Consider the following 72,089-nt stretch of genomic DNA (forward strand, 5'->3'; position numbering starts at 1 on the left):
CGGTTGGATTACCCATACCTGTATTGATGAGAATCCCGCAATAAGGGGACACGATCTCTGCTTTGACGAGACGTGCCAATAAAGCCACATCTTGAAATATGGAGCAGCGGGCCAAGAAACGGTTCAAAATAATAACCGGGCAGCGATGTAATGTCACATTACAAAAAGCCGTCAGCAGATGGGACTCGTAAAATATTATACTCTCTGCGGTGGTGTGTGGTACTTGTTTTGCAGATCCGGACACGTTCGTTGTTCGAAGACTGTGTCGGAGTATTCAGAGAAGGAACCCGCCTAGCAATGCAGAAGACAATCTGCGCGCCGGACACCTCGTCATTGAAGCCTGGTTCAGGGGCTACTGAGGGAGTCCTGGACTAAGGGGTCCTCGGGCGTCCGGCCTGTTGGACATTGGCCGGACTATTGGGCCTGAAGATACAAGATAGAAGACTTTCTCCCGTGTCCGGATAGGACTCTCCTTTGCGTGGATGGCAAGCTAGGCGGCCGGATGTACTATTTCCTTTTTATGTAACCGACTTTGTACAACCCTAGTCCCCTCTGGTGTCTATATAAACTAGAGGGTTTAGTTCATAGGGACAATCATAATCACATAGGGTAGACTTCTAGGGTTTTAGCCATTACGATCTCGTGGTAGATCAACTCTTGTAACCCCGAATACTCATCAATATTAATCAAGCAGGACGTAGGGTTTTACCTCCATCAACAGGGCCCGAACCTGGGTAAACATTGTGTCCCCTGTCTCGTGTTACCATCAACCTCAGATGCTGGAAATATGCCCTAGAGGCAATAATAAAATGGTTATTATTATATTTCCTTGTTCATGATAATTGTCTATTGTTAATGCTATAATTGTGTTATCCGGAAATCGTAATACATGTGTGAATACATAGACCACAACATGTCCCTAGTGAGCCTCTAGTTGACTAGCTCATTGATCAATAGATGGTTACGGTTTCCTGACCATGGACATTGGATGTCGTTGATAATGGGATCACATCATTAGGAGAATGATGTGATGGACAAGACCCAATCCTAAGCCTAGCACAAGATCGTGTAGTTCGTATGCTAAAGCTTTTCTAATGTCAAGTATATCTTCCTTAGACCATGAGATTGTGCAACTCCCAGATACCGTAGGAATGCTTTGGGTGTGCCAAATGTCACAACGTAACTGGGTGGCTATAAAAGGTGCACTACGGGTATCTCCGAAAGTATCTGTTGGGTTGGCATGAATCGAGACTGGGATTTGTCACTCCGTATGACGGAGAGGTATCTCTGGGCCCACTCGGTAAGACATCATCGTAATGAGCTCAATGTGACTAAGGGGTTGGTCACGGGATGATGTGTTACAGAACGAGTAAAGAGACTTGCCGTAACGAGATTGAACAAGGTATCGGTTTACCGACGATCGAATCTCGGGCAAGTACTATACCGGTAGACAAAGGGAATCGTATACGGGATTGATTGAATCCTTGACATCGTGGTTCATCCGATGAGATCATCGTGGAACATGTGGGAGCCAACATGGGTATCCAGATCCTGCTGTTGGTTATTGGCTGGAGAGATGTCTTGGTCATGTGTGCATGATTCCCGAACCCGTAGGGTCTACACACATAAGGTTCGATGACGCTAGGGTTATAGGGAAAGTTTGTACGTGGTTACCGAATGTTGTTCGGAGTCCCGGATGAGATCCAGACGTAACGAGGAGTTCCGGAATGGACCGGAGACAAAGATTTATATATGGGAAGTCCTTATTCGGTCGCCGGAAGTGTTCGGGGGTTTATTGGTATTGTACCGGGACCACCAAAAGGGTTTCGGGGGTCCACCTGCCCCGGAGGGCCCTATGGGCTGAATATGGAGGGGGAACCAGCCCCTAGGTGAGTTGGGCGCCAAACCCCCTAGGGCCAATGCGCCTAGGGTTTGGGGGAAGCGCAGCCCTCCCCCTCCCCAACACCTCCTCTTCCTCCCGCGACGCTTGGCGAAGCCCTGCCGGAGTACCACGCTGCTCCAACACCACCACGCCGTCGTGCTGTTGCTGGATGGAGTCTTCCCCAACCTCTCCCTCTCTCCTTGCTAGATCAAGGCGTGGGAGACGTCATCAGGCTACACGTGTGTTGAACGCGGAGGCGCCGTTGTTCGGCGCCTGGATCGGAATCAACCGCGATCTGAATTGCTACGAGTATGACTCCCTCATCCGTGTTCCTGTAACGCTTCCGTGTCGCGATCTTCAAGGGTATGAAGATGCACTCCCCTCTCACTCTCATTGCTAGTTTCTCCATAGATTGATCTTGGTGATGCGTAGAAAATTTTTAAATTTCTGCAACGATCCCCAACAGTGGTATCAGAGCCAGGTCTATGCGTAGTTTCTATGCACAAGTAGAACACAAGTTGTTGTGGGAGTTGATTTTGTCAATTTACTTGCCATTACTAGTCTTATCTTGATTCGGCGGCATCGTGGGATGAAGCGGCCCGGACCGACCTTACACATACGCTTACGTGAGACTGGTTCCACCGATTGACATGCACTAGTTGCATAAGGTGGCTAGCGGGTGTCTGTCTCTCCCACTTTAGTCGGATCGGATTCGATGAAAAGGGTCCTTATGAAGGGTAAATAGAAATTGGCATATCACGTTGTGGTTTTGGCATAGGTAAGAAACGTTCTTGCTAGAAACCTATAGCATCCACGTCTTGCAACAACAATTAGAGGACGTCTAACTTCTTCTTGCAGCATATGCCGTGTGATGTGATATGGCCAAAAGGATGTTATGAATGATATATGTGATGTATGAGATTGATCATGTTCTTGTAATAGGAATCACGACTTGCATGTCGATGAGTATGACAACTGGCAGCAGCCATAGGAGTTGTCTTAATTTATTTATGACCTGCGTGTCAACATAAACGTCATGTAATTACTTTACTTTATCGCTAATCGTTAGCCATAGTAGTAGAAGTAATAGTTGGCGAGACAACTTCATGAAGACACGATGATGGAGATCATGATGATGGAGGTCATGGTGTCATGCCGGTGACGATGATGATCATGGCGCCCCGAAGATGGAGATCAAAAGGAGCAAAATGATATTGGCCATATCATGTCACTATTTGATTGCATGTGATGTTTATCATGTTTTACATCTTATTTGCTTAGAACGATGGTAGCATAAATAAGATGATCCCTCGCAATAATTTCAAGAAAGTGTTCCCCCTAACTGTGCATCGTTGCTAAGGTCCGTAGTTCCGAAGCACCACGTGATGATCGGCTGTGATAGGTTCTAACGTTCGCATACAACGGGTGTAAGCCAGATTTACACATGCAATACACTTAGGTTGACTTGATGAGCCAAGCATGTACGGACATGGCCTCGGAACACGGAAGACCGAAAGGTCGAATATGAGTCATATAGAAGATATGATCAACATGAAGATGTTCACCGATGATGACTAGTCCGTCTCACGTGATGATCGGACACGGCCTAGTTGACTCGGATCATGTATCACTTAGATGACTAGAGGGATGTCTATCTGAGTGGGAGTTCATTAAATGATTTGATTAGATGAACTTAGTTATCATGAACATAGTCTAAAAATCTTTGCAATATGTCTTGTAGATCAAATGGCCCATGCTAATGTTGCCCTCAACTTCAACGCGTTCCTAGAGAAAACCAAGCTGAAAGACGATGGTAGCAACTACACGGACTGGGTCCGTAACCTGAGGATTATCCTCATAGCTGCCAAGAAAGCATATGTCCTTGAAGCACCGCTAGGTGAAGCACCTGTTTTCCTAGCAACTCAAGACGTTATGAACGCCTGGCAGTCGCGTAGTGATGATTACTCCCTGGTTCAGTGTGGCATGCTTTACAACTTAGAACCGGGGCTCCAAAAGCGTTTTGAGCAGCACGGAGCATATGAGATGTTCCAAGAGCTGAAAATGGTTTTCCAAGCTCATGCCCGGGTCGAGAGATATGAAGTCTCTGGCAAGTTCTACAGTTGTGAGATGGAGGAGAATAGTTCTGTCAGCGAGCACATACTCAAAATGTCTGGGTTGCACAACCGCTTGTCTCAGCTGGGAGTTAATCTCCCGAATGACGCGGTCGTTGACAGAATCCTTCAGTCGCTCCCACCTATCTACAAGAGCTTTGTGATGAACTTCAATATGCAGGGGATGGAAAAGACCATTCCTGAGGTATATTCAATGTTGAAATCAGCGGAGGTGGAGATCAAAAAGGAACATCAAGTGTTGATGGTGAATAAAACCACTAAGTTCAAGAAAGGCAAGGGTAAAAAGAACTTTGATACTTCTCCAACGTATCTATAATTTTTGATTATCCCATGCTATTATATTATCAGTTTTGGATGTTTATGGGCTTTATTAAACACTTTTATATTATTTTTGGGACTAACCTATTAACCCAGAGCCCAGTGCCAGTTTCTGTTTTTTCCTTGTTTTGGAGTATTGCAGAAAAGGAAAATCAAATGGAGTCCAATTGACCTGAAACTTCACGGAACTTATTTTTGGACTAGAAGAAGCACATGGAGTATCGGAGATGGACCAGGAGAGTCCTGGGCGCGCCCCCCTGCCTCGTGGATAGCCCGGAGGTCCACCGACGTACTTCTTCCTCCCATATATACCCATATACCCTAAAAACTTCGTGGAGCACAATAGATCGGGAGTTCCACCGCCAGAAGCCTCTGTAGCCACCGAAAACCAATCTAGACCCGTTCCGGCACCCTGCCGGAGGGGGAATCCCTCTCCGGTGGCTATCTTCATCATCCCGGCGCTCTCCATGACGAGGAGGGAGTAGTCCACCCTCAGGGCTGAGGGTATGTACCAATAGCTATGTGTCTGATCTCTCTCTCCCTCTCTCGTGTTTTTGAGGTGATACAATCTTGATGTATCGCGAGCTTTGCTACTATAGTTGGATCTTATGATGTTTCTCCCCCTCTACAAACTTGTAATGGATTGAGTTTTCCTTTGAAGTTATCTTATCGGACTGAGTCTTTAATGATTTGAGAACACATGATGTATGTCTTGCCGTGCGTATCTGTGGTGACAATGGGATATCACGTGATTCACTTGATGTATGTTTTCGTGATCAACTTGCGGGTTCCTCCCATGAACCTATGCATAGGGGTTGGCACACATTTTTGTCTTGACTCTCCGGTAGAAACTTTGGGGCACTCTTTGAGGTTCTATGTGTTGGTTGAATAGATGAATCTGAGATTGTGTGATGCATATCGTATAATCATACCCACGGATACTTGAGGTGACACTGGAGTATCTATGTGACATTAGGGTTTTGGTTGATTTGTGTCTTAAGGTGTTATTCTAGTACGAACTCTAGGGCTGTTTGTGACACTTATAGGAATAGCCCAACGGATTGATTGGAAAGAATAACTTTGAGGTGGTTTCATACCCTACCATAATCTCTTTGTTTGTTCTCCGCTATTAGTGACTTTGGAGTGACTCTTTGTTGCATGTTGAGGGATTGTTATATGATCAAACTATGTTATTATTGTTGAGAGGACTTGCACTAGTGAAAGTATGAACCCTAGGCCTTGTTTCCTATCATTGCAATACCGTTTATGCTCAATTTTACCATTAGTTACCTTGCTGTTTTTATATTTTCAGATTACAAAAACTATTATCTTCTATCCATATTGCACTTGTATCACCATCTCTTCGCCGAACTAGTGCACCTATACAATTTACCATTGTATTGGGTGTGTTGGGGACACAAGAGACTCTTTGTTATTTGGTTGCAGGGTTGCTTGAAAGAGACTATCTTCATCCTATGCCTCCTACGGATTGATGAACCTTAGGTCATCCACTTGAGGGAAATTTGATACTGTCCTACAAACCTCTGCACTTGGAGGCCCAACAACGTCTACAAGAAGAAGGTTGTGTAGTAAATATCAAGCTCTTTTCTGGCGCCGTTGCCGGGGAGGCTAGCTAAGAGGCACTAACACCCCGTCAACTAAGCTCTTTTCTGGCGCCATTGCCGGGGAGGTTAGCGCTTGAAGGTATATCTTTAGATCTTGCAATCGAATCTTTTTGTTTCTTGTTTTATCACTAGTTTAGTTTATAAAAGAAAATTACAAAAAAATATGGAACTAAGGGTACCTCATATGCTTCATCTTTTTAATATCTATCATGAAAATAAGGATTCCGATAATTGTGCTCAAGTGCTAGAAGAAGAATGCATTAGAATGTTTGGCACTAAATATTTGAATGATGAGCGTGATTGCAATGTTGTTAGTATGAATTCCTTGAATATCTATGATGCTAATGATATGAAAAGCCACAAGCTTGGGGAAGCTATGTTTGATGAAGATGATATTTTTTGTCCCCCAAGTTTTGATGAGAAAATTTATTGTGATGAAAGCATGCCTCCTATTTATGATGATTATATTGATGAAAGTGGATTTGGAGATGTCATGACTTTATTTTGTGATGAATCCACTATTTTGGAAGAGGTTCAAATTGATTATGAGAACAAAGTTGCTACCTATGATGATTATTGTGATGACATGTATGCTATAAAGATCTATGATAACCATGAAACTTGTCATCATGATTTTAGTTTTCAATTGGATTATGCCTCACATGATAGTTATTTTGTTGAGTTTGCTCCCACTACTATTCATGAGAAGAAGTTTGCTTATGTGGAGAGTAATAAAAATTCTATGCTTGTAGATCATGAAAAGAATGCTTTATGTTATAGTTATATTGTTGAATTCATTCATGATGCTACTTAAAATTATTATGAGGGAGGAACATATGATTGTAGGAATTGCAATAATATCAAGTTTCCTCTCTATGTGTTGAAAAATTTGAAGTTATGCTTGTTTTGCCTTCCTATGCTAGTTGATTATTGTTCCCATAAGTTGTTTGCTCACAAAATCCCTATGCATAGGAAGTGGGTTAGACTTAAATGTGCTATTCATATTCTTCATGATACTCTCTTTATGTTACAATTCTTATCTTTTATGTGAGCATCATTGAAATCATCATGCCTAGCTAGGGGCGTTAAACGATAGCGCTTGTTGCGAGGCAACCCAATGTTATTTTTGTTCCTTGATTTTTTCTCCTGTTTAGTAATAAATAATTTATCTATCCTCTTTTGTGATTGATTTTTTATGTTTTAATTAGTGTTTGTGCCAAGTAGAACCGTTGGGAAGACTTGGGGAAAGTCTTGTTGATCTTGCTGTAAAAAACAGAAACTTTAGCGCTCGCGAGAACTGCTGCCATTTTTATTTGGAAAGTGATATTTAGTTAGTTCTTTTTGCACATTATTAATAGATAAATTGGTCACGTCCACCAATTTAGTTTTGAATTTTTGGGGTTCCAGAAGTTTTTGTTAGTTACAGATTACTACAGACTGTTCTCTTTTTGACAGATTCTATTTTTCATGTGTTGTTTGCTTATTTTAACGAATCTATGCCTAGTAAAAGAGTTTATAAACCATAGAGAAGTTGGAATGCAGTAGGTTTAACACAAATATAAATAAAGAATGAGTTCACTACAGTACCTCGAAGTGGTGTGTTGGTTTTCTTTTGCTAACGGAGCTTACGAGTTTTCTGTTAAGTTTTGTGTTGTGAAGTTTTCAAGTTTTGGGTAAAGACTCGATGGATTATGGAATAAGGAGTGGAAAGAGCCTAAGCTTGGGGATGCCCAAGGCACCTCAAGGTAATATTCAAGGACAACCAATAGCCTAAGCTTTGGGATGCCCCGGAAGGCATCCCCTCTTTCGTCTTCGTTCATCGGTAACTTTTACTTGGAGCTATATTTTTATTTACCACATGATGTGTGTTTTGCTTGGAGCGTCATTTTATTTTGCTTTGATTGCTGTTTGAATAAAATACCAAGATCTGAAATTATTAAATGTTAGATAGTCTTCACATAGTTGCATAATTATTATTCGACTACTCATTGATCTTCACTTATATCTTTCGGAGTAGTTTGTTGTTGCTCTAGTGCTTCACTTATATAATTTTAGAGCACGGTGGTGGTTTTATTTTATAGAAATAATTGATCTCTCATGCTTCAATTATATTATTTTGAGAGTCCTTTAGAATAGCATGGTAGTTTGCTTTGGTTATGAAACTAGTTCTAATATGATGGGCATCCAAGATGGATATAATAAAAACTTTCATATAGAGTGCATTGAATACTAAGAGAAGTTTGATACTTGATGATTGTTTTGAGATATGGAGATAGTGATATTAAAGTTGTGCTAGTTGAGTAGTTGTGAATTTGATAAATACTTGTGTTGAAGTTTGCAAGTCCCGTAGCATGCATGTATGGTAAACGTTGTGTAACAAATTTGAAACATGAGGTGTTATTTGATTGTCTTCCTTATGAGTGGCGGTCGGGGACGAGCGATGGTCTTTTACTACCAATCTACCCCCCTAGGAGCATGCGCGTAATACTTGGTTTTTGATGACTTGTAGATTTTTGCAATAAGTATGTGAGTTCTTTATGACTAATGTTGAGTCCATGGATTATACGCACTCTTACCCTTCCATCATTGCTAGCCTCTTTGGTACCGTGCATGGCCCTTTCTCACATTGAGAGTTGGTGCAAACTTCGCCGGTGCATCCAAACCCCGTGATATGATACGCTCTTTCACACATAAACTTCCTTATATCTTCCTCAAAACAGCCACCATACCTACCTATTATGGCATTTCCATAGCCATTCCGAGATATATTGCCATGCAACTTTCCACTATTCCGTTTATTATGACATGCATCATCATTGTCATATTGCTTTCCATGATCATGTAGTTGACATCGTATTTGTGGCCAAGCCACCGTTCATAATTTTTCATACATGTCACTCTTGATTCATCGCAATCCCGGTACACCACCGGAGGCATTCATATAGAGTCATATCTTGCTCTAGTATCGAGTTGTAATCTTTGAGTTGTAAATAAATAGAAGTGTGATGATCATCATTAATAGAGCATTATCCCAAAAAAAGAGAAAGGCCAAATAAAAAAAGGGGCCAAATAAAAAGAAATGCCAAATAAAGAAAAAGAAAGGCCGAATAAAAAATTACAAAAGGGACAATGCTACTATCCTTTTTTCCACACTTGTGCTTGAAAGTAGCACCATGATCTTCATGATAGAGAGTCTCTTGTTTTTTCACTTTCATATACTAGTGGGAAATTTTCATTATATAACTTGGATTTTATATTCCAAAAATGGGCTTCCTCAAATGCCGTAGGTCTTCGTGAGCAAGCAAGTTGGATGCACAACCACTTAGTTTCTTTTGTTGAGCTTTCATACATTTATAGCTCTAGTGCATCTGTTGCATGGCAATCCCTACTCCTTGCATTGACATCAATTGATGGGCATCTCCCTAGCCCATTGATTAGCCGTGATGATGTGAGACTTTCTCCTTTTTGTCTTCTCCACATAACCCCCTCATTATATTCTATTCCACCCATAGTGCTATATCCATGGCTCACGCTCATGTATTGCGTGAAAGTTGAAAAAAGTTTGAGATTACTAAAGTATGAAACAATTGGTTGGCTTGTCATCGGGGTTGTGCATGATGAAGCATTCTTGTGTGACGAAAATGGAGCATGACCAAACTATATGATTTTGTAGGGATGAACTTTCTTTGGCCATGTTATTTTGAGAAGACATGATTGCTTAGTTAGTATGCTTCAAGTATTATTGTTTTTATGTCAATATTAAACTTTTGTCTTGAATCTATGGATCTGAATATTCTTGCTACAATAAAGAGAAATACATGGTGAATATGTTAGGTAGCATTCCACATCAAAAATTCTGTTTTTATCATTTACCTACTCGAGGACGAGCAGGAATTAAGCTTGGAGATGCTGATACTTCTCCAACGTATCTATAATTTTTTATTGTTCCATGCTATTATATTATCTGTTTTGGATGTTTATGGGCTTTATTAAACACTTTTATCTTATCTTTGGGACTAACGTATTAACCCAGAGCCCAGTGCCAGTTTCTATTTTTTTCCTTGTTTTAGAGTATTGCAGAAAAGGAAAATCAAACGGAGTCCAATTGACCTGAAACTTCACGGAACTTATTTTTGGACCAAAAGAAGCCCACAGAGTATCGGAGATGGACCAGGAGAGTCCCGGGCTGCACACGAGGGTGGGGGGCGCGCCCACCCCCCTGGGCGCGCCCCCTACCTCGTGGACAGCCCGGAGGTCCACCGATGTACTTCTTCCTCCCATATATACCCATATACCCTAAAAACTTTGCGGAGCACAATAGATCGGGAGTTCCGCCGCCAGAAGCCTCCGTAGCCACCGAAAACCAATCTAGACCCGTTCCGGCACCCTGCCGGAGGGGGAATCCATATTCGGTGGCTATCTTCATCATTCCGGCGCTCTCCATGATGAGGAGGGAGTAGTCCACCCTCAGGGCTGAGGGTATGTACTAGTAGCTATGGGTTTGATCTCTCTCTCTCTCGTGTTCTTGAGGTGATATGATCTTGATGTATCGCGAGCATTGCTACTATAGTTGGATCTTATGATGTTTCTCCCCCTCTACTCTCTTGTAATGGATTGAGTTTTGCCTTTGAAGTTATCTTATCGGATTGAGTCTTTAATGATTTGAGAACACTTCATGTATGTCTTGCCATGCGTATCTGTGGTGACAATGGGATACCACGTGATTCACTTGATGTATGTTTTGGTGATCAACTTGCGGGTTCCGCCCATGAACCTATCAATAGGGGTTGGCACACGTTTTCGTCTTGACTCTCCGATAGAAACTTTAGGACACTCTTTGAGGTTCTATGTGTTGGTTGAATAGATGAATCTAAGATTGTGTGATGCATATCGTATAATCATACCCACGGATACTTGAGGTGACATTGGAGTATCTAGGTGACATTAGGGTTTTGGTTGATTTGTGTCTTAAGGTGTTATTCTAGTACGAACTCTAGGGCTGTTTGTGACACTTATAGGAATAGCCCAACGGATTGATTGGAAAGAATAACTTTGAGGTGGTTTCGTACCCTACCATAATCTCTTCGTTTGTTCTCCGCAATTAGTGACTTTGGAGTGACTCTTTGTTGCATGTTGAGGGATTGTTATATGATCAAACTATGTTATTATTGTTGAGAGGACTTGCACTAGTGAAAGTATGAACCCTAGGCCTTGTTTCCTATCATTGCAATACCGTTTATGCTCACTTTTACCATTAGTTACCTTGCTGTTTTTATATTTTCAGATTGCAAAAACTATTATCTTCTATCCATATTACACTTGTATCACCATCTCTTCACCGAACTAGTGCACCTATACAATTTACCATTGTATTGGGTGTGTTGGGGACACAAGAGACTCTTTGTTATTTGGTTGCAGGGTTGCTTGAGAGAGACCATATTCATCCTCCGCCTCCTATGGATTGATAAACATTAGGTCATCCACTTGAGGGAAATTTGCTACTGTCCTACAAACCTCTGCACTTGGAGGCCCAACAACGTCTACAAGAAGAAGGTTGTGTAGTAGACATCAAACTTCAAGAAGGACGGCAAGGGAGTTGCCGCGCCCGGTAAGCAAGCTGCCGGGAAGAAGCCAAAGAATGGACCCAAGCCTGAGACCGAGTGCTTTTATTGCAAGGGAAACGGTCACTGGAAGCGGAACTGCCCCAAGTACTTAGTGGATAAGAAGGCCGGCAATACCAAAGGTATATGTGATATACATGTTATTGATGTGTACCTAACCAGCGCTCGTAGTAGCTCCTGGGTATTTGATACCGGTGCGGTTGCTCATATTTGTAACTCAAAATAGGAGCTGCGGAATAAGCGGAGACTGGCGAAGGACGAGGTCACAATGCGCGTCAGGCATGGTTCCAAGGTCGATGTGATCGCCGTCGGCACGCTACCTCTACATTTACCTACGGGATTTGTTTTAAACCTCAATAATTGTTATTTAGTGCCAGCTTTGAGCATGAACATTGTATCAGGATCTCGTTTAATTCGAGATGGCTACTCATTTAAATCCGAGAATAATGGTTGTTCTATTTATATGAGAGATATGTTTTATGGTCATGCTCCGCTGGTGAATGGTTTATGGTCACACTTAAGGTTCGATGACGCTAGGGTTATAGGGAAAGTTTGTACGTGGGTACCGAATGTTGTTCGGAGTCCCGGATGAGATCCCGGATGTAAAGAGGAGTTTCGGAATGGTCCGGAGACAAAGATTTATATATGGGAAGTCCTTATTCGGTCGCCAGAAGTGTTCGGGGGTTTATCGGTATTGTACCGGGACCACCGAAAGGGTTCCGGGGGTCCACCGGGAGGGATCCACCTGCCCCGGAGGGCCCTATGGGCTGAATATGGAGGGGGAACCAGTCCCTAGGTGGGTTGGGCGCCAAACCCCCTAGGGCCCATGCGCCTAGGGTTTGGGGGAACCCAAAAGGGGCGCCCCCTTGGCTTGGGGGGCAAGCCTCCCCCCTTGGCCGCCGCCCCCCTCTAGATCCATCTGGAGGGGGCCGGCCCCCCTCTCCCTTGCCCCAAATAGAGGGGAGGTGGGAGGGCAGTGGAACCCACATCCAAGGCATAGCCCTCCCCCTCCCCAACACCTCCTCTTACTCCCGCGACGCTTGGCGAAGCCCTGCCGGAGTACCATGCTGCTCCAACACCACCACGCCATCGTGCTGTTGCTGGACGGAGTCTTCCCCAACCTCTCCCTCTCTCCTTGCTGGATCAAGGCGTGGGAGACGTCATCGGGCTGCACGTGTGTTGAACGCAGAGGCGCCGTTGTTCGGCGCTTGGATCGGAATCAACCGCGATCTGAATTGCTACGAGTACAACTCCCTCATCCGCATTCTTGTAACGCTTCCATGTCACGATCTTCAAGGGTATGAAGATGCACTCCCCTCTCACTCTCGTTACTAGTTTCTCCATAGATTGATCTTGGTGATGCGTAGAAAAAATTTAAATTTCTGCAACGATCCCCAACATCAGACGCACAATTCGGGACCCCCTACCCGAGATCTGCCAGTTTTGACACCGACACTATGCCCAAAGAACGTTCGCCACAAGAGTAATAGTATAAGTGTGTGACGTGTGAGCTAAAATAAAAGGTGCGCGACGTCTTTTGTTTTTTAGAAGTTCCGAGGGTAGGGTGTGAAGAGCACATATGTGTGTGACGTCTACCTGCAGATAGGCGGTGGGTGCGAGAGGACTCGGGAGAGTCGTGACTCGTGAGGGTGCGTGTGTGCGTGAGAGAGAGGGGGCACGTATCAATGCAATGCATGTGTCCGTAAATCATTATCCGACGAACGTTCGCCACAAGCCGTTTCCTGCCGAACGCCGTAAGAACCGTTAGATCGTCATCCGACAGTGTCAGTTTTGCCATGTTATTTAACAGAGCAGCCACTCCTCCTACACACAAATCTTCCACGTGAGTGTTAGCAACTATCGTATGCTCCTCCCTCCGTTCCAAAATGCAGTGCATATAGCTTTATTGAAAATTCGAACGTCGCAAACTTTTACCAAGTTTTCGTGTACCAAAATGCACATATAGAATACCTAGTATATATCATTTCATTCATCTTCAAGAGGTAGCTATAAAGATGTGGGAGGAGTCTACAAAGAAAGACCGTCGTATCACCTGCAGCAATTTCAACCATCCTTTGGTGTGGAGAAATATCATAGGAACTCTATATGATATGATTTTTATAGGATTTTTCTTTTAGAGCCAAATCGTTCATAGGAATAGATTCATATACTCCACATTTCAAAGGAAATAAACATGATATCATTTTTATAGCTTTAGAGCCACTTGGTTCATATGAATGGATTCCTATACTCCCATAATTTCAAAGGAAAATAAACATTAGCGTATATTCAATAGAAAAGTTCCTATGATGTGAACCAAATGACATCTCTTTTCTAATCCCTCCTCGTAGGAATTGAGATACATGTCATCTCTAGATTCAATAGAAAAGTTCCTATGATGTGAACCAAATGACATCTCTTTTCCAATTCCTACTCATGGGAATTGAGATACATGTCATCTCTTTCCCTACAACTTCCATGTATATATCTTCTATTCCTAAATAGCTAGTACAACCCACTAGTAGCTTTTTTCCTAGACATGCAACTATGGCACAAGAGCACGTCATGCATGCAAGCCATAAATCACATCGTTTTTTCTACTCTATGCATGCAAGCACCACATCATCAATTCATGCATGTTACTCATAAGTTATTTCTTGCATTAAATTTGCATTGACAATGTACGTGCTGGTCACGTGCACACATATGTAGTTCACATTCACATTGTTGTTAGAAATGTCATTCTTTTAAATGCAATTCATTTTTTCTCTTTGTACTCCCTCCATCTAGGTGTGTGAGTCATCTTACTAAAACCAAATAATCCCAAAACACTTTGGCACGGTACATTAACTCTCTCCTCGTTTCTTGTTTCGTGACATATCAACCAATAAGAGATGTGGGCCGTGCATGCTTTCCCAAAACACAAGCACTTCTCCTTTTTTCTAGAATCTTCCGTATCATAATTGCCCAAACTTTTTTCTAAATGAATTGCCATTATTTGTTTTTTACTTTATGCTTTACAATGCACAATCCCATGAATCTTAACCTTTTTATAAAACTAATTGATTTTGAATGAGATTAACTATAAGAACTAAATGAACATCTACATCATGCGTATATGACTCAAAGCTTTACATGCTATAATGTGTATCTATTCATAATTTGGTTTCCAAATCTCATGCATTCAATGCATGTGTACCTTAATAGTTTTGAGTAGAGTAGCAAATTTCACGCGGCCGCGGGTATATCAAAATGCAGGGCCCATGCATCGTTGCCTTTTGGTCGAACCTACGTCCACAATTTTTTGTACGTATATCTCCACTGGTCCTCGAACCCAAAATGTTGCCTCGTTCCCATAAAACCAAGCGGCCCACACATATTAAGGCATCGGCTCGAACTCAATCCATCTCCCGTTTACTACGACGTGGCCCCGCACACCGTAGTACTCCTACAAACCCTACCGCCGCACGCATCATCGGTTTTCTTCAAGAGGATGAGGGAGAAGCAGATTTGTAGTGTAGGCGCTTAAAAAATGGTTTTGTAGTGGAGGCCCCTACCCTAGGGTGCCTTAGGTAGCTGCCGCACACATCATTGGTTTTCTCTTTTCTTTATGCTCTTGCGCCCTAGAGTGAAATGATGGTTGCTTCATCCGTCCAGCTTAATGCGGGAAAGGTGGGGCTTTGTGATTTGACCCCTCATCGCTCATTTACTACTACTGCGGCACTACGACCAGGGTGCCTCCAAGTCCAACCGTTGCTCCGAACTGTAATTTGGTGCATCGCACATGGAACAAGATGGTGGATGAGCCACATGTCGGCCGAAGGGGTCCTGTTAAGTGTGTCACCACTTCGTGTGTGGACTGACCCTGCTTGAGTTGCTACGCCAACACGACAGGAGCAGCCTACCACTTGGTTTTGCTCCTTGGTGAATCCCAACTATATTGATCTAAAAAGATACATACTGTACTACCCTCTCCGTCTTGGTTTATAGGGCGCACACGTAGTTCTCGGTCATCCATTTGACTAACTAATATGAGTTACTATGTCACAAAAAGTATATCATTCGATTCTTAAGCGGGTGTAGTTTCTAAACATATATTGTTCATCACATATATAACCAGTTAAATTCTCAACCTAGAACGACATGCATGCCCTGTAAACTGATACGGAGGAAGTAGTAAAAATGAGGTGATTTTACCGAGCGATGGGCAGGGGAGCATGGCCTGTCATGCAGTCCCACGTGTCATGATGTACCAAGGCGATGCGCGTGTCCCTCTTGAGGCAGAACAATGGCAGAAGCAATACTACGTGGGTTTCTTGAAGGAGATGATGGCGAAGCGGAGTGTGAAATAATGGTTGCTTCGTCTGTCTAGGAAGGTGCGGCATTGTGATTTGACGTCTCATTGCTCATTACTACTACTGGGGCGGTACGACTGGGGTGCGTCCCCCTACTGTTCTGCACTGTTATTTGGTACATGACACGTTGACCCGGTTGCTATATGTCCCACATGTCGGCGAGAGGAACTACAGAATTCATGAAAGCGAGCGTCGACGGAGGAGTACAATACATAGCTTGGTTTTTGTCGCTTCGCGCGATCCATCGATACAAACCCGGGCCAAAAAAGGGCGAGGGCGGGTCTTTTCCCGCGCGGCGGGCAGGGGAGTTTGGCATAGTCTGTTCGAGGCAACGAGGCAGGAAGGGAAACAAGCAAATAAAGGTTGGGCAACTTAGTTTTGGGAAAATCTGATTTTACAGAGTACATACCCACTATGGAGGTAGTATACTACTTACTACTCACTCCTTTCCGGTTTATAGGGCTCGTCTAAAAAATCATTTTTCCATTTTATAAGTCTCAATTCTACTAGTAGTAGTAGTACCATCACATGTTGGATTTCGAGGTGCGTTAAATCACTTGATGCAAGCATTGACAAGAGAAAACTCACCAACGCATGTAGAAGTTCATGGAAATTTAATGGTCATCCATGCATTCGTTCCAATTAATGCCTCGGTAAACATAACTTCTTGAGAAAAATGAGCGTACATTACTTGTGCAAACTACAAAATTAATTCCACCACTCACCGTCTACCTTGGTTGGAGAGATTTTGAAATTGAGCCATAAAATGGAAAGGAGGGAGTAGTAACATAACCTAGGGTAGCTTGTTGCACCACGGACTCCAAGGAAATTGCTATAGTAGTACTACTCCTATATTCTACTCCAAGGGAATTGAGCGATAAACTGGAAAGGAGGGAGTACTACTAAAAGACATATATTCCAAACAATATGATAATCTCTCTAACCAAGGTAGGGACGAGGAGTAAATGGAGGGACTAGTAAAATTTCTCCTCGTCCTGTGAGCCACCGCGCGCGTGGGCGAGGGAGCAGGCGTAAGGCGTAGTACTACTACCTCCGTCCTGGTTTATAGGTCAACTTTGTAGTTAGTGCCAAATTTTGAACAACTATTTAGCTAACCAAATGTTAATGCATGTCAACAAAAATTATATCGTTGGATTCATATTTCAACATAGTTTTCAATGATATAATTTTGGGTAACATGCATGAACATTTTGTTAGTTTAATCTATAGTCAAAATTTGACACAATATACAATGTGGACCAATAAACCAAGACGGGGGTAGTTTCTAGTAAGCAATCTTCACCTCATCCTGTGAGCCGCGGCGCCCGTGGGCGGGGGAGGCGGCGTAGTAAGAAAGATTCTCCTCGTTCTACGAGTTGACGGGACACATCAAAAGTACGTAATACGTACACAGCATCTCAAGTGTATAGAACCTTTCCTCTAAGGTAGGCCCCACATGACGGATCAAGTCGCAATTTGTTTGTTCACCCGTGGTAGACGATCCTCCATCAAGAGGACAACCACTACACGTGTCAAATTACCACGTGGGCTGCCTTCTTGTATAGAAATGAGGTCCACCGTGTACCCGCGCAGGTGTGGTTGGGAAAGAGACGAGAGTACGTGCGCCGTGCGTGCACCTCTTCTCTTTGTGCACGTCCCCCACCCGCATATTATGCCATCCAACCGTAGCTGCACACATTCTGACAGGAACTCAACCAACCAGATGAAATTCATGCAAACACGGCGATACTTCTCATAAACAATGACGGAATTCATATAAAATACCAGATTTTCATACAAACATGACGAATTTCATTACATTCAAATCAACTAAGCGGTGCTAGTTCTGGACATCACAGGTATATAATACCTGGCCTTAATGGTCGCCCGCCGATCCATTTGTGTTCCTCATGTCCGGCAGCACGATCACCGGACTGCCGAGAGTCCCGAAGGTATATGCTTCAGCGCAAAGGACAGCTCGCTTCCCCGCTACCCAACTGATATGGTTGGCTAATGCCCAAGATGATGGTGGAAGGGGGCTTCTCCGCTTCCGTGGAGCCCATGTGGGGTCGAAGAAGGTCCTCGCAACAGAAGGATCCAGCAAGACACCTGATGTGTATGTCGGCATCGCCTCCACGGTGGCCTTCATGAGACCCAAGCGGCGGCGGCCTCCCGTGTTCTACTTCTCCTCGATGATGGCGGCGGACGTGGAGGCGCTGTCCACCGACTCGTCGCTCTCCATGCACCCGGCTTCTGTCTCTGCTTGCATGGCGCGGCCGCCGGCATGGGAGTCTCGGCCACAGAAACGGGAGACGCGGTCGCAGACACAGGAGGCGCGATACGAGGCGGCAGCGTGGACGGCAGTGACGACGCCCGTGCACCGCTCCTTGTCGAGCTGGCCAAGAGCGGCGAGTTACTGAACCACGCGCCGTCTTGGGGCGGCAACTAGCTCCATTGGGCGAGGGGAGGGAGGTGGATCAACGAGCTACATAGCTCGTATCTGGCGGGCTCGGCGGGCCACCCAGCCAGTTTGGATGCGGGATAACTACTCTTCGTAAGCCATTTTAAGAGTGGACAAAATGGTGAAGGAGGAGACAGGGGAGCGGCGGAGGGGGTGCGATTCTTGGCCAACGTTTGGCCTCGTTTAAATAGGAGACTAAATAGATGGCGGACGGGAGGAGCTCGGCCGGCGTTGTGTTTAATGCTGGCCCGGTCATGAACGGACGTGTGTCCAGAGTGGGTTTATTTGCTTCCACACGGGTTTCATGGAGGCGTTTGAATGTGGCAAGGAGGCATGTTCAGCCAGGCGTGCATCGAGTGGCGCCCTTGACTCTGACGTAAGACATTGCACCGTTCTTCCACTGACGTGTGGGCTCTTTGGGTACATGGCCTGCATGCCAGTGACCCAACGCAGTCAGGACACGGTAGAGGAACTTTTGGTGGGCCAGGGCATGCGTGCGTGTGTTCGTTATGTGTACGTGTCAGTGTTGCACCCCTGCATGCATGCGTGTGTTCGTGCGAGTGTTGCGTGCGTGCATGTGTATGTGCGGGTGTGGCTACACGTCAGTCGACTGACTTTTTCATCTCTGGTCAGTAGATTTTCCAGCCGTTGCATACGGAATCAAGGGCCCGTAGTTTATCTACAACCTCCACCCCCTGAGCCGCCAGCCACCGCCGGCTGCCGCCGCCCGCGGCTAGCCCACACGGCCACGCCCGCCCCGAAACCCCTCCCCACCGCCGGGCTGCCGCCGCCCCGGCCATCCCTCTAGTCCCCCCCCCCCCCCCCCCCGCGTCGAGCTTTTCTCCGGTGATCCCCACGCCACCGCCCAATCACCGCCCCCCCCACCGCTGGCGACTGCCAACCAGAGGTCTCATGACTTCGAATCCCCACCGACCACTAATTTATTACCATTTTTGTCCTTCATATACGCGCTGACGGGTGGGCCTTATGGTAATGTGCGCTGCTGAATGTGGACTGTTTGACTGGTTAATTGATCGTCTCATCAACAAATTACGGAGCTGTATGGTGAGCCAGTGACCGTATGATCGACCTAAAATGTGTTTTATTAACACATTACAGAATCAAACTACCATTATTTCTTTCATATACGCGCTGACAAGTGGACCCCACGGTTACGCGTCACGTGGAACGTTTGGCTGGTCAATTGGTTGTGACATCAACAAAATACGGAGTTGTACGGGTGAGCCAGTGACGGTATAATCATGACATGTATTTTGTAACACGGTACAGATGCAAGCGCTCATATATACGTGCAAGCACTCACCGCTATAAGCGCACACACGCAGACCCTACCCCTATGAGAACCTTCGAGAGAGTGAGCCAGCATATGATCTTGAGATTTTACGAAGTCACCATAGGTGCCTCGTAGTCGAGTGGAACGTCTCCTCCCACTGAACGCACATCGCCGGAAAAATACTGAAATTAACCCAGGATAAATGCGAGCACCAGGACTTTAACCCTGGTGGGATCGAGAAACCACTGTCCTCCTAACCATCCAACCATAGGTTGGTTAGCACCACAAAATGTATGTGCTGACCGTGATAATCTTATTCTGAAGTCCAATGACCATATCATGCTTTCGCTTCAAATACAATGACTGTAAGTGTCATCAACAAAATACGGAGCACGCATCAAATACAATGTCCGTCAATGTCATCAACAAAATACGGAGACATATCGTGAGCTAGATGCCGTATGATCACCACGAGAATATATACGGTGACCGTAATGAGCATATTCTAAAGTCCACCGACCGTATAGTGCTTTCTCTTGAAATACAGTGACCGTCATGCGTGAATGTGTCATGGGGATGCATACTTTCAGAGGGCCGAGAGATAGTTTGTGTGCATACGTGAAAGTGGTGTAGAAATAGGGGGTGTCCGGTGGAGACAAGGAGAGATATGCCCTTTGTTTCTCTTTCCCGTGACTAATATTTTAGGAGAAAATATAAACATTCACAATGCAGAACAAATATTTTTGGATGCACCATGCAATTAACTTTCATGTATAACATTGTACTATTGTATATGCTTATTTTCTTAGTGGCCGATTGCGTGTGTGGTGTGGTGGGCACATCATTCTAGTTGGGGTGGGCACATCATTTCTAGTTGTGGTGGGTCAACATGAGGACTCATGGGTCGGTTCCATCCTGCGCCACATAGGTTGGACCAAGACACATTATACGAAGACCCATGTGGAGGATTCGGCGTACAACACGAAGCTACCAGAGTCGTGGAGGACTCTATCCCCACTGGTGATAAGCCGACTATATATGACTAGTCGTCAACCCGTGCAGATGCACGGGCTATCCACTTTAGGTTACACTTAAGCACAATAAAGTTTATATTATTATAATTAAATATTCATTTGCAAAGTTATTTTGAATTTAAATACATCATGAATTTTGGATTGTAAATATAAAATAATATATTTTTGGGGGATGTATATCATTGAGAAATGTTGGTAGATAAGAGAAGAGGCTGGTAAAAATCATTAGATGTAATGTGTCGCTTTAAAGCTGATAGTGGCACTATTGCAAGGTAAGCATGTAGAGATTACATATGACATATAGAATTTCCAAGTTACCAATTAAAGTGTTCATGCACCCATGCCTACCATGATGCTTTCAGTAATGATTTCTATTGACTTACTCTCCACATTACAGTTTTATGAGCTACAAAATTTGGAGGAACCAAACTGTTTATTTCAGAACTGTTTTTCTATGACAACAATGTACGTGAAAGGAAAGGTTGTGAGAGGCGAGATTATATGGATTCGGTTTGTAGTTTTAGGAAAATGTTGTTGATAAGGGGCATGAAAGTAATTAAGAATGGGTGAAATCTTAATTAACAACATGAAGGCAGACAGGTGAGAATAACATAGTTGTCGAGTACAACAACAAAACCATAATTACACCCACAAACAAAAATAGACTGATAAATCAACGTGTTTGTATACATCATGTTTTGCAAGCAGCGGCTTTGCATATTTGGTTTAGCATGCATTGATCATGTTTTGGGGTTGTCATGTTGGATGCAGCAAAATCTGGGTAGCAAAGAAGAAATAAGCCACGGATACTGTCAATACATTTTTCTTGCTTGTAATTTAAAAGCACCCTCGTTTTTTTCTTTTGCTCGGAATGCCATAAAAATGTGTGGAAGAAAAGGACGTAAGTGAAAAACATAAGGGAATATAGATGTAGACCTTGGTCCAGCAAGGCATATTACAAAATGACGTTTCTCACATTCCTAAGTCTAGTTAGTAAATAACATCAGGAGGCACAGGAAATTAAGCGTTGGAGCTAACTGGGATATATATTACATAGTGGCCTTGTCCCTTCCGGACTTGGGCAATCACGGGCTTGTCCCTTCCGGACTTGGGCAATCACGGGCGTGTGCTCTGTTTTTCTGGCCGGTAGATCCAGTAGTAAATAATCCTTGTTTGGTGCGTCCTCCATGAATCAATCAAGGTGCTTTAATCCTTATGGCAGAAAGAAGTCCTCCCAGAGCAACCTAACTGGCACTGTAGCAATTACTTGGTTCTTGCACAAATGCGTCAGACAATACAAACTGCACAAAATTCTCTTCAAGAATCAAGGATATATCTACTAAAAAGCAAATAAATTAAGAGCCAATACAAAAACTTCAATGCTAGTACTTTACCCTGATCAATCCTTTCTTATCACCATGCTTTTTATGCTTCCGCAGCCACATGTAATCTCCATTGACAATCATCGCTCATCGGCATGAACTGGCACTTCTCTGTGCGCCAATGCATCCTCTGGTTGGTGCCAGCGCTCGCCGGCCAACCTGCAACTGTTACCAGATAGATCAATCAGAAGAACATAAGCATCATAGACGATAGTCGTCAACCCATCTATTTGCAAGTCCTAGCATTTTGTACAACACCTAAAGATAAAGGTACTAAAATCATTTATTAGATACACAATATTTAGATATATAAACTAAATTATTATATCAGTCTCTTGAACCAATCGAAAGGAAACATGCAAATTTCGGTTTACTTAAGAAGAATGTAAATTTTGTCATACTAAATGCTAAGAAAAATGATCCAAATTCAGAGGTACATCAAATCACAATTATAGTATTGAAAGAAAACACACAAAAGGCATTTTTATCTCTTCCCAAAATAGGATAAAAAAATTAATGAACAATTAGACTTTTCAATGGTTCATAGATGAATACACTGTACCACAAAGAGTCTTAAATTGTATATTGTGTTACCTAACTTATTTAGATAGGCAAATAATCCAAAAATATAACAAAAAAGTATTGGTACAGAAAAATGTAACATGAAACATGAAATGTAAGAACCAAATAGAGGAACAAACATTTTGTGGCCACTTGATTGTAAAAAGAATGGACACTAAAGTTACTATAAATTTTTAACTTTTCTATAAGGTGAGGTAGTAATAAGCCAAAAAAATATGACATCTCATTTCTTTTGGCGCATTCACCTCAATTATTTTCTTATGCTTGTTTTTTGCATAAAATATAAGGCATGTGTGTAGATAGATGACTGAACTATTGGACTCTATGTGCATCCTTTTTGTGAGCTTATACGACTAAAAATCAGGAAGAGATTGCAAACTTGGAAATCATAGAAACTTACATTTAGTTTTGTATTTAGTTATTAATCGATATGATTTTCCATTTATCCCACTACCAAGACCCAAGCTTGCATTACTCATTACTCAGTGCCCTGCATATTTTGTGAAAGGCTCTTAGTTGAGATATTCCATGTCCAAAAAATACAATTTATTTAATGCGTTCGTAATTCTGAATCAGGTACAAAAATAAGCAGACAAATATTACTTATGTCTTATAAGTTTGATACATGTGCCACCTAATAAATTTTCCCAAAAAGGAAAGCTGAGAGGTCCTATGCAGCACCATCATGTGTTTCTTCTTTCTAGTTTAGAGACAACCTAAGATTTCACTACTGATAAGGAGAATCTCCTTACTAAGGAAATTACCAGGTCATACCATGGGCATAAGAATTGTTCTTTGGAATTTCATCACCATATTAAAAAAGTATTGAAGGAGAGGTCTGTAAAAAAATCATCCATTAATGAGTGCGAGCACTACTAAAACAACTATAGCACACAATAACCAACAATCTATATAGAATCCGGTCACTTTGAAAAGTTAAAATGATTTATATAATATATTAGAGAATTGTGCCAGCTAGACCACTGATCATGAAGTAAAATATTTAGAGAAATATCTTTACAAAAGACAACTATTATTGGTACAAAATTTGGAAGGGTAGTCACTGAAAAGAAATTCCTTTCTAACTGAATACAACACTGATCAAATTATACAATTGATAGTAACTTGTGTAAGATAATATTACGTACGACAAAATCACTGGATAGAGGACTCCCTCGGTATTAATGTATTAATCGCCGCTCAAGAACACATAATTGAAGTACTGTAACGAATGGCCCAAATGAAATTTTATATATGTCAGCAAAACAAACTACAAAAGGGCATGTTATTTAATACACCACGGAATAATTTGAGCAAATTTGATCGTAGCAGGTCTGAACATGCAAGATTAGCATCACAAATCATAGCTTCTATAACATCAGAGTCCATAGCATCAGAGGCCGTACCTTTCGCAGTGTGTGAGTTTCTCATTCCAGCACACATACATTGTCATGTACCAGCTGTTTGTAGAGCTCATCCCAATGAGAATTTGTATATTCTTTAGTTATTATGTCTCTTAACAGTTAGGATAGCATTATAACTAAGTTGATGAGTTGTTAGGTTTTTGGTTGGTGATGTCTCTTGTTAGATTTAACCTGGAATAAAAAAATTATAATCTAGGAGTTACTCATCTGTTGGCTTTACTCAACAACTTTTTAATTAGAAGGAGCTCCTAACATAGATCATCTACAAACATAAATTCTATTCCATGGCATATGGATTTGCTATTAACGTATTGATTTGTATCTATATGTTTACACCAAATCAAAATCAAATGGAAGCATCGTACATCATTATTCCAAGGAAATAAGCTAAGAGCATGCATCTTCATTCTTCAATAGAGTTCTGCTCGGTGTTCAGTGCATATAATAATTTAGTGCTACAATTGGTATTCCTCCAGACTATGCTTTTTCATACAGCAAATTAGCACCTCATCTCCATAGGAGCTGTGAAATCTTTACTTTGGTCTCTCTTTCCCCTGTTTGCAAATCAATTTATGTTTCACCCCATCTTCATAGTAGAAGTAAAGGGACACGATTAGCTGATGATATTCAAATCCACATAAACTCTGTTTGCACCTACAGATGACAACGACTACTCTGTATGCACCTATAGATAACATCGACTACTCTGTATGCACCTGATATTAACTTTCCTATAAAATAAATATACGCATATAACAATACTTACATCCTTTTAATATGAAATACACAAAAATCAAATATCAGACAGTTGTTGATGTTACTATGACAACACGACAAAAAGAATCCACGTTAATATTGTTGACCTTCTCACCCCGTAGTCTAAAATTAAAATTTTCTATCCTGTATATTCCAAGAGTTGTAAATATTAGGAATCACGGTATTTGTACTCATTTAATTCCTTTTGATGTACTCGCTCAATCTGAATCACAGTATCTTCAATCTTTGAGATCCCATCAGTTGTCTATTTTTCCTCAGACGGTTTGCTAACTTGCATTGACCAGTTTATCACGGCATATGATGCCCCAATGAATACTAACCTGTCTGACGTCCTAGCTTGCTTTTATGCATGCATCCATGACGTACATGATGTATATGCTATGCCATGGACCTGAGCATGTAGTCTGCGATCGAAGCAGCTTCTTGGATGCCACGCATACTGAGCTACATGCGATGGGGTTACTCCCGCTTCTCCGGCATCTCTTGTGCAAGGGCTGCCTATACTCCCATGAGAGATGTGGCCGGGAAACCAGGCTAGGGCGTTAGACGACTTGTGAATCCCGAGGTAGTCGTATATAGTCAAGAGATATATTAATTATAAGTACACCTGATGGGCATAGTTGTGCTCCGGTCCGATCTCCATAAGGCATACAGAAATTGTACTTCAAAAGATTGAGGGTTTGATCCAAATCGTGATTAGGATGAATTCGAGGACAACCTGATCAAAATAGAGATGCAAAACAATTAAATCCGAATCCAAATTAATATTTTGGATGACAAATCAGCAAAAAAATTGCAAAATAGATTGAGGAACGAACCCGATCCAGAAATTGTACTTCAAAAGATTGAGGATTTGATCCAAATCGTGATTAGGGTGAATTCGAGGACAACCTGATCAAAATAGAGATGCAAAATTATTAAATCTAAATCCAAATTAATATTCTGGATGACAAATCAGCAAAAAAATGCAAAATAGATTGAGGAACGAACCTGATCTAGATCAGGAACGCTAGATCCATGGCCCCATATGCTTTTTAGATCCATCGCCGCGCTTGCTCTGTATTAGTTTGGTTTCTAGGGTAGAGAGATTTGAGAGAGAAAGATTGGAGAGGAAGGGACCGTGGGCAAGATATTTGGTTTTCCATGGGGGAAAGAGATGGACGGGTGGAATACTTTCCATCGTGGGGAGAGGGGAAAAAGGAAGGGACGGTGGAATACTTTTCATATTGAGATTAGAATCTGATTATTCTATCATCTATTGTTTTTTCTTTTGTTAGCTAATCTAAACCGTTATAACTCAGCCTCACAAGATAGACGGTTCCTAATTTCTGATTAACGTGGTAATTACTTGGGAGTCTGTAATTAGTATAGGTATAGATATAGATATAGATTTGTAACCCTAGGCCCCGAGTATGTTATAGAAGCATGGGGCTAGTTCGTCGATAGTATACACACGCACAATGTCTGGTATTCATGTGTACTTTGTACACACCCCTATCACTAATATAGTACCAGGAGTAGGCTTTTTCCTCAACTGCAAGGGTCCGAACTTGGGTAAAACTTTGCCTCGTATTAGCATCCAGCCTAACATTCAGGGATATCCTACCGAATGATCTGATGGAATCATATCTGCCAACTACTAAGAGAGAGGTGTGTCTGTGGGGGGGGGGGGGCAATGTGTGCGAGAGAGGCCTAAAGATATAGGCACATATATGTGTGTATAGAGGGCTATTAGAGACCGTGCATGTGTATATATGCATGTGAGAGAAATAGTGTTTTCCAACTGAGATTAGTGAAAAGAGTGGTACATAGTAGTCAGAAAGAGAGAGAGAGTGCGTGAGACACCCCGGGAGAGATTGTGAGCATGTGTGAAAGAGAAATGCCAATGTATATAAAGTGTGTGCACCTATGCGTTAGATAAAGAGATATATAACACGTTTGTGAGAACGGGCTGAGGCATAGTGCATCTACGTGTAAAAGGCGGTTCTACGCATTAAATTAAAATATAAATGGCATTATTATTTTTGGATGAGATCATGAATTTTGTAATTTGCGTATGAACGAAAATTGGTCTATCAGACACCCATACTCTATTGAATTCTAACATCTGCATGTGTTTATTTCATATTATGGATCCATAGAGTGAGAGCGGTTTGAAATACAGGCAATGCATTGCTTTTGCAATTCATATATAAACATTAATTAGTGCAGTCCATGTTGTTAGTGTGAAGCACTTTATACATTTGTCACTTATATGGATATATTCCAAATTGCTAGCTATGAAATAGAATACATCTTGAATTCAAAATAAAGGGGGTTTCGAAGATTCGAATTCATAGGAAGTGCATTCATCTATTTGAACCCGAGATAATGTCATTTGTAAATCAGATCTAAAAGGGGGCATCAATCTTCGTTGTGCGTTTGAATATGCTATATATTCATACGCATGTCTGACTATTTTTTTGCAACCAAGGAGATTATATCTGGAACCATGCATGAACTGAGGTAAGTTGCATATTATTTATATATACTTGTGTACAATGTATATTCAAATGTACCCCCTCCATTCCAAAATAATCGTAGTTTTAGGCTTCTCAAGAGTAAAGATTTGTGAAGTTTGACAAATCCTGAAAGTTCAATTCAAGAGAACCGAAAACGTTAATGCTTCTGCTCCCAAATATTGAACAAAGCGCCAAATAAGCCTCTGGTCACCCACCACGCGAGACTAATTGTCGGTGTCAAAACCGACGGATCTCGGGTAGGGGTCCCGAACTGTGCGTCTAGGCCGGATGGTAACAGGAGGCAGGGGACACAATGTTTTACCCGGGTTCGGGCCCTCTCGATGGAGGTAAAACCCTACGTCCTGCTTGATTAATATTGATGATATGGGTAGTACAAGAGTAGATCTACCACGAGATCGGAGAGGCTAAACCCTAGAAGCTAGCCTATGGTATGATTGTCTGTTCGTCCTATGGACTAAAACCCTCCGGTTTATATAGACATCGGAGAGGGCTAGGGTTACACAGAGTCGATTACAATGGGAGGAGATCTACATATCCGTATTGCCAAGCTTGCCTTCCACGCCAAGGAAAGTCCCATCCGGACACGGGACGAAGTCTTCAATCTTGTATCTTCATAGTCTAACAGTCCGGCAAAAGGATATAGTCCGGCTGTCCGGAGACCACCTAATCCAGGACTCCCTCAGTAGCCCCTGAACCAAGCTTCAATGACGATGAGTCCGGCGCGCAGTATTGTCTTCGGCATTGCAAGGCGGGTTCCTCCTCCGAATACACCATGGAAGAATTTGAATGCAAGGATAGTGTCCGACCCTGCAAAATAAGTTCCACATACCACCATAGAGAGAATAATATTTTCGCAAATCTAATTTGTTGACTTGTTTTGGCAGCATGATGTTATGTCATGGCCCGGTGATTATTCGAACCGTTTTTCTTCAACCATCTCCACACATAACGCGAGACGGTTTCTTGACACGTCTTGTCAAAGCAGAGATTGTATTCCCCCAATTATGGGATTCTCATTAATACGGTCATGGGTAACCCAATCGTGTCTAGGACTCCTAGATTATAGGCAAGTCCCGAATGGCTACGGAGAGGACGCTTGATATTCACCCTCTTTATAAAGGGACAAGGTTTTCGCTTTTTCCCTCTCGTGCTCAATCGAACCCCTCCCCCGCCTCGAGTTCTAACACCCAAAGCCCAGGTCAGGTGCTCCGGATCTTCAATCATGTCCGGATCCAGCCTTCAAGGCCGGTGGATGCCCTCCTCCGTCACGAAAGGGGATATCAAGAAGTTGAGGGAGGCCAGATACTTGACCGCCGAGGTTTCGCATCGGCTGCCTGCTCGAGGGCAGGTCGTCCCCACTCCCGAACCCAACGAGAACGTCGTGTTCATCTCCCACTTCCTCCGAGGCCTAGGCCTCACTCTGGATCCCTTCGTCAGGGGTTTGATGTTCTATTACGGGCTAGATTTCCATGATCTAGCTCCGGACTCCTTTCTCCACATCTCGACATTTATTGTCGTGTGTGAGGCCTTCCTCCGCATTACCCCTCACTTCGGCCTGTGGCTCAAGACCTTTGAAGTGAAGCCGAAGATGATCGAGGGGCAACATGCAGCGTGCGGAGGCGCGTCAATAGGCAAGATGGCAGGAGCTCCGTGGCCGAAAGGTTCCTTTCCAGAGGTGTCCGAATTATGGCAACGGGAGTGGTTTTACGTCACGGGTCCCAGAAGTGCCAAGTGGGCGGCTGCCCCCGCTTTCCGCTCGGGCCCCCCACCACAACTGATGTCATGGATTAGCAGAGGTCTGAGCTGGGGTCCAGCCAAGGACGTGCCTATACTGCAAAGCCGCATTCAAGATCTCTTCGAGGGAGATTTTAATTTGGTTGTGGTAATGCAAGTTATGATGGTTCGTCGAATCCAGCCTTGCAAACGTCGGCCCCTTCGCTTGGGGGAGTTCAACCCAGAAGGACCGCGCGCCATTCAAAGTTTCCTCGGCTTGACGCACGAGGAGATGTACAAGTCATTCTTCGGACCTCAAATAGAGTATCCGGATACTACCGAGGACGTGGGCCTGAGCAGTAACCACGCCGCCGAACAAGTAAGAAATCCTCTAGCCGAACACACCATCTTTTATTCATCATGAAGTTATTTATGAGATTGCTCTTTGACCAGGACTGGCTAACAAAGGCGAAGATGATTCGGTGTACGGCCCCCCTCCCTGAGGGTTTGGAAAATCCGGTATTGGAAAAGATGCTCGAGCTCGCACCTTGCCCGGAGCCCTCGAAGGAAGATATAGGGGGGAATAATATGGGCGGAAGCGGGCCCCCATTGCTGCCAGTTCCATCCGAGGGAATGAGCGCCTCCATAAAGGAGGATAACCGGGGGAGGAAGAGGACTGCTTTCGAGGATCCGGAAGCTGAGGCCTCCAAACGGGACAAGAAGTCTCCAACAGAGGGTCCTACCTCGGGGGGTGCTCTTGCCGCACAAAGTCCGCGGGGGGATCAGCCCTCCAACGAGTCGTAAGTGATCCAAAAAAATTTAATAGTGAAGGTATACTATCTTTCTTCTGAGAAAATAACCGCCGCATATATCTTTGCAGTTCGGGTCTTAGCCCTTCTCAGCTGAGCTCGTCTTCGGGGGATCTTCTTCCGGAGATGATGGAGAGCGAAACGCCTCCCACGGACTCCTCCGCTCAAGAAGCGGCGACCCCGAAGTGTCGTCACGGAGGGCCTCTCCGGATCTGGTGAGGCCAGAAGATAATCCCATAGACCCCCAAAGTCCCCAGCGTCCAGCTCTCGAAGAGAGCAAACAAAAGAGTCCAGCACCATATGGTATGCGGTCGGACGTTCTGTGGGAGCTGTTGGGGTGAGCAGCCATCTCAGAAGAACACCGTACGCTGATGGTATGGTGATGGAAAGAATTTCGTCCGCCGAAAGCGGATTACATGAAGCCTTTATGAGTATACTGACAGACTTTGAGGTACGTGTGATAATATGTGATAGTACCGCACATGTTAGGTGTGCCCTGTGTAGATAGTAGCCCCTGAGACTCTGGTTGTCGTCGAGAACGGCAGCGAACAGAGGATCATAGTCCCAGGCAATAACCAGACTGCCTTTATGTGCAGGTGGTGGGAGCTCCGGTGGCTAGCCGGACTAGTGAGTTTGTCGAATTAAAACGGCAACTGGATGCGGCAGACGCCGACATCGAGCTTGTTAACAAGCGGCTTGACGAATCACAGGGTAAGTAATGTTTTCTGGTGAATGTCGCACAATAAGAGCAACATGATGCCAGTATCTTTAATATGTTGTGACTGCAGACGAAGCTGCCACCGTGGAGACCCTTCGGGTGGAACTCGCCCGAGCCAAGGAACAAGCGCGGGTTAGTAATGCGGCTGCTTTGAAGGCGGCCGAAGAGTTAAGAGCCGAGAAGGCTACCCATTGCGAAAGCAAAGAAAAGATGGCCAAGATGGCCGTAGAATTAAAAGGCACTGCCGACCGTTGCCAGTTCCTTGAAGAAGAGAACCGAGTGAAGGCAGCGGACCTTGAGAAGGCCACTATGGCGACCAAAGACAGTCGCTCTGCTAGGAGGGCGAAGAAGGAGGAGCTGCGCGAAGCCGGGGATATTGCGGCTGGGAAGCCCTTTCTGCTGCGGAGGAAGTTCGGAGATCCGCGGTATGCCCCTCTGGATTGGCTGTGGAGTTCGGCAGATGCATATATGGACTTGGCGGCGAGCGCTGTCTATGCGGTCGAATACTTCCAAGATCAATCAGATCATGAAGTGGACAAGCTATTCTGGTCGCAATTCAACGTTCCAGAGCGTCCGCTTCCTTTGACTGATCAGCTATCCGAATGGGCTGAACTTAATAGGTTGTCCGGACTCGCCATGAGGTCTATTGTAGATCATTTGTGGCCGGAGAAGCCGAAGCCGAACAACTATTTCAGCTTAGTGCATCAGTTCCTTGGCGCAGTGCCGCGCATCAACGCGATGAAGAGGTCGGCATGCATAGAAGGCTCGCGGATGGCCTTTGCCCGTGTCAAGGCATACTGGGCGGAGATGGATGCTACCACTGTTGCGGCGCAAGGTTCGGCCATAGGCCGAGTAGCTGCCGAGCACTATTTTGAAGAGGTTCTTGAGGGTGCTCGTTTGATAGAGTCCCAGTGCTCGAAGAACATGATGTTTGAGTGACATGTATTCCCATTGTAAACACAATGTTTTTATGAAATATAGTAAGGCTGTATTTATACTTTTGCCGAAAATTAATGTGATGCCTCCTGTGCGGCCGTTTATGTACCTGAAAGATTGCAGTCGTTGGCTTCAACCCCCACGCATATAATGCGGAGGTTCTCGCAAAAAACGTGTGTTCACACTTAACCCAACGTCTTGGTCCTATTAAGAAGGTGATAGCGCAGCGAACGAGGCAACCAGACTATAATGCTTTAACACTTTCACTTAGCCATAGGAGTTTGACAGTGGGGCTACTAGATAGCCCCTGGTGGCTCCGCACTCTCCCGATCTCGGGGTGCGTACATGCCTGGCCGGAAAATGGCCCTTCGTTAAGGCAGAGGAATTCTAACATTCCGATAGGTCATCGAGTGGTTGACTAGTCTCACGCTATATCATGACAGTCAGTTTTTGGCTTTCTCTACTGAGGTGCTCGTCCGGATGAACCAGGGCACAATCGCAGTAGTTCTCCTGGTGCTGCCTTAGCCGATAAAGCGGAACGTAAGGCACCAAAATACAGGAGCCGGGCAAACCCAACATTTGACCAAAAACAATGATTCGGAGCTGATGCATATAAGGCCAAACTCCCTAAGGTATTCGGTCTTTATGGTATAAACCGGGCCTAAATAGTGACCTTTGTAAGAAGCCCCTTGTGTCTAGGTACGTCCATTATTCTGACGTGGCCACATGCCAAGACGTCAGCATCCTTCTCAATTGTGTTGAGAATTCGAGGGATGTGTATCAACAAGAGACAGTAAAAAAGGTTTACGTAGGGTCTTAATCTAAAAAGAATCCTTGGAGCGGGTCCCCGCTGCACGTCTGCGCCTATGTCTCCGTTGTGCTGTATCCTGGACGGGTTTAGCACGATGATCATCTGTAAAATAGAGGAACTTAGGTGAAAAAATTGTCGTGCAAATAGATAGTTTTTAAAGAAACCATGTATAACTAAAAATGAGTAGAAATTGCCACTTGTCTGCGCGCGTTGAGCCCCTTGTATTTGTAATAGGGGTGTGGCCATCAATCCGGTACAAATTACATATAGCAGCGCCGGACTCGTCTAACCGCGTCCGTGGTCTTGACGACCTATAAAATGCTTTAGTTGGTGAGGCCGTTTTTAGTGTGCGGCTGCCAAGGCAGTCGCATTCTCTTCGGCGCGCAAAGATCGCTTAATACTTCCGTTCACTGTAATGATGCCACGTGGACTGGGCATCTTGAGCGTGAGGGAAGTGTAATGCGGTATTGCATTAAAGCGAGCAAAAGCTTCACGTCCAAGTAGTGCTTGATAACCGCATTGGAACGGAGCAATGTGGAAGGTTAAATGTTCGCTACGAGAGTTATCGGGGAAGCCGAATATAACCTTTAGTAGCAGGGAGCCCGTGCAGTGAGCCCCTGGGCCTGGCGTTACTCCTTTAAAGGTAGTGTTGCTATGGCAAATTTTCGTTGGGTCTATCCCCATTTTGCGGATTGTATCCTGGTATATCAGGTTTAAACTGCTGCCACCGTCCATCAGGACTCGTGCAAAGTGGTATCCGTCAATTATTGGGTCTAATACCAGGGGAGCCCATCCTGCCCGCCGGATACATGCTGAGTAATCACGATGGTCGAAAGTGACCGGTTGATATGACCAGTGGCAGGGTTTCGCGGTGATAGTCCCTTGGGCATATTTATCTGGGAGGGCCGCTTTGCTTCCCTTGATCATGTGTAATACGTTGACTGTTTTAACTTCTAATGGAAACTTCTTTTGTTCCCTAGTGTCTTGCTTGAGAGGCTCATCCTCATCTTCGCTTGGTGTATCCTCCCCCTTGTGTACGGCGTTAAGCTTGCCGGACTGCTTGAAGACCCAACATTCTCTGTGGGTATGATTAGCGGGTTTACCAGGGGTGCTATGGATCTGACATACTTGGTCCAGAATTTTGTTCAGGCTGGACAGTTCATCTCTGGCGCCTTCAGAGGGCGGCTTTTGCTGACCTGGCCGAGAGCTTCGGAATCCGACGTTTACCACCGTGCTCTTCGGGCTGTCTTCTTTATTCCGACGCTTATTATTTTTGTTGCGTCGTGATTTCCTGTTTCATCTCTAACTTCAGATGTGCTTGGGTCGCTGGTGCTGCATCTGGCTAGCCAAGTGTCCTCACCCGCGCAAAAGCAGGTCATGAGGCTTGTTAATGCTGCCATTGTTCTCGGCTTTTCTTGCCCGAGGTGTCTGGCAAGCCATTCGTCGTGGACGCTATGCTTAAAAGCTGCCAAGGCTTCGGCATCCGGGCAGTCAACTATTTGGTTCTTCTTAGTAAGAAACCTGTTCCAAAGCTTTCGGGCTGACTCTCCGGGCTGTTGAGTTATATGACTCAAATCGTCCGCATCCGGGGGTCGGACATAAGTCCCTTGAAAATTTGCCCGAAAAGCGTCTTCGAGCTCTTCCCAGCTTCCAATGGAGTTTTCGAGGAGGCTTTTAAGCCAGTGCTGAGCTGGCCCTTTGAGCTTGAGGGGTAAGTACTTGATGGCGTGGCGATCATCTCCTCGAGCCATATGGATATGGAGGATATAGTCCTCAATCCAGACCCCAGGGTCTGTTGTTCCGTCGTATGCCTCTATGTTTACGGGTTTGAATCCCTCTGGAAATTCATGGTCCAGCACCTCATCGGTGAAACATAGGGGGTGTGCGGCACCTCTGTATCTGGGTGTACCGCGTTGTTCTGATGTTTGTTGTGTTACATCATATGCTGGGGCGTGCTTGCGTGGTCCACAGATGGATCTGGTTGCGCCGTCCTTTTGGTGCGAGCCCTCGCGTGGATTGCGTATTGGCTTGTGAGTGGCGTTGTTTGCCGCTCTATGTTGGCCGTGAGGTCGTCTATCTGGCCAGGTGGCCGTTTTGATTTTTGGTTGTGGGGGATCTAGGGCCTCCTCATCGAATTCGGGTAGCAACTTCCGCTTCGGGTAGCTCTTGGTTGGGCGATTACCACCATACTTCACTGCTGTGTTGAGTACTTTACTCCATCTGATTTGGAGTGTGTCCTGCGCAGCCTTGAGCCTTTGCTTCTGCTTTTTCAGACTCCTCGCGGTGGCAACAAGCCTTTGACGGGCATTCTGCTGCTCTGGGTGCTTGTCTGGCGTTATGTCATCCGGACTATTATCTTTGACAGAATCGGTTTGTTCGGTTTGATTCTCCGTATTGCCGTGGTCCGGCAGTGGTTCGCCCTGCTCCAACGCTGGGTCTGTATGATCGTTATTTCTGCCGAGGCAGGATTTGGGGCGGCGCTTACACCGCCGCTTTGACTGCTTCTCGAGGGGACAAGCCTTCGTTGCGTCCTTCCGTTCCTCGTCGTCGTCTTTGTTTGGTGTGTCCACCATGTATACATCATATGATGAGGTGGACGTCTAGTGCCCTGTGGGCGGTGGTTCCTCTTCGCCTCCCGCATCGTCGTCCATACCGTCGATGTCTTCGGAGTCGAAGTCGAGCATGTCGGTTGAGTCATCGACAGTGGCTACTAAGTGGGTGGTGGGTGGGCCTCGAATTTCTTCATCGTCCGCATCCCAATCCTGCCGGACATAGTTCGGCTAGGATCCTCCTGACAAGGAGAGAGACCTTAATGAGTTCAGTATGTTGCCAAAGGGCGAGTGCTGAAAAATATCCGCGGAGGTAAACTCCATGATCGGCGCGCAATCGGATTCGATAGGAACGGGCACAGGCGGTTCGGAGTCCGTGGCCGGAGAAGGATCCAGCAGTTTAACAACATGGCTCTCGTGCAAGGCAAGGTCGATGTTCGCTCGATCGCCACTGAGGGTAAGGCCTCCGTGGCGGGGTCCATCCACCCGTCCGCGGAAGGCGCAACTGGCTCCGAATTGAGGGTCGGAGCGGCTGCCGGTGCGATTTCCTTAACACTGTCCGATGGGAGAGCTAAGTCATGCTCATCGTGACCGCGTAGCGCACAAGGCAGAGGCTCGAGTCCGTCGAAGATCAAATCTCCACGGATATCGGCCGCGTAGTTTAAGCTTCTAAACCTGACCTGGTGGCCAGGGGCGTAACTTTCAATCTGTTCCAGATGGCCAAGCGAATTGGCCCGTAGTGCAAAGCCGCCGAACATGAAGATCTGTCCGGGGAGAAAAGTCTCACCCTGGACCGCATCGCTATCAATGATAGTAGGAGACATCAAGCCTAATGGCGACGACACAGAGGAACTATCAATGAAAGCACCAATGTCGGTGTCAAAACCGGCGGATCTCGGGTAGGGGGTCCCGAACTGTGCGTCTAGGCCGGATGGTAACAGGAGGCAGGGGACACAATGTTTTACCCAGGTTCAGGCCCTCTTGATGGAGGTAAAACCCTACGTCATGCTTGATTAATATTGATGATATGGGTAGTACAAGAGTAGATCTACCACGAGATTGGAGAGGCTAAACCCTAGAAGCTAGCCTATGGTATGATTGTCTGTTTGTCTTATGGACTAAAACCCTCCGGTTTATATAGACACCGGAGAGGGCTGGGGTTACACAGAGTCGGTTACAATGGGAGGAGATCTACATATCCGTATTGCCAAGCTTGCCTTCCATGCCAAGGAAAGTCCCATCCGGACACGGGACGAAGTCTTCAACCTTGTATCTTCATAGTCTAACAGTCCGGTCAAAGGATATAGTCCGGCTGTCCGGAGACCCCCTAATCCAGGACTCCCTCACTAATGTTTGGTGGTAGGAAACTACTGTCCTGACTCTGGCATGTGTAGCCTATCGGCCCGATGTCCAAAGGTCCAAATCAGGGTAGGTTTGTAACTTCACCAAGACGCCAATCTCAACCGCCTCCGAGAAGCATTCATACGCCGTGGGCGCCTAAACACCCATGCGCTCGGCCGAAATCTATCCCGCCCACCATTTGGGACACCTGAGATTACTGTCCTACCCCCAACCCGCAATATGTCCAAAATTTTAGATGGGGCAAAGTTTGTAAATTTCCCCAAATTTCAAACAAGCGCGTCCCAAACCGAAACATTGTTCACCCTTAGTTCCCCCTCCCTCCGTTTCCCCATTCATACTCCGTGGGCGCCAAAACACCCTCTCCACCAGCCGCGAAACCCCAGCCTCCTTCGTCCTCCACCCCATCGCGCCCAATCCACCACCTCCCTCCTCCATCACGCCGAAGCTGGTACCCCGACATCGTCGTCCAACGCAACCGCAACCGCAACGCACTCAAGGACTTAGCACTTGAAGCCGAGGCAGAGCTGCCTCCACGACGACAATGCCGATGTGCGCTGTACCAGAACCACTTCGACCACGTCGTCCTGCGCCTCGCCGCTTGCGCTCCACTATCGCAACCGTGCACCGCATAGGAGTTGTTCCCGCTACGCCGTCATTCGCCGCCTCGGATCTGGTTCCTCACCGCCGACAGACGGCCACCACACCACACTCAACAACTTGGCCATGGGTTCGTCCAAGGTTCCACCGTCCTCCATGACTTCTCGTTTGCAGTGAACCATAAGAAGATCGTTGGAAAATAGAAGGAGCACATAGCACTGCCGGCAGAAAGAGGTACTCCTCTTGCCTTATTTGTGCAAATCTTATGTCTCTGCTCACACCGTATTCATCCCACGAAAGAAACTAGTTGAGCGCTTCGTACGCTTCTTCTTCGTGATACTAAATGCACAAGGTTTCCTCCCATTTACTATTTCACCTTTGCTAGAGGTCAGTAGCCCGCTTGGATTTCAATTCAGGGTCAGTCGAATCGCAATTAAAAGAAGCAGCACCCGCTTAGGCACGCGGAGCACCTAGTCCGCCTGTTCGCCGGCGAAGCGGCGCATCGGTGTCTATCATAGGGGTGTGGGGCGCAGGAGCTGCTTGCGCCTTATCTGGAGGTCGGCGGGGCTTGAAGGGATGGACGGGGCGGTGCCAAGCACGACGGTGTGGTGAGGTAGATGAAGGTGATCTTCACGTTCTTTGTACATCGGACGGTGCAAAAAAAATGGACTGGCCTATTTGTTTTCAGTCGACTGTTATTTTCATAGGACCACACCTTGTGGTGTGCTGGAGGAGCATCTGCATTTCCCAGCCATCCCTGTGGTCATATTTCAAAATCCTAGAATCTAGTAATTTCGTGTGCCATGCATGCTGTAGAGCTATCATATGTCTCCCGTCATTTATTTCTCACCGACCTGCTATCTACTACCTTTACACTGTACTACTTGTGCACACACTTCACCCATACTCACACTATTGTTTTTATACATGGGTATTTCAGACTCTGACACAGTGTTGATGAATACAAAAAAGAAAAGATAGAAGTCGCTCCAGTGTAATTCGAAGATAAGCACTAAGCGTCTCAGCGCTCTAAAGGGTGCAGTGCCAGCAGATGGACACAGTAAACGTAGCTCTGTAGTTGATGATCTCAATTGCCACACACAACCATCCCAGGTGCTTGCTTTAACTTCGCGCTATCGAATGTGGTTGCATGTTGCATATGGTGTCTAGCTTGTATTGCTTCCAATTTGGTTAAATTGCATCAGCTTACTTTACACATTATACCTTTGATAATGACATGCCTTCCTGTTTTTGATACATACTACATATGTCTATTAACCATGTTCATACATCAAACTAATGCTCTTTTGTATCCCTCATCAATCACTTATGACGAGACAGTCACCCAGTGGGTTACTGTGAGACGCGCTACTCATTTAAAGAGTGCAGTGTCATCCTCCCCACATGATTCTCAAGAAACAACAAGGCTAAATGAAGATAGTCAACGTAGCTCTCTAGTTGATGACCGCAATTCCCCCACACCACCATCGCAGGTGCTTGCTCTTACTTGGTAGTGTGATATGTGGTTGCATGTTGCATATGGTGTCTACCTTGTAATGCTTCTAATTAGGGTAAATTGCATCTGCTTAGTTAACACATTATACCTGTGAATATGACATGCGTTCCTATTTTTGCTACATATTACGTCTTTCTATTAACCATGTTCTTAATCAAACTACATACTTTTCTTGTGTATCCCTCATCAATCACTTCTGATGAGACACCTTCAAGCTGACAGTGTAATATTGGTTGCATCTTGCATATCATTTCAAACATGTATTGCCTCTAATTTGTTGAAGTGCCACTAATAATGAGACACATCTAACTTGGTAGAGTGAATTTGGTTGGAACTTTCATATGGTGTCTAGATTGCATTGCTTCCAATTTGTTGAAATGCCTTCTGCTTAGCGTTTTTCGTACATATTCCATCCTCCTAAAATGTGGTTGCCATACATAAAAGTTGTGTTCGTCACACTACAAAAAAAGACACATCCGTGACATTTTGGGCCGAACGAATTTTTTTCTGTCATACTTATGACACTTCTATGACAATAATTGTGACAAAACCCGGTATCATCATAGATGTGGTGGGGTCCTACTTCTATGACAAAAAGTCATGACAAAAAATGGGCTTTTCGTCCTGGGCGGGCCGGAGACGCAGCTGCATGACATTCTTTGGGCCGTCCATGATGGGAAAAACCGTGGTAGAAGCGAGGGCAAGAAAAATATCAGGGAGTTCCCGGTTACGGTGAGTGGTCGGGGGCCGAGCGATGCGCGTTTATCTCATACGTATGCGCGTGTGTGCGAGGCGTTGGGCTCTAACTGAACCCGAGCGAGGCGTTGGGCTCTAACTTAACCCGGGCTATTGCACTGCAGGCTACGCATTACTGAACCCGAGCGATCGATCGATCCCTTGCTGTTAACTGAACCCGAGTTTGATTCCTTCGCTACTGCTGCTAACTGAAGACGATCGATGCTGCCCCTGGATGAACAGTGAGCGTTGTTGAGGGGGTTTGGATGAACAGTTCCCGGTGGGGGTTGGATGAATAGGACCTCGTGGTAGTAGAGGCCGTTGCCGCTGGATGAACAGTACCCCGATTGATCGAGCTGGTGGATGAACAGGACCCCATGGAGGGCTGGATGAACAGGACCCCGTGGAGGGCTGGTTGGACAGTAGCCGGTGGAGGGCTGGATGAACAGTAGCCGGTGGAGGGGTGGTTGAACAGGACCCCGTGGAGAGGGTTGGTTGAACAGTAGCCGGTGGAGGAGTGCGTTGTGGAGGCTGCATGAACAGGAGCCCGTGGATGTTCGTAGGTGGAGGCTGGAGGAGGTTGACTGTGGATGAATAGTAGCTCGTGGAGGCTGGAGGAGGTCGACGGTGGAGATGAATAGTATCCCGTGGAGTCCCGTTTTGCGGTACGCCACACCCCTCCCGATGAACAGGACCCCCGTTTCGACTGTAGCGCTCCAACACAAGTCCGTTTCCTCCGTTTTGCGGTACGCCACACCCCTCCCGATCAACAGGACCCGGTTTCCACCGTAGGAGGTCCGTTTATTCCGTTTTGCGGTACGCCAGACCCTCCCGATGAACAGGATCCCGTTTCCACCATGGCTGGTTGAACACAAAGTTGTTTGCTCCGTTTTGCGGTACGCCATGCCTCGTTTCCATCGCATGTTCCGTCCAAGCCGGTTGGCTCCCGATGAACACGACGACGACGTAGTTTCTCCATTCCAACCCAGCCATGTACATGAGCCCTGGCCGTACGTATGCGCGAGTAGGCGTTTGAGACACCGCCCGTATGTACGTACGTGGTCGTATTTTCTTTCTTGCACCCTGGCCGCTGTACGTATGTGTACATGCTACGGTCACGCCTCTACTATGACATGTGTGCGCCTCTGCTATGACACGCACCCTTCCTTGCACAGCCACGGTTCATTGCTGCAGCCTGCAGACAGACCGATCGTATGTATGTACACGTTCGCGACCAGAATGACAATGTTACGTACGCTTCAACTAGGTGGGTCCCGACTATCAGGCACTTCCTTGCATGCAAAGATGTAGCTGGTGGGTCCCAGCAATTAGGGGGGAACGGTTTTTTCACGAAATACGGTGGCCCGTCCGGTGGAGGAATCATTATTTTGCGCGTAATAAGGAGGCACTTCCTTGCTGCGCCCGTGGACCCAGCTATCAGCCTCTCCAGTATAGTACTCTTCCGATGGAAGTCGTTCCTTGAGCACCTTGACCACACCGCGCCGAGAGCACCAGGGCGGTGGACGATAGCAAGGCCTAGGAAGGGGACGACGCAGAGCCGGGGAAGACGCGGCAGTGGAAGCCCACGTGGAGAGGAGTACGAGGGTTCACTGGTTCGGCTGCAGGGTGAGGCTGTCGTCGCCGCATGGCTTGGCCAGCGGTGGGAGTAGTAGGGGAGGTGAGGCCTCCACAGTAGCACAGCCGACCATGGGAGGCAGGAGCAGGCAGGATGACCGACGCTGCTCTGGGCGACTCGAGCAAGAAGACCAGAGGTTGAAGAAGCACTATGGCCGTTGGATGGACATCGTACGGTCACTGGAGCTAGAATCGTTCATATTGACTACGTTGACAAAGCCCTCCGTCCCCGTCAACTTAGTAGGCCCACAAGTTAGCCTCCCACTATGCTGGGTCCCAGCTAGCAGGGGGAGTACTCATTTTTTTGTGCACAATAAGGAGGCACTTCCTTGCGTGCGAAGATATAGTTGGTGGGTCCGAGCTGTCAGTGGGGGGGCGTATTTTTCACAAAATACATAGGCCCTTCCGGTGGGTCCCAGATGTCAGGTGGAGGAATCATTATTTTGTGCGTAATAAGGAGGCATTTCCTTGTGTGCGGTCGTGGACCCAGCTGTCAGCCTCTCCACGTACAGTCCACTTCCGATGGATGTCGTTCGTTGACCGCGGTGACCACGCCGCGCCGAGAGCACAAGGGCGGTGGACGACGGCGAGGCCTACGAAGGGAACGACATAGAGCCGGGGAAGACACAGAAGTGGCGGCCCATGCAGTGGGGAGTACGAGGGTTGACTGGTTCGGCTGCCGTCGCCGGAGAATAACAGCAGGTGTGGGTGAGTAGAGGGATGGCTAGGCTAGCGATGGGAGTACGGTGGGGCGGTGAGGCCTGTGCGGCAACACAGCCGGTCGCGGGAGGAGGAAGTAGGCAGTCCCGCCGGCGCTTGTTTGAGCGGCTGGAGTAGGAAGAGCAGAGATTGAAGAAGCACGACGGCCGTTGGATGGACATCCAACAGTCACTGCTTGTGCGTCAACCTTTTTTTTTACAAAAGCCTCAAATATGTGGGAAACAACATACAACCCATCTGCCATTATTTCTAATAATTTACAGCCCATTTGCTAATTCTTAAGGTTTTTTGGAGCCCATATTCTTTTTGTTAGCATTACAGCCCATATGGTGGCCACGGTTAAAAAATTATACGAAATTTTGCATATTTCGGTGTGGTCCGAACTGTTTTTAATCCCGAAATTTCGAGTCACATTCAAACTGATTTTAAAAATAAATGTATATCAATATAAAATCAAACAAATTGTCCATGCATAAAAATCAATGCAATTTAAAATCTCGAAATGAAAAAAAAGAAATTTGAAACTTATTGCCGGCTTGATGTGTTTTAAAAATGTACAACCCATTTTCTCATTACGGATAGGCCATTTTCTCGGCCAGCCGAATGAAGCTCTCCTTGTCTTGAAAGTTTGCAGCCCAACAGGCCTGACAAAGCGACTTACTTGACAAATCACAAAAAAACTGGGCTATCCATTTTCGGAAAGAACAAAAAAACTACTGGGCTGGTCTGTGGTAAACATAAAAGAAAAGGCTGTCTAGACAGGCCAGAGTGCCCTGCACAGCCCAGTTGACACCCTGCTTCCGTCTCAAAAACAAATTAGATAAATGCCACTCCAATTATGGCGATTCATAGAAATGCCACTGCAATTTTCAAACTTTGAAAAATGCCATTGCAATTTTTGCAAACTTTGAAAAACGCCACTGCAATTTGCAAACTTTGAAAAACGTCACTCCAGACTTCAAAAAATGCCACTAGAAATGGCATTTTTCAAAGTTTGGAAATTGCAGTGGCATTTCTCGGAACCACCAGATTTGGAGTGGCATTTATCAAATTAACCCAAAACAAAAATAACTGGGCGAGCTGCTGGGTCCCTGGTGTCAGCCGCTCGTTGTGCAATTCTCTCGTTTATTGACTACGTTGACAATGGCATGGGACCCAGATGTCAGAAATCCATTAGGAGGAGCCATTTTTTTATTGGCTTGAAATAAGGAGGCACTTGCTTGCGTACTTCCATGACCTTGGTGGATCCCCGCTATCATCCTCTCCACGTATAATCATGTCCTGATTGTGTACGCGTCAACCTGGTAGGCCCACAAGTCAGCCTCTAAACCCATGGTGGACAAATACAACCCATTTAAAAAAATAACAACCCATTCCATATGTTCAAACCGAAAGTTCAACATTCAGAGCAAAGTAACAGGTCTGATCCAGATATAGAGTACTAAACTTCCACGTTGACAACCATCATAGCCAAGTTAACTCACTACTCCCACTAATACTCTAGTAGTGTACAAGTACTAACTTACTCTTACCTAACTAGACAATGCCGGCCGCCATCTGCGGTACACGCTAAACGCCGGCACCGGTGTCCTCCGCCTTGCCTCGGACTTGCCAAAGGTGCGATAGGGTGCGTTGCTCGCATGCATTGGCCCTTTCCATGCCGGCGTGGTCCACCGAAGCTTTGGCTTCTAAGCGGGAAACCCACTTGACGAGCTTCTAGTAAAATTCAGCATCGCGAATGCGTGCATGCCCGACAGCCTCCAGGGCTATTTGCTGGGCGCCGGCCTCCACGTAGTCGGCCCAGTTGTGAGCGCTCTGCTCGCGACTCAGAGCGTCGGTGCGCTGCTGCTCCATGTCCCGCTGGCGGCGCAAATCGGTGATATGCTGCTCCTCCGCAAGGCGGTCGCGCTCCAACAACTCCTCATACTCTGCATTGCCATCTAAAGACAAATAGAATGCCTCCTCCCTCCGTCTGCCTTCCGGTGAAAAACCGAACACTAGTTCCGGCGGTGACCGCCTCTGGTGTCGCCTCTCACGAACGGGCAGGGGCATGGAGGACGTGGCGAGAGCGAGGATAAGTGGCGAGCAACGTCAGGCCGGTGGGGGCTTATGAGGATAGGGCGAGTTGGGTGATGGTGCCACCGGAGGAGCCCGAGAAACAGTAATTATAGGCGGAAGGTAGGTGAACCAGCATGTCGCGGGAAACGCGGCGATCATCGCGGTCATCGGAATTCAATGCATAAGCAGGCATGGCTTAGCGCGCCAGCTTGCCGTGGAAACAAGAAAAACTGAAATTATGATTGTGCCATCCCGTCCCGTCCGTGGTGCGTCCCATCCGTGCTGGGTCGCACGTCGGTATGAAGGTCAAATGAGTGCACTCGAATCATCCGGATGAGGTACTCCCTCCTTGTCAAAAATGATTCCACCACTCATCATCTACCTTGGTTGGTGAGATTTTTGAATTAAGCCCTGCAAACCTGAAAGGAGGTAGTACATGCGTGATCCGCTATTTATTCGTGTAGGACCGAGTAGGTTGTTTTTTGAATTGAGCCCTGCAAACCGGAAAGGAGGTAGTACGTGCGTGATCCGCTATTTATCCGTGTAGGATCGAGTAGGTCGGATAGTGTACGTGTAGAATCAAGTAGGTGGGATGGTGTACGTGTATGATCGCATTAGCTGATGAATGTTCACTAGGAGATAAGGCATTTGCGAATGTTTTTGCTAGCAGTTTCTTCATATTCGCATGGCATTTTCTTCAGAGCAGCTTGTCAGTTTCTTCAGAGGTAGGCATTTTTATTCAAAAAACTGCCACTTCGGATCTTGCGCCGCAACTAAAACTGCCAGGAGCGCATTAGTAGGCTAGCTAGTGATCGATCAGTAAGTTGTAAACACCGAGCGAACAGAAATAAGGAACTGTTACTAACTTGTAAACACTGAGAACACAGAAATAAGGATCATGCTGTGCACAGCAGTAAGAGCCAATCCGTTCGAAATGTTCACACGAGACTCACAGGCCTGGCATTGTAATATGTTCACATTAGTAGCCCAAATTCAAAACCAACTAGTGTGATTCACATACATAACATCAACATGTTAATGCATCTCAATGATTCACAGATCATATACAAATATGTAGCTCCAAAAGCAAAGATCTAGAAAAAACATCTGTTCTTCCTACTAACATGGATACTTCTCTTGGCCAACATTCAGTATAGACTAAAAGACAAATTTGTTTGTGAAGTCTACAATTCCTCTTACAAACATAAGTGGTTTCACTAATAGCTGGAACCATGAGAATGAACCACACGTGATGGAGGAACATCCACTGCAATATGATTTGGTCTTCTCTCGATCACACGGCGAGACTATTTTCGGAATACAAACTTTAACTTAGGCAAAATGATGTCCATTGTATAATTAGACCAAAGCAATGAAGCACCTAGTGTTGGCCAATAAATAGTACAGTACTACTTTTCTGCAGTCCATGAATTGACTATCCAATCTTTCTATGTCTATTTTCAAATCGCACTGCATGCAGTGGCTATACTATTCTCTTGTGCAGTTCAACCAAAATTGCGGTCACTTTGTTTGTTTGCCAAATAGCAAAGGGCAGACATCTCTGTCTTCACAAATATCAAGCAGCTAGTAAACATATACCCCACCTTGTATTTTCGGTTTAAACACATCTCTTCCGCTTAGCATCTGTCATATTTTGCATTGGACAATTTGATACAGTCATGTTATTCCCTGGACAATTTCATACTGAATTGATTTCCTAGTTCAGAGCAGAAATATAGCGCCTATTCTTCATCAGACCAAGGATATCCATGTTCGCAGTGATGGAAGAGGTGAAATCGATACAACCGAAATTGAGCATCCAATCATTGAATCCTGTCATGCACCTCCAATGTAGGTCCACCCTGCCAATAAATTCACATGCAAACCACTAGTATTACTATCTAATGACAGTACAAAAAGAGTATCAAGATAGTAACAAACCATGTACCTTCGTAATGAACAGCTCATTGTGCCACCAATTGGATATAAAGGTTAGGAAGAAAACATGCTCCTAATGTTGAACCATTTGGACTTTTTGTGCAATTCCACTAAAATCAAGCATCCCTGTTTGCATAGATATTGAAAGTGTGATTACTATAAAAGTGGCACTAGTTGAAGCATAGACTCACAAATATAAGCATTCCAATTTCTTAATGGCAAAAGGTAGCAAGACTGTTTCTAACCACATGTTTGAAGGAATAAATAAGGCAACAACGGCTGATGTCAGGAAGGCATATATAGTTCTTTCTGAAAGAATGATCGATTCCTGACCTTTCTTCTTCTTTTAAGCATATTTTGTGCATTTCAACTAAAATAAAATACCATCACCGCCTTGACAATTCGGTGACACCGTACAAAAGGAACTGACTTAACATTACATCATGATGTCAGGTATGTAGTCGACAGGCATTAGATACAAACATACAGACCTCCTACGAATAACATAATGAACATTAATTTTAACAAGGGGGTGACTAGAATTACTGGGATAATTGAGTGAACTCTACACCCTCTGTTCCTTAATATAGGACGTTTTTCGCAGTTCAATTTAAATTACCCAAATGTCTAGTATTTAGAAAAACAGGTAGTAGTTTTCTTGAGCACATATCTGGGAAAGCTTGCCACACTTTATTTATGTCCATACGCTAATTCAACACCATCCGAATAGTACAAATATACACTAATCCAGTGGCTAGTGCAACAGTAGAGTAGTTATTTGATTACAGGGTACAGTACAATGGTTTTACTTAACAAATTTCAATAAACTCTAGCACTGGAAGATTTCTATAAGAATTAACAATACAAAATGTAAAGGTAACAAGTTTCAGCATTGGTATACTAGCTGTGCATGAGCATTAAACCAAATACAAAAGTCTGAAGGTAACTAGCATTATTAACTAATGACAATATAAAAAATTGCAAACCGTGTACCTTCAAGGTAAATATCATTTCGAACTCAAGGGGACCTAAAAAATGCTATTGCAATCTTGATAATCAGTCGCACATAAAAACTTGATCGAATGAATCAAGAGAATAGCCGGAGGAGGAGGTGCCCACTCTTGACCTTTCCTCTTGACACTGTACAAAAAAATGACTTATCTCATGAAAGTGAGATATGTAATCTATAAGCATTAACAGTGCAAAAATCTGAAGGTAGTAACAAGATTCATCGTTGGTATACTGGTTGTGCAATAGCATTAGAATGTCGTAGCTGAAAATCTTTAATACATCCACAATCAACAGCTAACCCTGAAATAATCCAGTGACATTAAATGGCATTGCTTAAATTTATCTGTGGCATTAGACTGAGTGCGGCATAGTTAAATGTGGCATCACTTTAGCAGTAGCATTGCTTGACTTGACTGTTGGCATTATACTAACAGCAAAAAAGTGGCAATAAGAGCATGGGAGGCCCATTCAAACAGTGGGTGCACCAGTACGATGTACCTCCACGGACGCATAGAGTGGTGAGGGAGGTATGGTTACCCATAGCAACAAATATCCAGGCAGCATATGTGGATTACGTCCCATTTTTGTTCTCTTTAGCCACCTTTTTCCTATGTGAGAACAACAAACCGATCGACCTGGTCATTCTCTATTGCATTGTCATGCCTTTCTACCCTTCTTCAACCAAGAGACACGAGACTCGTTCCTTGGCTACCGATTTTCCCCTTTTCAACCTAGATGCGGGTTCGATGCCTACTCTCTTGGACAGTACAGTCTCCCTTCCTTTCCTTATTCAACCCAGACATGGATTAATCTGCATGAAGTAGGGTTACCTTTAATAGTGCAAATTAAGTTTTTCGTCTGCGTGACCATTAGAGCAGAGGATAGTAAATTGGGAAGATGGTGGAGTGGAAAAAGGTCCACATGCAGAGACGTGGCAGATGGGGCAATGGAACAAGGGTATGGTTCGAAAAGAGGTAGCATACCTGAGGGTCAGCGGGAAGTGGCTTCGCTCGTGGTCGTCGTCCTCTGCACACACTACGGTAGCGAGCTTGGGGACGGAGGCCATCCCGTGCGGGCGCTAGGTCTGAGAGGACGGCCTTGTCGTCAGTGTATGACCTCGCTCACTGACGAGGAGTGTGTCAACGTTGCACGTCCTTTTATTCCTCGGAGGATCTGTGACCACCGGTGAGGAGGGAGAGAGAGGCCATCTTTTTTATATCAGGAGAGAGGGTGATGGTGTGAGAATCAAGTGGGCAGCCCTTAGTAAGAAAGCGCTGAAGCTCCAGCCTATATATCTTTTTTATACTACTAGTACTAGACGTGGAGTAGTGGTAGAGTAGTTTATATTTTCTCTGCATACAGTATCAGTTAGTCGTGCTTCAAAACTGAATGGCACGCCATTAAAAAAATAAAGTCAAGAAATAATGCGGCACTCCGGGCCAACGCGGCCAGATCGCATTTTGCACAAGAAATGGCACACCATGTTTCATTGACATGTGGTCCCGTTCCAACATGTCAGTGAGATGACGGTGAGTCATTTTGTACAATTTCTGAACGGACGTCTATATAGGCCTGGGCGCCTCTTCGTGTACCATGGCAACCTTCCACTGCCTCTTCGCCTTCCCCTCTCGATTTGGAACTGTTGTCGCACGCTCTTCCTCCCTCCTCCATTTGCCTTCACCCTTCCTTCTGCCATTGTTCGATCGTCTTCTCCATGGAGGGAACAAGCCAGAAACGACCCCGTTATTCTTGCCCCAGTCTGAAAGATGACGTGGTGGAGGAACTCATTGATCGATGTGACGTCATCACCTCAGCTAGCATGGCAGGTTCGTTCAAGACCATTATCGACTCAACTAATAACATCATTACAAGGAACCCAAGGGTCCAGGAGCGGTTTGATCTCCCTTATCTTCTTCTCTATAAGCCTGTTCGCATGGGCGCGGACGATGGAGGCCTCGCCTTGTGCAAGTTGATGCAGCTTGATAACGATACGTGTGATGTCAAGATGCCATCGCTTAAGGGTAAGGCCTGGGCTGGCGCAAATGGATATTGGGTTGTTTATATTGGGTACAATTGCGAGTGGGAACTTGTGAATGTGTACACTCGTCAGCGGATTCCACTTCTAAAAATCTCAGAGTGCCCTGAGGTTGAGCACACAGATGATCTGCGTACATTCAAATACGATCATGGTGGTTGTCATCTACGGAAGATAGCAATTTGTCGAGTTCCCAACCGCTCTTGGAATTACAAGAACTATGAAGTTGTTGCTATCTTTGACAAGCTTGTCGCCGTCATTACTGATTCCATGGTTCGTCCATGGATATTGCTCAAAAATCAGTTTATGTACACGAATGAGTACTATGATGAATTGAATATGAGGATCATGTGTTTGCTGCCACCACTCGTGGCACTGTTTTTACATGGGATCCTCGTAGTTTTGGTACGTTTGTCTTCCACCGTAATTATAATTGTTTCATCCACATGCATGCGGGTTAGCAAGTTTCCCTTTACTAATTAACCTTCTTCTTGTGTTTCCAAGGTCCTGTGAACATTCCACCACCTATACTTGCAAATTTTTATAACCAAGGGGGAGATGACGATGGTGATGATCACGAGCATGAGGACGAGCTGAACTTATATACTCAATGGAGCCTCGCAACTAATTCCAATGGATCACATCTTCTTGTTTGTATACAGTGCAATGAGATTGTTACTACTGAGGGAACACGTGTTGTCTCCCATGGTCACCATCTCTGGACCTATTCCAACACCCGTTGCAGGGTATTCGGGATGGATACTAGTGTGCTAGTGCCAACACCTTCTCCCTGGTACAGTATTGATAGTCTTGGAGAAAACTCGCTCTTCCTTGGACAAAACTATCCAATGATGGTGAAAGGCGATCCAGCTGCTGTTGACACAACGTTACTACCATTTATGAGAAGCAACTGTATCTATACCTCGAACATTGCGGTGGTTCCCTGCCCTGGTCCTGATATATGATGCTTCAGCCTGGATGATCAGTCCTGTGTTGCTCTCGATATTGACAACAGCTGGCCCTTCCCAGAGCACCTATGGTTCAAAGCAAGCGTTTCCAACGCTGAGGATTGGTTGAGTTGAGGTTCATTTCATTGCTTGTTATTTGTTGTGTGATGAAAACTTCAGTGTGTACTAGAATGTTTTGGTGGAAATAATCTATAATCCAACATGTATCCTCGTTGTCGTTGTGTGTTCATGACTTGTTGTATGTAATGAATGGTACATTTGCAAATGCATGTCATAGACTCAATTTATGAATGGTTTTTGAGTCACTTCTTGGAGTGTGAGTACCATAGTAGTATAGCTAGCATCCGGTTAGTATATGAAGTTGCCACGTCACATAGAGCAAACCTAATATTGGAGTATGCTAGCCCTCCACCGGCGTGCCGCTTCAAATGGCGGACGAACTGAGAGGTTGCGTCACCTTGTGTCCAGATCTGAGATGCCACGTGTACTAGATGAATGACCCCAAGTTCGACCACCGTGATGCTAGGTGCGAGCCGAGGAACACTGTTGGAGAGACCCCACACATAATTTTCCTACATTGGTCGTTTGATTCATAGGATAGAATGCTATAGGATTTTTTTCCTATGTAATCATGTTTTAATTGGCAATATAGCATCCACTCCAACTTTTGTTCACTTCCTTTGTTCCCACGAAGAGAGTACTTGCTCTAAATGATGTGCCGCTGCAAGAGCCACCTATATTAATTAACCATTCTCTAAAAAGGTGGAGCAGCTTTGGCTATAGTAGTACTGTACTAGGTTAGTAGGTGACCTTGCGCTTGGCTCTTCTCCTCTTTCGGAAGTCGAACAATAATGATGGTACTACAGTAGTACTTCTGGCAATTTGACACCAAATGAACTATTGCACGTCCACCGCTTGTAAGCAAAAGTTTCTCCTCGTGCTGCAAGCCACCGCGCACGCGTTGGCAAGGGAGAAGACGTAGTAAGCAAGCTTCTCATCATTCTGTGAGTTGACGGGACACATCAATGTTATTTATTAGTAATCTCTTCAAAAAGGGCCGACCATGTCCATGGCTACCATCCCATGCTCTGTCATTGAGTACGTGCACTATTCACGTGCCATCGAGGAGAAAAAATATTGCGTAGTAGGTGCCATCGAAGTGCATGACTCACTTACGCAATGCATATCTCCATTTTCTTGCATGACACGCCACCTTGATGCTAGATGTCCCGCGTGTCATGGAGGCATATAGTATGATTTTTAAAATGGAGGCATATAGATGTCCCGCGTGTCGACAAAAGGATGAACAAAGCTCATGTCTTAAACGAAAGAGTGGAAGAACATAGATTCCCGACGACCAAGAAGGAGCAACAAACCTCGCGGTGGAGCGTCTGCACTCATAATATTTTATATTATTCAGCGATATAAAATCAACCAAATCTCTCCATGTTCCTATACCACTCGATAGTATGAGAATAACTTTGAACGTAAGCCATTGATTCACTCTATCCAATGGTCGTAGTTGGAAAATCCAAACAAAACCAAGCATTGGATCAACTCTTTTAGCACTTAGATTGTTGCCGCCTGCCCACCTAGCCCACCTATATATCTGCTCACGTGTGATGACCAGAGGAGCTATCCACTCAGATTGTATGTTAAAAAAGTAAAGGTCGATAACTAATCCGGCACCTCGGGCCAACGTGGCCAGATTGCATTTTGCACGAGAAATTACAAACCATGTTTCGTTGACATGTGGTCCCGTTCCAACATGTCAGTGAGACGACGGTGAGTCCTTTTGTACAATGTCCGAACGGACGTGTAGGACGGGCGCCTCTTCGTGTACCGTGGGGTAAACTGGCAACCGTCCACCGTCTCTTCGCCTTTCCCTCTCGATTTGGAACTATTGTCGCACGCTCTTCCTCCCTCCTCCATTTGCCTTCACCCTTCCTTCTGCCATTGCTCGATCGTCTTATCCATGGAGGGAACAGGCCGGAAACTACCCCGTTATTCTTGCCCCGATCTGAAAGATGACGTGGTGGAGGAACTCATTAATCGGTGCGACGTCATCACCTCGGCTAGCATGGCAGGTTCGTTCAAGACCATTCTCGATTCAACTAATAACATCATTACAAGGAACCCAGGGGTCCAGGAGCATTTTGATCTCCCCTATCTTCTTTGTCGTGACCCTGCTGACTGGCGCGGGGACGAGGGAAGCCTCACCTTGTGCAAGTTGATGTCGCTTGATAATGATACGTATGATGTTAAGATGCCATCGCTTGAGGGCAAGGCTTGGGTAGGCGCAAATGGAGATTGGGTTGTTTATATTGGGTACAATTGCGAGTGGGAACTTGTGAATGTGTACACTCATCACCGGGTTCCACTTACAAAAATCTCAGACTGCCCAGAGGTTGAGCACACCGGTATTCTACGCACATTCAAATACGATCATGGTGACTGTCTTCTATGGAAGATAGCAATTTGTCGAGTTCCCAACTGCTCTTGGCATTATAGGAACTATGGAGTTGTTGCTATCTTCGACAAGCTTGTTGCCGTCCTTCGTGGTTCGACTGGATGGATATTGCTCAAAAATCAGTTTCTATACACGGATGTGTACTGTGATGCAATTCAATGCGAGGGTCTTGTGTTTGCTGCCACCACTCATGGCACTGTTTTTGCATGGGATCCTCGTAGTTTTGGTACGTTTGCCTTCCACCATAATTATAATTGTTTCATCCACATGCATGCGGGTTAGCAAGTTTCCCTTTACTAATTAACCTTTTTCTTGTGTTTCCAAGGTCCTGTGAACATTCCACCACCTATACTTGAAAAATTTATAACCAAGGGGGAGATGACGATGGTGATGATCACGAGCATGAGGACCCATATACTCAGTGGCACCTGGCAACTTATTCCAATGGATCACCTCTTCTTGTCTGTATACAGGGCACCGCTGATGTGACTAAGGAAGTAGGTGTTGTATCCCATGGTCGCACTCTCTGGACCTACTCCAACATCCGTTGCAGGGTATTCGGGATGGATACTAGTGTGCTAGCGCCAACACCTTCTCCCTGGTACAGTATTGATAGTCTTGGAGAAAACCCGCTCTTCCTTGGACAAAACTATCCAATGATGGTGAAAGGCGATCCAACTGTTGTTGACACAATGTTACTACCATTTATGAGAAGCAACTATATCTATACCTCGGACATTGCTGTGGTTCCCTACCCTGGTCGTGATATAGTAGGCCGCTTTATCCTGGATGATCAGTCCTGCGTTGGTCTCGAGATTGACAGTAGCTAGCCCTTCCCAGAGAATCACTTGTGGTTCAAAGCAAGCGTTTCCAACGCCGAGGATTGGTCGAGTTGAAGTTCATTTCATTGCTTGTTATTTGTTGTGTGATCAAAACTTTAGTATTTATAATGTATCCTTGTTGTCGTTGTGGGTTGATGACCTGTTGTATGTAATAAAATGATATGCCTGTGATAAACTTACTAAATTTATGAATGGCTTTCGAGTCGCTTCTCTGAGTGGGTGTTGCGACGAGGCAAACAAATATTTTCCGAATACATAATTGTACGTGCATTGCAACAGGTTATCGAATTAGGCCATTCAACAATAGTACACTATTTGTACTAGCTTCACATGATGCACTATCTCTACGTCTACGTACGTAATACAACAAGTTTTAAACTTGAGACCAGCCTGCACCCACCCTCACAAAGAACACTTTTTAACCTAGCACAGACTCCAGGAAATTTGGCCACAGTGTGAGGTGGGTCATATGTTAATGTGTTTGTTGTACGTAACCAGCACCTCGAATCCTCGATACTATTAGTACTATATAGTAGGGTGGCATGGGCCAGAACAAGCATTCACGTCCAGGAGTGCGGTACACGCCACCAGCACGACTTCCATCTGACACCATATTTCTTGGAGTCTATGCTACAGCTATCTCTTCAACCTCGTCGTTTCTCTAACTCAGCCATCACGTGGCGGGCAAGGTGGGGGTTTGCCGATAGTTGGTTTCCTCAACTGTGGTCCCACTTGTAAGGCCAACTCCAACGCACGACCCCAAACGGACATCTGTTTTGCCCGGATTCTGTCTGTTTGGGTAGGGCAATGGGGTCGTGTCCGGGCCATTTCTCGGATGTGGTGGCCGTGCGCCCAATGCGCGGACGCATGGCCACGTACATTTTTCTTTGAAAACACATATCTTTTTTTCATCATTGATTTTTGGTACATGGAAATACATCACCAAAATTTGACTAGAAAAGCAAGACCAAAGAACACAAGAACCACAAGAATACATTTTAGAAGATATCCAACTTCCATAACTACTCCTGTAAGTTGGATTAGTGCCTTCTCGATGCATTCATTGTTGATCTGCGGAGGCTCGATCTTGCGTGCTTCTTTCTTGTTCGAGTGTAAAGAAGTAGACTTTGCTTCCTTGTATCTAGTCTCATGTCTAGCCTCTATTCTATCAACAAGTGCACTAGTCTCATCTCTAGCCTCTATGCTAGCTAAAAGTGCTACAACATCTACTAAATTGCGCTCTATCAATATATCGATGTACTCTTCTTCCCAATACCAAAACTTGTATCCATTCTACACAATAAAATTTTAAGTTAGCACAACAAGTCTAATCCGAGATCACAACCGAAGCTAAAGTAGCACATACCTGCTACCTCTTGAGCATTGCGTTGGATTTCCCCGAAGAGGAAGGGATGATGCAGCAAAGTAGCGTAAGTATTTCCCTTAGTTTTTGAGAACCAAGGTATCAATCCAGTAGGAGGCTACGCTCGAGTCCCTCGTACCTACACAAAAACAATAGCTCAACGCAACCAACGCGCTTAGGGGTTGTCAATCCCTTCACGGTCACTTACGAAAGTGAGATCTGATACAGATGATAAATAATATTTTTGGTATTTTTGGTATAGAGATGCAAAGTAAATAAAGTAAAAGCAAAGCAATAATAAAGTGATGGAGATTGATATGATGAGAAAGAGACCCAGGGGCCATAGGTTTCACTAGTGGCTTCTCTCAAGAGCATAAGTATTCTACGGTGGATGAACAAATTACTGTTGAGCAATTGACAGAATTTAGCATAGTTATGAGAATATCTAGGTATGATCATGTATGTAGGCATCACGTCCGAGACAAGTAGACCGAAACGACTCTCCATATACTACTATTACTCCACTCATCGACCGCTATCCAGCATGCATCTAGAGTATTAAGTTAAAAACAGAGTAACGCCTTAAGCAAGATGACATGATGTAGAAGGATAGTTTCATGCAATATGATAAAAACCCCATCTTGTTATCCTCGATGGCAATGATACAATATGTGCCTTGCTGCCCCTTCTGTCACTGGGAAAGGACACCGCAAGATCGAACCCAAAGCTAAGCACTTCTCCCATGGCAAGAACAACCAATCTAGTAGGCAAAACCAAACTGATAATTCGAGGAGACTTGCAAAGATAACCAATCATACATAAAAGAATTCAGAGAAGATTCAAATATTATTCATAGATAGACTTGATCATAAACCCACAATTCATCGGTCTCAACAAACACACCACAAAAAGAAGATTACATCGAATAGATCTCCACGAGAGAGGGGGAGAACATTGTATTGAGATCCAAAAAGAGATAATAAGCCATCTAGCTATTAGCTATGGACCCGTAGGTCTGAAGTAAACTACTCACACTTCATCGGAGGGGCTTGGATGATGATGTAGAAGCCCTCCGTGATCGATGCCTCCTCCGGCGGAGCTCCGGAACAGGCCCCAAGATGGGATCTCGTGGATACAGAAAGTTGCGGCAGTGGAATTAGGTTTTTGGCTCCATCCCCAATCGTTTGGGGGTACGTGGATATATATAGGAGGAAGAATTACGTACGTCGGTGGAGCTTCGAGGGGCCCACGAGGCAGGGGCGCGCCCTAGGGGGGGCGCCCTACCCTCGTGACCACCTCGTGGCTTTCTTGATGGAGGGTCCAAGTCTCCTGGATCTTATCTGATGAGAAAATCACGTTTTCGAAGGTTTTATTCCGTTTGGACTCCGTTTGATATTCCTTTTCTTCGAAACCCTAAAACAAGCAAAAACAGTAATTCTAGGTTGGGCCTCCGGTTAATAGGTTAGTCCCAAAAATAATATAAAGGTGGATAATAAAGCCCAATAATGTCTAAAACAGTAGATAATATAGCATGGAGCAATCAAAAATTATAGATATGTTGGAGACGTATCAATACCCCATCGGTTGAGCACTTGATCAGCACCCATTCGGGATGTTCTGGCATTGTAGACACGCGGCGCAAGACCTTCTTTGGGCAGTCGTCGCACGTAATGAGTGGCAACGGTGCGCCGACAAGCTTTTGGGCTAGCATCGAGCCCGGCCGACCGCCATTCATGTATCTGCCAGCGGACCGCCGACGGTGTAGATCCGAGCGGAGAGGAGGAGTCAGTACCTGCATGCGGCCTTGTGTCCTTGCCGGGGCCTTCCAGCCTGGTGCCGGCCAGTCCATGGCGCGGCGCGGCCTCCCACAACCGGGCGAGCTCAAGCCCGACCAAATCCGCTCCAAATCCGGTTGCCGGGTGCGCAAAACACGTAGCGGTGATTGCGTAGCTCCGGGGCGTTGAGGGAAAGGGGGCTGAGCGAGCGCGCATCCGAGCTACACACGCTGGAGTTGGCCTAACGGTGTGGTGGGCCAACTGTGTGGGGGTGCCAAGTGGCTTCGCTCGTGTGGGGGACCGAAGCCATCTTACGCGGGCGCTAGGTCTGACAGGACGGCCTTGTCGTCAGTGTGTGACCTCTGCGGCAACCATCCGCTCCCCACCAGCCTCTTCGTTGACATGTGGTCCCGTTCCCACATGTCAGTGAGACGACGGCTAGTCCTTCTGTACAATTTCCGAACGGATGTCTATGTAGGCCGGGGCGCCTCTTCGTGTACCATGGCAACCGTCCACCGACTCTTCGTCTTTCCCTCTCGATTTGGAACTGTTGTCGCACGCTCTTCCTCTGTCCTCCATTTGCCTTCACCCTTCCTTTTGCCATTGTTCGATCGTCTTCTCCATGGAGGGAACAAACCGGAAATGACCCCGTTATTCTTGCCCCGATCTGAATGATGACGTGGTGGAGGAACTCATTGATCAGTGCGACGTCATCACCTTGGCTAGCATGGCAGGTTCATTCAAGACCATTCTCGACTGAACTAATAACATCATTACAATGAACCCAAGGGTCCAGGAGCGGTTTGATCTCCCCTATCTTCTGCACCCCGACCCTACTCACTGGCGCGCAGACAACGGAGGCCTCACCTTGTGCAAGTTGGTGCCGCTTGATAATGATACGTGTGATGTTAAGATGCCATCGCTTGAGGGTAAGGCTTGGGCAGACGCAAATGGAGATTGGGTTGTTTATATTGCACTAGTGCGTGTCGGTCCTAAACAAACAATTTAAAACCCCTTTCCACGACGGCATCTGGAACTGTCGCCAAGTGAGTGTGGGCGATAGGGTGGTCATTCCCACACGACCTAGAAACCACCGGGGATATGCCCTCCTAGCACACACGTTCAGCAAAATGAGGTCGTGTGTGACTGACGAGCGCTCAAATACGGAAATACATATAGTAGAGCTAAAAAAATACAATTATACGGCGAAATTGTTTCCAACCGCAAGTACATCCCACACAGTCAGTCCCTGCTTAACGTTTCCGTTCATATGTACATCCCACACAGTCGCTCCAAGGAAAACGTTTCCGTTCACAGGTACATCACACACAATTTTTCCCGTCAAATCGTTTGTGATAGCGTTGTCATTGCACACGATATTAATAATTTTATCGTTTGTGTTATTGAATGCATCACACACAATGCGTAGAAAGAAACTGTGTGGCAAAGGTTGTCCATCACACACACTTTTTATGTGATAAACGTTTGCGCAAGGTGGCCTAACGCAAACAGTTTTCAAGAGAAAGTCGTGTGTGCAACGGAGATTGATCGCACACGTAGTGGATCCTAGAAACATTTCTGATCTCCACGTATATCGCAAACGTTTCGCTTTTGCAAACCTTGTGCAGTGTAATCCCTATTTAATCCATAATTAATCCAATTAATCCGTAATTTAAAAATCACATGTTATGAATTTGAAAGTTGGCAATCACTTAGTTCATATCCAACCATGTTTGTTACAAATATATGTTCAACCACGAATCCATAATTCAATGCACAGGTACATATACTGAAGAACTACAGAAGCACCAAGTAAAGAATGATGAACCACAGTTGTACTAAAGACTGTAAAGAGAGAGGCGAAAGACATTCTGGTTGCTAGAGAAGGTGAAGGGGAATGCCCATAGTGTGCCCTCCTCCATGCATAAGGCGCGCACGACTCTAGGCCAACCCCTTGTGATGGCTGCCCGTCCATCCTTCACTGTCTTCATTAGGACTTCTTGATGCTCATTGTAGTCTGGATGAAATACTTTAACCTTCATTGCGTGTCAACCAATCATGTACTTTGCGAGGTAATCTTGAGTGAACTGCTTCGGGAACCACTGGGAACGAAAAACATTCAGACATTGTTGTCTAACAACTCATTATGAGCAGTAAAAAGAGAAGGCTGTTACCATCCTACAGCTCACTGTTGTGTTGGATAGAGCATAAACAAATAATTTGCTTGCCACCATTCGTATCTTTTTGCTAATAATCCTTATCAATTTCCTCACTTGATGCTTGTTCCTCAATATCTCATTGCCCCATACGCAAAAAGGGTCGATGCATGGATCCTTGCCAAGGGCATATGTACTGTCGGTGTCAAAACCGGCAGATCTCGGGTAGGGGGTCTCGAACTGTGCATCAAGGACGGACGGTAACAGGAGACAAGGGACACGATGTTTTTTACCCAGGTTCGGGCCCTCTCGATGGAGGTAATACCCTACTCCTGCTTGATTAATATTGATGATATGGGTAGTACAAGAGTAGATCTACCACGAGATCAAGGAGGCTAAACCCTAGAAGCTAGCCTATGGTATGATTGTTGTGTATGGAGTTGATTGCCTACGGACTACAACCCTCCGGTTTATATAGACACCGGATAGGGTTAGGGTTACACAGAGTCGGTTACAAGGGTAGGAGATCTTGAATATCCGCATTGCCAAGCTTGCCTTCCACGCCAAGGAAAGTCCCATCCGGACACGGGACGAAGTCTTCAATCTTGTATCTTCATAGTCCAGGAGTCCGACTGAAGGTATAGTCCGGCTACCCGAACACCCCCTAATCCAGGACTCCCTTAGTAGCCCCTGAACCAGGCTTCAATGACGACGAGTCCGGCGCGCAAATTGTCTTCGGCATTGCAAGGCGGGTTCCTCCTCCAAGTCCTTCATAGAAGATTGTAAACACCAGGAGTAGTTTCCGGCTCTGCAAAATAAGTTTCGACATATTGCCATAGAGAGAATAATATTGGCACAAATCAAATCTGCCGACGTATTCTGCAGTGCGTCATCACACTACGGCCAAGTCCTTTACTCGAATCATTTTTACTTTTCCACCTCAGCACGTTTTGCGAGGCGGTTTCCTTGGCACGTCTTGTCAAAGCAGAGATCGTGTACCCCTTTTACGGGATTCTCATCAATACGAACGTGGGTAACCCAATCGTGCCCGTTAGCATGTTTTCTCGATTAAAGGCGAGTCCCAAACGGTTACGGGGAGGGCTCCTGGTATTCAACCTCTTATAAAGAGACCAAGGCCTTACTCCTTTTTCCAATCTCAAATGAGTTCGCCCGTCGCCTCGAGTTCCAACACCCTAGGCTCCAGATTCCAGGCGCTTCGGACCTTTGACAATGTCTGGTTCTGACCTTCAAGGCCGATGGATGCCCTCCTCCGTCACGGAGGAGGACGTGCTAAAGTTGAGAGAGGCTAAGTTCTTGACCGCCGAAATTCCGCATAGGTTGCCTGCTCAAAGGCAGGCTACTCCCAGTCCCCAGCCTGGTGAGAGCGTAGTGTTCATGTCTCACTTCCTTCGGGGGTTAGGCTTCCCGATGGATCCCTTCATGAGGGGGCTGCTGTTTTATTACGGGCTGGAATTTCATGACTTAGCTCCGGAGTCCATCCTCCACATTTCCTCATTCATCGTTGTGTGCGAAGCGTTCCTCCGTGTTACTCCTCACTTCGGATTATGGCTCAAGACCTTTGGAGTGGAGCCGAAGATGATTGAGGGACGGCACGCAGAGTGCGGAGGCGCTGTCATAAGTAAGAATGCTGATGCTCCATGGCTCGAGGGCTCCTTTCAAGAGGAGCTCGGCTTGTGGCAACGAGAATGGTTCTATATCACCGCTCCCAGGAGCGCCAAGTGGGCGGTGCCTCCTGCCTTTCGCTCGGGTCCCCCATCACAGCTAGCGTCATGGGTCAACAAAGGATTAGATTGGGGGTTATCCAAAGACGTGCCCTTGTTGCAGGGCCGCATCAGGGATCTCTTAGAAAGAGACCTCAACCTGGTCAAGGTGACGCAGGTCATGCTGATTCGCCGAACACTGCCCGGCAAATGTCGCTCCCTTCGTCTGTGGGAGTTTAATCCAGAGGGACCACGAGCTCTCTAGCATTTTATGGGCGCAACGCCTGTGGAGATGTATAAACTGTTCTTCGGATCACAAATGATGTGTCCGGATTTGACCGAGGACGCAGGCCTAAGCTGCAATCGCCCGGATACCCAAGTAAGTAACCTTGTGCCCGGACCTACTATCCATATAATCGTCATAAACTTTCCCCTAAAAGAGCTGTCCTTTTAAACAGGAGTGGATAGTGAAGGCAAAGCTGATCAGGTGTCCGGCTCCCCTTCCCGAAACCAGGCCGGATCCCGTGCTTGTCAGGATGTTGAAGATAATGCCTTTGGAGGGAAGTAAGGGGAAGGACAAGGGAACTATGGCCTCCTCGAAGGAGGCTGCTCCGAAGGGAGGAACCGACAATTCCTCTCCCAAGGGGAAGAAGAGGGCCGCCTCTGACGACCCGGAGACCATGGCCCCGAAGCGGGGGAGAAAATCCTCGTCAGAGGGTCCGACGCTGGGGAGTTCCTCGGCCGAACTACACCCTCAAAGGGATCAGCCCTCCAGCGAGCCGTAAGTAGAGAGAGGTTTTCCTTTTGAGGGATGAGAGAAATCCTTGATTTATATCTGAGAAGATTAACCGAACTTTTACCTTGTAGTTCGGACCTCAGCCCTTCTCAACAGAGCTCGTCTTCGGGGGATCTTCTTCCGAGATGATGGAGAGCGGGATGCCTCCCCCTGCCGTACCGCCTAGCGAGGCGGGCGACCCTGAGGTGTCGTCGCGGAGGGTTTCTCTGAATCCGGCAGGGGCGGAAGATAGCTATGTGGCCCCCCAAGGCTCTCCGCGTCCGGCCTTCGAAAGAGGCCATAGGACAAGTCCGGCACCGTCTGGTGCTCGGCCGGAGGAGCTAAAGATTCTGCTGGGGCGAGCTTCTATCTCAGAGGAGCACCGTGCATTGATGGGCACGGTGATTGAAAGGATTTCATCCACAAAAAGCGGATTACATGAGGCCGTCAAAAGTTTACTGATGGGTTTTGAGGTACGTTAGATAATGTACACTTTTGTCAGTTGCGCATAAGTAAGATGCGCCCTGTGTAGATAGTAGCTCCTGAGACTCTGCGCGTTGTCAAGAAATGACGACACACAGAGGATCATAATCCCAGGTCTAAGATGTCGCCTTTGAATGTAGGTGGCGAGGTGTCTGGAATCAAGCCGAACTAATGATGTGGCTGAACTAAAGCGGCAACTGGACGTGGCAGATGCCGACATCGCGCTTGTCAACAAGCGGCTTGATGAGGCTCAAGGTATGTAATTCTTCGGGCGGCATCAGGTAAGAGGAGCTTCATGCCAGTGTCTTACAATGTGTGCGCTTGACGCAGATGGTACGGCCGCCGTGGAGAATCTTAGGGCAGAACTTGCCCGAGCTAAGGAGCAAGCCAGAAAAAGCAATGCGGCTGCCGAGAAGGCCCTTGAAGAGCTGAGAGCCGAACAGGCTGCTCACTGCCGAAGCAAAGAAGAGATGGCCGAGAAGTTAAACAGCGCTGCAGACCGTTGCAAACTTCTTGAGAAAGAAGACCGGGCGAGACAGACGGACTTAGAGAAGGCCGTTGCCGATGCCAAGGACGCTCGCTCTGCGATGAGAGCTGCGAAGGAGGAGCTGCGTCAGGCCGAACAGATTGTGGCTAGAAAGCCCTTTATGCTGCAGAGGAAGTTTTGTGATCCGAAGTTTGCTCCGTTGGACCGGATGTGGAGTGTGGAGGACACCTATCTGGATTTGGCAGCATGTGCTGCTGATGCGACCGAACACTTTCGAGATCTAAAAGATCGCGAAGTGGAAAAGCTTTTCTGGTCACAGTTCCACAATCCAGAGCGTCCACTGGCAGTGGACGATCGCCTGGCTCAATGGGCCGAACTGAATAGATTGTCCGGACTCGCCATGAAGTACGTCATGGGTCATCCGTGGCCTGGGAGATCGGAGCCGAAGAGTTATTTCAGCTTGGTGCAGCAATTCCTTGACGCGGTGCCGCGTATAAATGCAATGAAGAGGTCAACATGCATAGAGGGCGCTAGGATGGCTCTTGCCCGTGTTAAGACATACTGGGCAGAGATGGAGACCACCGTTGTTGCGTCCCAAGATTCGGACAAAAGCCGAGTACCCTCCGAGCACTATTTCCAGGAAGTTCTTGAAGGCGCTCGTGTAATAGAGACGCAGTGCCCAAAAGATGCTATGTTATGATAGCATATGTATTTATAAAGTAATATTTTGATTAACTGTAGTGGCCTTTTTTATACTTGTGCCTCCAAGTATTGGGAACACCTCCTGTGCGGCCGTTTTAAGATATATATATATATATATAGAATCTGAAAGATGGCAGTCGTTGGCTTCAGCCCCCACACACATAGTGTGGGGGTGCTCGCAGAAGACGCATTTTCACACTTAACCCAACGTCTTGGTCCTATAAAGGAGGTGATAGCGCAGCGGGCCAGGCAACCGGACTATAATGCTTTAACACTTTCACTTAGCCATAGGAGTTTGACAATGAGACTATTTAGGTAGCTCCTTGGTGGCAACTGCGCTCGTCCGAGTTCGGGCGCGTATGTGCCTGACCGGGAAGCGGCCCTTCGTTAAAGCAGAGGAATCCGATAGATTCTGATAGGTCATCGAGTGGCTGACCAATCTCACGCTACATCATGACAGTCAGTTTTCGGCTTTCTCTACTGAGGTGCTCGCCTGGCCGAACCGGGGCACAATCGCAGTAGTTCTCCTGGTGCTACCTTAGCCGATAGAGCGGAACGTAAGGTAGCCGAACTCAGGAGCCGGGCAACCCAACATTTGACCAAAGACATGATTCGGAGCTGATGCATATAATGCCAAAACTCGCGACGCCGAACACTCCCTAATGTGTTCGGTCTTTATGAGTGCGGGCGAAACAACACTCTTTATTAAAAAAGCCCCTAGTGTCCAGGTACAAGCAAAAATTCTGACGTGGCCACATGCCAAGATGCCAGCCTCCTCCTTGGTTATATCAGAAAGAAAAAACCAGGGGATGTGTAGCAACAAGAGACAGTAAAAAAGGTTTACGCAGGGTCTTAATCTAAAAAGAATCCTTTAGGACGGGTCCCTACTGCACGTCTGCGCCTGTGTCTCCGTTGTACCGTATCCTGGACGGGCGCCGCACGACGTTCATCTGTAAAAGACAGGAACTGAGTTGAAAATGGGTCGTGCCGAAAAAGTTTAAAATAAGCAAAGTATAAAGTAAGATATATAAGATTGAGCTTTATCGTCTCTTATTGTATATGCGTGGAGCCCCTAGTGCGGGGGTATATGGCTTCTAGGCCTGCATCAATGATGATTTTGCAGCGAACTCGTCTATCCGCGTTCGTGGTCTTGAATGACCTATTTCGAAGTTTTTTTGGCCGGTGAGGCCATTTTGCTGTGGGGCTGTCAAAGCGGCCGCACGGTCCTCCGCTTGGGGAGGTGCACTTTAGTGCTTCCCCTTCAAAGAGATGATGCCTCGTGGACCGGGCATCTTAAGCGTAAGAGATGCATAATGCGGTATTGCATTAAAGCGAGCGAAAGCTTCGCGTCCCAGTAGTGCTTGATAGCGACTTGAGAACGGGACGATATGGAAGGTCAGCTTTTCGCGGCGGAGGTTATCGGCAGAGCCGAATATGACTTGGAGCCGGAGAAAACCCATACAATGGGTGTCCGGACCAGGTATTACCCCTTGAAAGGAGGTTTTGTTGCGGTGGATTCTTGCTGGGTTTATCCCCATGTGCTGGATTGTATCCTGATATATCAGGTTTAGTCCACTGCCGCCGTCCATAAGGACATTTGAAAACTGGAGTCCGCCAATTATTGGATCGAGTATCAAGGCAGTCCAGCCTACATTCTTGATATTCCTAGAATAATCTAGCTGATCGAAGATGATCGGTTTTGACAACCGGTGGCAGGACCCTTTGGGGATGGGCCGTGTGGTGCGTACCTTTACGGGTGCCGCACGTTTTGTTATGTGAAGTGAGTTCACTGTTTTTACTTCTTGTGGGAAGTTCTTTTGTTTCCTGGTGCTCTGCTTTTGGGGTTCGTCCTCGTCTTCGCTTGGTGTGTCGAGCCCCTTGTGTTCGGCATTGAGTCTTCCGGATTGTTTGAAAACCCAACAGTCTCTGTGGGTATGGTTAGCAGGCTTCCCGGGAGTACTGTGTATCTGACATATCCTGTCCAGGATTTTATTTAGGTTGGATGGATTGTCCCTGTTATCCTGGGGGGGCGATTTTTCCTGATTTTGTCGTGAGCCTTTGAATCCGACATTGACTGCCGTGCTCTTCGGACTTTTGTCCTTAGTCCAGCGACGGTCCTTGTTGCGTCGCGGTTTTCCATTTCCATCCCTAGTTTCGGATGTACTTCGGTCGCTGGGGCTGCACCTTGCCAACCAGCTATCCTCCCCTGCACAAAAGCGGGTCATGAGGCTTGTTAGTGCGGCCATTGTTCTTGGCTTTTCTTGGCCGAGGTGTCTGGCGAGCCATTCGTCTCAGACGTTATGCCTGAAAGCTGCTAAGGCTTCGGCGTCCGGACAGTCGACTATCTGATTCTTTTTAGTGAGGAATCTATTCCAGAACTGCCGAGCTGATTCTCCGGGTTGTTGAGTTATGTGACTAAGATCGTCTGCATCCGGAGGGCGGACATAGGTCCCTTGAAAGTTCGCTCGGAAAGCATCCTCGAGCTCTTCCCAGCTTCCAATTGTGTTTTCGGGAAGGCTTTTAAGCCAATGCCGGGCTGGCCCTTTAAGCTTAAGAGGTAGATATTTTATGGCGTGGAGATCATCTCCTCTAGCCATGTGTATGTGGAGGATATAATCCTCGATCCAAACTCCAGGGTCTGTTGTTCCATCATATGCCTCTATGTTTACGGGTTTGAATCCCACTGGGAATTCATAGTCCAGGACCTCATCGGTGAAACATAGGGGGTGTGCGGCGCCCTTGTATTTGGGTGTGCTGGATTCTGATGATGGCTTCATAGCGTTGCTTACGAGAGCTTGCTTTCTTGGCCCATAAATGGACCTGACTAGGCCATGATGCGAATCCTTAAGTGGGCCGCATGCCGATTTAGGTGCGGCGCCGCTTGCCGCTTTATGGGGTCATCTATCCGACCGTGTGGCTTTTTCGTTTTTTGAATGCGAGGGCTCTAGGGCCTCTTCGTCGAATTCAGGCAGTAGCTTTCTTTTCGGATAGCTTTTAGTGCGGCGACTGTCGCCGTACTTATCTGTGGTATTGATTACTTTGCTCCATCTAATCCGGAGTGCATCTTCCGCTGTTTTTAGCTTCCGCTTCTACTTTTTTTTAGGCTGCGTGCAGTTGCAACGAGCCTCTCGTGGAGATTCTTCTGCTCCATAGGTTTATTCGGCGTGAGGTCGTCCGGAATGCCGTTTTCGCCGGAGGAGGGATGTTCGGTTTCTCTATCCGTGTTGCCCTGTTCGGACGGTTGCTCTAAGGCCTGTTCGTCGTCTACCGGCTCATCCTGCTCTATGGCTGGGTTTTTGTCGAGGCGGGGCTTGGGTCGTCGTTTACGTCGACGCTTTGATTGCTTTTCGGGGGGTCGATCTCCCGTCCCATCCCCTTTTTCCTCGTTGTCGCTTCCTTTAGGGGTATCCACCATGTACACATCGTGAGATGAGGTGGCTGTCCAATGCCCTATGGGCGTTGGTTCATCGGTATCTCCTGCATTGTCATCCATGCTGTCGATGTCTCCGGAGTCGATGTTGAGCACGTCGTTTAAATTGTCTACAGTGGCTACCAAGTGGGTGGTGGGTGGGCTTTGAATTTCTTCATCGTCCGTATCCCATCCTCGCTGACCGTAGTTCGGCCAGGGCTCTTCTGATAAGGAGAGAGACTTGAGAGAGTTCAGGATATCGCCACAAGGCGAGTGCTGAAAGATGTCTGCGGCGGTGAACTCCATTATCGGCGCCCAATCGGATTCGATTGGCAGGGGCGCGGGGGGTTCAGAGTCCGGGAAGGAGTCCGGGAAGGAGTCCGGATCCTTGGAGTCACGGGTCGTGCAGAGTGCGAGGCTAGCGTTCGGCTCAATCGCTTTCGGGATCGCAGCCCCCGAGGTGACGTCCAACCGCTCATCCTCAATTGGCGCAATAGGCTCCGAGTTAGGGGTCGGAACCGATGCGTGTGCGGCCTCCAGGACACTGTCCGGGGGCAGAGCTAGATCATGCCCCTCGAGATAGTGCAGCGCGCTTGGCTTTGGCTCGAGCCCGTCGAAGATCAAGTCTCCGCGGATGTCAGACGTGTAGTTTAAGCTTCCAAACCTGACTTGATGGCCAGGGGCGTAGCTTTCGATCTGCTCCAGGTGGCCGAGCTAATTGGCCAGCAGAGCGAAGCCGCCGAAGACGAAGATCTGTCCGGGGAGAAAAGTCTCACCCTGGACCGTATCGTGGTTGATGATTAAAGGAGCCATCGGGCCTAAAGGCGACGACACAGAGGAACCCTCAATGAAAGCACCAATGTCGGTGTTAAAACCGGCAGATCTCGGGTAGGGGGTCCCGAACTGTGCGTCAAGGCCGGATGGTAACAGGAGACAAGGGACACGATGTTTTTTACCCAGGTTCGGGCCCTCTCGATGGAGGTAATACCCTACTCCTGCTTGATTAATATTGATGATATGGGTAGTACAAGAGTAGATCTACCACGAGATCAAGGAGGCTAAACCCTAGAAGCTAGCCTATGGTATGATTGTTGTGTATGGAGTTGATTGCCTACGGACTACAACCCTCCGGTTTATATAGACATCGGATAGGGTTAGGGTTACACAGAGTCGGTTACAAGGGTAGGAGATCTTGAATATCCGCATCGCCAAGCTTGCCTTCCACGCCAAGGAAAGTCCCATCCGGACACGGGACGAAGTCTTCAATCTTGTATCTTCATAGTCCAGGAGTCCGACTGAAGGTATAGTCCGGCTACCCGAACACCCCCTAATCCAGGACTCCCTCATGTACCTACAAGCAACAAGTCAATATTAGAAGCTAACTAGTGTCCAGGCCTAGATCTATATGCACTACATTATGGAACGACGAGGGGGGGGGGTACAAGACGAGGGATGAAGCTAACCTCGGCGGAAAATGGTAGCCACTCCCGTTGTTGTCCTGCATAAGCAGTGGAAAGGCATGACAAGTACAACAATCTTAACATCAAACAAATATAGCAAAGGTAAACAACATCATCTCCAAATGATAGCTTGAATGTGTTGGTTTCAGCATGCTATTAAAGCAGATATAAAATGGAAGGCAATGTTACCGACAGTAGGCTTAACAGCCATCAAATATTGCAATTCAAACTGGTATTGTTGAAAATGAATAGAACATAGGTAATGCTTAAACATCACACTGGATAAATGTATAAAACTAAAAATAAAGGGCATGTGTTAACTACACTAGGAATAACTGGAACCAAATATAGTCGTTCAAGCTGGTATTGATGTAGTCGAGCGGCACAGTTCCGACATGCACATAATGAACCACACATTGTGAATGACTAAAATAAACAAGGCATAAATGACCAGTATAACAACCAAATATAGCCATTGAAAACTGGACAGAGTCTCACTGCAACCAACCTAACAAGAAAATACAGATAAACAGGGCATATGCTTGAAAACTGGACAAATGCTCACTGCAACCAACCTAACAAGCAGATAAAGATAAACAAGGCATCTGCTTGATAACTGGAGAAATGCTAAAAAAGCAACCTAACAACCAAATACAGATAAACAAGGCATCTTCTTGATAACTGGACAAATGCTAAAAAAGCAACCTATCAACCAAATACAGATAAACAAGGCATCTGCTTGATAACTGGACAAATACTCACTGCAACCAAACTAAGAACCAAATACAGATAAATAAGGCATCTACTCGATAACTGAAAAAATGCTCACTCGAACCAACCTAACAACCAAATACAGATAAACAAGGCATATACTCACTATAAACAACCAAATATAGCCATTCGTGAAACTAAAGTGGACAATTCATACTTAAACATCACATAGACCTATTGAACAATACGTTTTTGCATAACTGAAATAATTAAACATGGCACAGTTAAAGCACCGCACGACAAATGCTATTACAACAAAGGGTACAGCTTGGCAAGCTAGAAAAGGTAATATTTGCTGATAGAATGTTGCCTCACATTTCATGGACGGGATCCTTCCAGTTGGAAGAGCACAGACCCATGGTGCGCTCTCTGATGTCACAGATGGGTTGTTTCACCTTGGAAGAACCTTCGTGGGTGCCCTCCTCGTGGTCGTGGTCGATGAGATCTGACTTGGCAATTGAGGATCCCAAGCCGCCGCCGTAGAACGTGTCCTTCAGAAGTGACAAAATGGGCTCGATGGCGTATAAAGCTCGCAAATCCTTGACCACTTGGCGGAGGAGATCAGCGGTAGGGCCGTCGAAGAGATCGACAACGGTTGAACCAGAGGGGTTGGGGATGGACCACTTAACCTGTGACATGGCCCGTGTGAAGCCGTTAGTGTGGACGAGCTTGATGTCATAGCCAACTTTCCCGAGATACAGTAATATGCTAGCCCGCTGACATGAAGCCTTCGGCATGGCAACGTAGTAAACATCATCACCGGCTTCCGCGGTGATGTGTTGCTCCGGGATCGACAGGTTGGGGCAAACGGCGGCCACCTCACCAACGTCCGCCAGAGAGGCCATGATAAACCTCTTCTTGGCCGAACGCTCATCGGGCTCCCCGGGATACGTGGTCGAGCTTAGGCTACGACATTCTGGAGCAGGGGATGTGGATCTGGCGGGGAGGGACACTGCGGGCCTCATCTAAAAACTCAGGGGAGTGGGGCGACGGTATGGGAATCGCTAGATAACCTGAACTTTATTATCTAAGCTAGGAGGAACGGGCAGACCGACAGGGTTGGCGGCGGCGCCGACGGCGGCCGCAAGCTAGGGTTCGAAGGGGGAGGGGCGGGAGGGGGACTGTGGAGGGGGTGGTGTTTGAGGATACGCCGCGGCTACTGAAAATTTTAGTAATGGTGGGTGGAGATGGTGGTGGACGAGGGAGGGTGACGGTTCAAGTGCCTCGGCTGCTAAAATATGCGTGTATGATAATAAGGAAAAGTGGCGAGGATCCGCCGATTTTTGCAATGCTCAAGGTGGGTAGTTTGTTTTTTATATTTCTAGCTAGCTGGTCTATTGCACACAGTTCGTCCTAATTTCCAAATAAACTTACCCGCCTTTAGTTTCCACAGGTGGTGGTTTTACAGCGCACTTGCATCGCACACGGTTAAGCCGGTAACTCCACCCTTTCCTCGCGCTTGCGCGGTCGTGGTGATTTCAACGCACTTGCATCGCACACGGTTGAGCCAGTACCTCCACCTTAATTTTCTCGCGCTTGCGCAGTCGTGGTGATTCACATCGCACTTGTATCGCACATGGTTTAGATATTATACCCCATGTCCATTGAGGATCATCGGAGTCTTTGCAGCAAAATATAATGTCAGGGAGGGTCAAAAGACAGCCACACCAGCATGTGGCCCAAATATATATGAGTGAAAAGGGTGGTATGTGATGTTTAAAATTCCAATGCACAACTTTGACCCCACGGGCCCACGGTTGGGCGCGTCATTGAAGATCGATGAGAGGGGTCAGAAGTCAAGAACCACCTGGAAGTGGCCAAATATATGTACGAATATTGGGGATATTTAAAACTTTAAATACACAATGCATAACTTTGGTGGCACCTGCCTCGCAAACCCGAAAGCACCCTAACAACCACCTAGCTAGGATATATATAATGACATAATGTCGTACGTAGCTAGGATGCTTGGCCCACCACCTCCCACTTCGTGTCAGCGAGGCGGATGCACGTAATGATCGATACTTTGGTCATACATGCATGTCGACATGACCTACCATAAGACGGACCAATGAATCTTTTGTTTGGTCAAATGACAGTTGTTGTTGTCGATAAACCGCTTGGGCCAATAGATTGAACCATCGTAAACATCGCATGAAAGGGACCACAAAACCATCACCTCTTGCATGCGGCCCAAAATGGTGTATGTTGGGAAGGGGTGATGTGTGTTTTCAATATAGAATAATGTACAATTTAGATGTGGTGCCTACCTCTCGATACAGACAACAACCATGAAGGCAAGGTAGTTAAGGACGAGATACATACGCAGGGTTTGATTTAGGTCGAACCCAGCAATCCGAGCATGTGGGAGGGAATCCTAACAACGCATGAGCTCGAGTTTTGGTTGACCGGCATTTGACGGTGACCGGCCCTAACATGAACTAGGAGGAATCCATTCATGGCAAACACATACCCCTCATTATCGGTCAAAGGGATGATATATATACACTCGGGGAGCCCACATATATCCGTGTCATCACAAAAAACCGCACAAGGGAGACGTGGTCGATCAGAAGACCCCGTATACACTGCATGTGGCCCAAAAATATGTATGGGTACGGTGGTGTATCATGTGTTTAAATCCCAAATGCACAACTTCGATGGGCCACGCCAAGTACATTACAAACCGAACACCGTACCCCCGACTCCAAGCCTGGTTCAATACCTATGATGTCAGTTTCCCAACTTCGAGGCGGCAGCGGGGGGGGGGGTCGTCCCACGCATGCGCTCAAACTTTATTTTGTCTAGCATGGGACACATCTATATATATCTATACATCTATACACATATATAGTGTGCGAATAACTATGAAAGTTGCTCGTTGGATGAAGCCAATCCGACGGTACAGAGATGGCAAATCCGATCACTACTGGCCGTTGGATATCATCTACATTCCACCAGATTCTGCCACATGTAAAATCTAGAAGACTCCATGGTTGAATTTAAGCATAATGCACAAACCTCTAAACACAAGCACTTCTCCTTTGTTCTCTAGAATCTTTCATATCTTAATTTCCCAAACCTTTTTTTCTAAATGAATTGTCACTATTTGTTTTTACCTTTACAATGCACAATTCCACGAATCTTAAAATAGTTTTTTTAAAAACTAATTGATTTTGGATGAGACGAACAATAAGAATTAAACGAACATCTACATCATGCATATCTGGGAGAAGAGGCGGGAAACCGATGAGAGGAGTGGCGAGAAACAGTAGCCTGTTTTGAGTGAAAACCTAGTAGAGAAGGAAGCGTGAGCTACACAACGCATGCGCGCAGTGCTTACCCATGTACTGCATGTGCTGTCGAAAGGGATCAGGGTTGCCGTTCGATCTGGGAGCATCCAACGATGGACACGTACGATCCGTGGGGTTTGGGTTCTGGCCAGTCAGAATGCAAGACTCAGATCGTGCGCGTAGCCGGGGGGAATGTCATATGGAAACCAACATTCAGTGGAAACCGGTGAAAACCACGAGAAAAAGATGTTATGAAGTTTCAAAAAAAAATCAAAAAAATGCGGGATGTCAAGAAGATGATGTTTTATTGGCACACAAAATTTCAAGTTGAAACACATTAAGAGATGTGCGCTATGTGATACATCTCCAACGTATCTATAATTTTTGATTGTTCCATGCTATTATTTTATCTATTTTGGATGTTAATGGGCTTATTTATACACTTTTATATTATTTTTGGGACTAACCTACTAACCCAAGGCCCAGTGCAAATTGTTGTTTTTTTTGCCTATTTCAGTGTTTCGTAGAAAAGGAATATCAAATGGAATCCAAACGGAATGAAACCTTCGGGAGAGTTATTTTTGGAACAAACGTGATCCAGGGGACTTGGAGTAGACGTCAAGAAAGAAACAAGGTGGCCACGAGGCAGGAGGGCGCGCCCCCACCCTCGTGGGCCCCTCACAGCTCCACCGACCTACTTCTTCCTCCTATATATATCCATATACCCCGAAAACATCTAGGAGCACCACGAAACCCTATTTCCACCGCCGCAACCTTCTGTACCCAAGAGATCCCATCTTGGGGCCTTTTCCGGAGCTCTGCCGGAGGGGGAATCGATCACGAAGGGCTTCTACATCAACAC

General features: G+C 46.1%; 1 long non-coding RNA gene across 12 annotated transcripts; it reads right to left on the reverse strand.

The window, feature by feature from the left end:
• Positions 1 to 21,624: 21,624 nt before the first annotated feature.
• LOC125544323 (uncharacterized) lies at positions 21,625 to 26,107 on the reverse strand. Of its 12 annotated transcripts, none has more exons than XR_007299416.2 (8): positions 25,878 to 26,107; positions 25,706 to 25,778; positions 25,495 to 25,605; positions 25,208 to 25,385; positions 23,461 to 24,281; positions 23,087 to 23,176; positions 22,117 to 22,269; positions 21,625 to 22,023 (listed from the first exon to the last, which is right to left on the reverse strand). It is a non-coding gene; the product is annotated as an uncharacterized LOC125544323 (long non-coding RNA). The 12 variants fall into 12 exon arrangements; XR_007299419.2 differs by having other exon boundaries at positions 23,461 to 23,524; positions 24,093 to 25,385; XR_007299420.2 differs by having other exon boundaries at positions 23,451 to 23,524; positions 24,093 to 25,385.
• Positions 26,108 to 72,089: the final 45,982 nt, after the last annotated feature.

The sequence above is a fragment of the Triticum urartu genome, chromosome 3A, assembly GCF_056163025.1.
Source record: "Triticum urartu cultivar PI428250 chromosome 3A, HENAU_Tu73, whole genome shotgun sequence".
Taxonomy (NCBI): domain Eukaryota; kingdom Viridiplantae; phylum Streptophyta; class Magnoliopsida; order Poales; family Poaceae; genus Triticum; species Triticum urartu.